Here is a 70,612-nt window from a genome sequence, read left to right on the forward strand (position 1 = left end):
GTGGAGCTTCCCTTCTCACCTCAGCTCCCTCCTTGGCAGTGGCACCAACACCAACACTCAACACACCTTGCCAACGGTCCAGCCACGGGGCCACCCCTGTCAAACTCCTGGGTCTTTGTCTTTTGCAGAGTCAGCGTCTTGTCTTCACAAGCAGTCCCCACGCTCCCCGTGGACAGCGGCCATGCATCGCAGGGTGCCAGCCCACCAGGCCCATGTGCCTCCTTGCTGCACCATGGAGTATGGAGCCACCAGAGAGGACGGTTGGAGTTAGAAATGAAAACGTTTACTGGGGAGTAACACCTTCATAAGAAAAGGGAAGTGGCAGGATTGGGCAGGAGGACGTGGCAGAGCTGACAAAGCCGCAGAGTCCCTGCCCTATGGGGTGGTCTGAGGTGCAGATTGCTTGTTAGAGGAGTCCCACAGGGTGGAAATGGGCAGGTCCTGTGTTGCCGCCTTGCTCAGTCATTGAGGGTTGCCCAGAGAAGAGCATGATCTCAGCTTAAAAGCTGAGGCCCACCCTGAAGGAGCCAACAGCTGGAAGCTGTCAACTAGCCACACTTCTTGCAGCTGGCCAGTGGGTCCTCTCTTAAAGGCCATCTCCACCTCTGCCAGGGGGAGTACCATGGGGTTAAGCACTCAGCCTAGGTTAATTCCGTCCTCCCCTCCCCCTAGCTTTTTTTTCGCTTTAGAGCCAGGCAGACCTGGGCTCACATTCCAGTTTTGTGACTTAGTGTGTGACCCGGGGAGTTAGCGTTCTCTGGTTTCACTTGATCATTCAACCTGGCCCATGACTCAATGATGATGGGAATCATGTTTATGTCCTGGAACCTCAGTGTTCTCACTTGTGAGATGGAGATAGTGATATGCACGTCCCAGGTTCATGGCAACATACACAGGGCCTGGCACTCTAGTTCCGAGTCTTTTTATTCAAGACTTAATCAGACTTAATAAACTTCCTGCCCTGTCTCAGTCTAGATGTCTTAAATCTGATCAGAATTAACTTTACTAGCAGCATGAAGTTCTATGAAGGCATAAATGACATGGAGGTAAGCAATTTTAGGGAACTCCAAAAAATTAGAGACTCCTACTTTGGGCAGCTTAGAAGAGAAATTTCCCTTGAAGATTCCGCCTGTGCTGCCTGGAACCCAGCTGTTTGCTCAAGCGAGTCTGTCTTCCTTCCATGTGAAAAGCTCATAATCTTATGCTTCCTCCAACTTACTTATACCCCAAGTCTTTTCTTCCCTCCATGGAATAGCAACTTAAACCTGACTTCAAGGCTGGGCATGGTGGCGCATGCCTGTAGTCCCAGCTATTCAGGAGGCTGAGCCAGGAGGATCACTTGAGCCCAGGAGTTTGAGGCTGCAGTGAGCTATGATGACACCAATGCACTCTACCAACGGTGACAGAGTGAGACCCTGTCTCAGGAAAAAAACAAAAACAAAAAACCTGACTTCAGATTCATGCCCTGGGAATATTGTGCAGTCTGCAGGCCCAGGAGGTCTCCACCAGACAGAACTCAGAGGACCCACTCATTTCCTCCCCTCTACTTGCCCCTCTGTCCCCACCGGATGCCTTGGGAGGGGAGAAGGAGGGACACATGGGCATCCTGCAGTCCACCCAGATAAAGGGAGCAACCTATAAGCGACCTAACCCTGGAAAGTGGGCAAGCTGAGAGGAGCTGCGCTCCAAGGGAAAGCAGAAGGGAACCAGGGCTGGGCAGGGAGACGATGGATAAAAATTGCACATGCCTCGTTACCCGAGGTCTCACGTTCCCAGTCAAAATGTAAAACTCAAACGGGACATAGGAAAGACCTTTGTAGGTAGATGGGCCTGGAAATTCATGCCCTGACTGCTCTTGCTCTGGCTTGCCTCACACAAATCTACCCTCAGGAATGATGTCGGGGTGCAATGAGGAGCCAGATGCCGTCCACCCTGTCTATGCGTCTGGAAAGCACTTTAACACCTACAAGCTTGTTCAGCCCAACCTTTTGGGTAGGCGTATTATCCCATTTCACAGATGGATGAGGGAAACAAGGCTCAAAGAGGCCATGACTTACCTCAAGGGCAGAGCTGAGATCGAGCCCAGGTGTCCTAATGCCCACCTGGAGTCTTCTCTCGCCTTCCTTGCGTTGGAAGGTGGGAATTTATCTGTGCTAGGTCAACAAGATGTCCAACTCTTACTTTACCCTAACCTGACATGCTTTTACAGATGGGACCCTGCAGTCCAGAGAGCATCACCAAACAGGATATTCAGACAGGTAACAGGAAGAACCCATGAACAAGAGCTGACAGAGAAAAATGATCAAGAAAGCCGAGTTGGGCCTCGATGTCTATGCAAATTCTCTCAGTGGTATCCTCCTGCTACCCTGCCCAGGTGCTCCACGCCCCAAATCCCTCATTACCTCTATGAGTTTCTTACTCCCAGGAAAGAACGGGGTCAACTTGTCCCTACAGAAATGGAGGGACTGCTGGGTACCACGCTGCTTCTCTGCAGTACCTGCATCATAGCAGCACAGTCCGGCTTTTGTGCTTGGGCCAAAACTCAACTTCTAGCTTCAGAAAGCAAGTGTCAACAGGGCCTCAATGGCCCTCTGAGATGGCACCACAGTGCAGCTGTCTACTCCTTGGGCACGGCTGGCTTGCAGAATGCGGAATGCCCAGGCTTCACCCTGGGCCCCACAGCGTCTGAGAGCCTGAGGTCCCTGCTCTGGGACCAGTCACTCTGCAGACACCCCACACTCAGGAATCAAGGTTTGAGGAGCCAGAAGCAGGGGTTCACACCGTGGCAGGGGGGATCTCTGTTATTTCCTTTGCAGAGCTACACCAACTACCTCCCTCACCTGTAGGACCCTGCTTGGTGCACCCTGTGTGGGGTCCCTGCCCCTTCTTGCTTGTGCCTGTGAGTCCCAAGAGGTCCAAATAGGGTGACCTGAGCCCCAAGGTCTCCAGGAGCACCCCCACTTCCTCCTAGGGTACAGTTACTCACTTCTACCCAGGTTCCACCCTCGCCCCTTGCCCAGGCCAGATCTCTCAAGCTGCTTGCCCAGATTGTCGGGTTCTCTGGCCCCTGGCACTGTGCTCCCTGTTCTGGAAAGAAGAAATCTACCACCTGGTGAGGCCGCACCATGTGCCTGGCACTGAGCAGAGGTTCTAAGCCCATAACCCCTTTCTGGAAGATGGCACACAGGGTATTTCTATTCCTACCCTCACCCCACATTGTCCCCCATTCCCTGTGTTTCTTAGGGTCTCCTTATTCCCTCTGCCCTATTCATGCAGCCCCAGACTCACTCCCTCTGGGCCCCTTTCTTCCCCATTCTCCCAGCAGCCCAATGCTGGGGCAGGACAAGGCAGCCCCTGGGGAGGGAGGACAGGGCCCAGAAGCCTGGGGGTGGGGTGGCCTGCACATTTCTCCTCACCCCTCCCCATCTGCTTGGCTGGGAGGCGGGACAGGAGCAGAGCAATGTATCAGTATTTTCTTCTTTCCTGGTGGGGAAAGGGGGTGGAGATTGAGGAAAGAAAAGCCAGGGCAGGGATGATTGGCATGGGGCCCCGCCTTCTTTTGTCCTCCTACCCTGGTCCTCCGGCCCCTTCAGGGAAATACACCTGCTTCAGGCCAGCAGCCAGGGGGACAGGCTTCTGCTCACCTCTGCTCCTCACACCACTGCTTCTGTGCTGCGGAGCTTCCCCAGGGGAGCCGGACGGACTCTTGCTGGAGCCATGAGGGGGGTCCCCTGGGTGCTCCTGAGCTGCTTGTGTTGCTGCCTCCTTTGGCCAGGGGTCCCAGGTAAGTGCTGTAGCTGGGGCAGCGTGCTAGGGGCAGGGGAGGCTGGCTTCAGGGAGCCTGTCAGAGAGGGAGAGAGAGAGAGATGTGTGAGTGGGCAGAGGCGGGACAAATGGGGGAGAGAGAAGGGAGAATGTTAGAAAGATGGAGAAAAGAGGCCAGAGAGAGATGTGTAGCAGGGCAAGGGTGGCTTGGTGTGGGAGAATCCGTGGGGTCAGTCAGAGCTTATGCTGTGGAGAGAAAGAGGCAGGCAGGATGGCAGCAAGAGGGAGAGAGGGAAAGTGGAGGAGAGAGACTGGCAGAGAAAAGCAGGCTGGGTGCGGGAATGGAAGGAAAACTCATGTAAAGATGTAGAGTCAGAGGACAAGGCAGGCGAGAAACGGACAAATCAAAGCCAATACAGAGAGGAGAACCTCAGGGACAGCAGTGCTGAAAGGGCCGGACGGAGGAAGCAGAGGCAGCTGGCCCGGGAGCGCTGCTGAGAGAACAGGCGGCCATGAGACACTGGCAGGGGCTCCTGGCCCTGAACTTGAATCTAAAGCCTCCTCTCAGGCCGGCGCCTGCAGGCAGGGCTGGTGGCCCGGTCGGCCTCACCCTCCTCTGCACACGCCCCCCACAGAGCTGGGGTTGTGGGGATAAAAAGCCTGTGGGAGATGTCCCCTCTGGGGTCCCCCATTCCTTTTCCTGCCACTTTCCAGGTTGCCGGTCTGGCTCCAGGGCTGGGTTTTGTTTTGTATTTCTGGGTGTCTGAGTCTTCTGGAAGGGTCTGGGATCCAGGAGAGGTTGAGAGGCCAGGAGCACAAAGCAAAGCCAGAGGCACAGCTCCGTCCCCACCTCAGCAGGCCTGGGAAAGCTCTCAGCGGAGGGAGAGGTGGGAAGGAACCCGGCCTCTGACAGAGGGAGAGACCCCATGCTGGGGAAGGGACCATTCTGCCTCCTTGAAATGTCTTAAAGGCTTGGCTGAGAGCAAATGAAACAACCGCCGCCTCCCACCCTCCAGCCCTGCCACCCCACAGCCCCCACACCTGCTCGGCACGCAGGGAGGAACTGGAGGCTGGAAGGGGCTACCACTGCCACTCTGGGGTTTGTCCTGAGGGTGTGGAAGAGGCATCTCCATGGGAATCATGGCTCCCAGGGTGGGGGGAGAGGGTAGCTTGGATTCAGCAGCCCTGCCTGGAGCCAAGTCCTTGCTGCTAACTGTCCTGGCGCCTGTGACCACGTCCTACCCCGTCTCTCCAGGTCCCAGGTAACCCATGTAAAAAGCGGGGTGGTGAATGACGTGACCTCCTGACCCCGAAGTTCTTAAGTTTCAAAATCTGTGATTTAAAGTCAACCTAAAAAGTGCTAGGGACCAGTTTGACTGACAATCAGCCCCAGGTTAGGGTCACCAAACTTGGAGGAGCCAGGACGCCGGGTCTGCAGAGAGGAGCCCAAAACAGGGTGGCGCCGACAGGCGAGCATGGGGGTGCGACCTAGAAAAACAGTGAAGGACGATAAATGAGCAAGGGAGTCCCCACGATGCCCCAAGCACAGGCACGCCCCAGAGCCCGGAGTCCTGCACGTTGTTGAGGAGGGAGGCAGCAGCAGGCGTTGCGAGGGCCATGGTGGGGGAAAGCCCAGGGCAGCTGCTGGGGGACTAGACGCAGGTCAGTCCTGTTCCTTTTGGCTCCCTGAGGGGCTTACCGATGACCTGCCTATATTTGAATCTAGGGTCTGTTTCCACACTTGCTGGCAGGACCCTGACCTGGGTGTGGGTCACACTGACCAAGCAGCAGAGACTCCTCTGCCCAAGATTTCCACAGAGGAGCACAGTGGAGAGGGGGCTTCCTTAAGGAAAAGCCCTGCTTCTCGAGTGTGAAAGGAAAAAGCAGGGCAGACAGAGGTGGGCTGGACAGGGACAAACGGAAACTTGGTGGCTCGTGGTGGCTCCTAGAAGGAATGACTTAGAAGGAAGACTGGCAGCCCTGATTCCGTGCCCCATGGTAAGGAAACTGGGACAAAATAAGTCTTGGTTTCCAATGCTATCTGTGGCCCAGTAACCAGGAGGCCACCACCCTGAGCAGCCACTGGGAGGTCACAGGGCTGGAGCGAGTACAGCGCAGGGGAGAAGATCCACAGCTGCAGGGCACCCCCAGGCCTCCTCCCCAGAACCTCCAATCTATCTGCCGGTCTTCAGGAGGCCACCCCAACCTGCGACTGAGGACACCAAAACCCTCCACAGGCTCACCTCCCCCCAGGAAACCCCTAATGTGCTTGGGGACACCCAAAAGGAAGGGATCCCTGGACAAGAGGTCCTGCCAAGAAAACCAGTTGAATGTAGGCCAGTGGCCAGCAAGACATACAGCGAAGAGCAGGAAGTTCAACTCAGCAGACCCAGTGTTGATGTTGCCGCGCACCAGCCCTGGGAGCATAGGCAAGGTCCCTTTAGCTCTGGAGTCACAAGGTCTCATTGTCACATGGAGCCAAATGGGAAGGGGCCACTACACAGGGCTGTCATGAAGATGAAATGAGACGGCACCTTTGGTGAACAGAAGAGCCATAAAAAGGTGTCAGAGAGAGGCCCCACTCCATTTCAGAGCTGGGAGATGGGGCCGGGAGGGCGATGGAAGCAGGAATAGAGTGGGCGGGCACCTCTGTGGGCTCAGGGGTATGTCCATTCTTCCAGGGATCCTTGTGCCTCTAAAAAGCCACCCCATCCTTCCTGTGGGTTTGTAAGGGTTGGCTTGGTTTATTCAGAATGTGCTTATCACATGAACTGACTCTGAATGCCACCCTCGGCCACCGAGCAGAGGCACGCTTGAGCTGACAGCACTGCTTCAGAGTTCCTCACCTGGCAATCCCTCCATGCCTCAGTTTCGGGGCTCAGCCTGGCAGTGTTTGACCTGCAAGTGATTTGTATTTTCAGTGCTGGGAGAGGCCAAGAGGCAGTTGGCCTTTTATGTGCTCAAACAAGTGGTTTTACTACCCTGTATGTTCTCTGGGTTCACGGTGCTGTTAAATGCTTCACATAGGCATATATTGTAGCTCACAGAGCAACTTCTCGAAAGGCCAGGTCTGGGAACTTATGCATCTCTTCTACTTTCAACCTTTTAACTTTCTTTTTATTTTTTTATTTCAGGATATTATGGGGGTATAAACGTTTTGGTTATATGAATTGCTTTCGTACAGTTTAAGTTATAAGTGTCTATCACCCATATTGTGTGCATTGTATCTATTAGATGTGAATTTACCCATCTCCTCCTACCCCCTCCCATCTGCTTGCTTTCTGTTGAATTTTACTACCATATGTGCACTTGAGTGTTTGTAAGTTTCAGTTTAGTGGTGAGTATATATGGTTTTTGTTCTTCCATTCTTGTGATACTCTACTTAAAATGATAGTCTCCAGTTCCATCCAGGTTGTTATAAAAGGTATAAGTTCACCATTTTGCTTATGGCTGAGTAGTACTCCATGGTATACATATAGTGCATTTTATTAATCCACTCATGTATTGACGGGCACTTACGTTATTTCCACATCTTTGCAATTGTGAATTGTCCTGCTATAAACATTTAAGTGCAAGTGGTTTTTTTAAATAAAATGTCTTTTTTTTCGTTTGGGTAAACACCCAGTAGTGGGATTGCTGGATCAAATGGTAGGTCTACTTTTAGTTCTTTGAGGTATCTCCATACTACTTTCCATAGAAATTATACTAGTTTGCAGTCCCACCAGCAGTGTATGAGTGTTCCTTTCTCTCCGCATCCAGGCCAGCATCTCTTGTTTTGGGACTTTTTGATAAAAGCCCTTCTCACTGGAATTAGGTGATATCTCACTGTGGTTTTGATTTGGATTTCCCTGATGATTAGAGACATAGAGCATTTTTTTCATATCCTTATTGGCCATTAATCTATCTTCTTTTGAAAAGCTTCTGTTTATGTCTTTTGCGCATGTTTTAATGGGGTTGTTTGATGTTTTCTTGCTGATTCACTGGAGTTATTTGTAGATTCTGGTTATTAGCCCTTTATAAAATGTGTAACATGCAAATACTTTCTCCCATTCTGTGGGTTGTCTATTCCCTCTATTGATTGTGTCCTTGGCTGTGCAGAAGCTTTTTGATTTAATCAGGTCCCATTTATTTATTTTTGTTGTGGCGTGATTGCCTTTGGGCAATCATAAATTCTTTGCCTAGGCTGGTACCTGTAACAGTTTTTCTGACCTCTTCTAGAATTCTTACAGTTTCATGCCTTAAGTTTAAGTCTGTTATCCATCGTGAATTAATTTTTGTGTGTGGTGAGAGGTGCAGATCCTGTTTCAGTCTTCTGTATGTGGCTATCCAATTTTCCCAGCACTATTTACTGAATAGGGATTCTTTCCCCCAGTGTATGTTTTTGTCTGCTTTGTGAAAGATCATATGGCAATATGGTGATGGTTTTATATCTGGGTTCTCTGTTCTGAACCATTGGTCTAGGTCTCTGTCCTTGTGCTAGTACCACACTGTTCTAGTTACTATAGCTTTGTAGTATAGCTTAAAGTCTGATAAATGATGCCTCCTGATTTGCTCTTTTTGCTTAAGGTTGTTTTGGCTATATGGGGTCTTTTATGGTTCCATACAAAGTGTAGAATTCTGTTTTCTAGATCTGTGAAAAGTAGCATTGGTATTTCAATGGGAATTGCATTGAATCTGTAAATCACTTTGGGTAGTACAGACATTTTAACAATGTTGATTCTGCCAATCCATGAGCACAGTATGTTTTTCCATTTGTTTACCTCCTCTGTGATTTCCTTCCTCAGTGTTTTTAGTTCTCCCTGTAGAGGTCTTTCTCCTCCTTGGTTAAATATATTCTACCTTTTACCTTTCTTTCTACTGAGCTGAATTCCTTCCCTGGCACATGCTGAGGAGTTGAGTTGCAATGAACTGAATATGTTGGCACTTCATAGAAGTTTAAATACTCAACATTTTCCCCAACACTTTGAAGAGGCCCCAGGAGCTGGGTGTCTGTGCTTGTGCACGACGCTCCACAATGGTGGCCCTGCTCATATGGAGGACGCCAATCTGTGTTACAGGCAGCCCTGTTCTCCACATGTGCATTTTAAAAGACTGCCTAGACATCTATTCTCTGTATAGAGAGTCCAGTTGACAGTGGGTTTGTAGGAATTCACAATAAGAAAGGGCTTAGACTTTGGAGTTATTCATTCACTTGCAGAACTTCTACTTATGTCAGGTGCTCTGAACACTACAATGATTAAATCACAGTTCCTGCTTTCCAAAGCCCTCTAAGTGACTTGTTTAAGGTCACACAACCCACAAGTGGGACAGCTGGGCCTGGAGCCCAGGTCTCCTGCTTCTTCATTTGCTGAGTTCCCACTGCAGCACACAACTCTCCACAAACTTCCAAACCAGCCCAGCCCATCAACTGAGGGAAGAACAGAAGCACTCACAAACCCTGCAGAGATAGTCATTTGATCATTCCTCTACCCATACATTTATTAACCAATTATAAAAGGACTGCCGCCCATGTGCCTGACATTAGGGCAACACCAAATGTACACAGTGAAGAATGAAACAGACATGGCCCAGCCTCCTGGAGCTAAGATCTTGTATGCAGACTGACATTAAATAATTCCAGAAAAGTTCCCAGCTGCAGATGTGGTAAATGCACTGTGGAACAGGTTCAGGGTGTGATGAGCGTACCATAGGGGAACTTCATTTAGACTAGCAAGCCAGGAAGCCCTCTTGGAGGAAGTGCTGTACATTTGAGCTGAGACCTGAAGTCTGGGAAGGAAGCCAGGCAGTGAAGGCCCCATGCATGAGCAGGCAGAGCGAGAGCGCGTGGAGAGTCAGGACAGGACTTGGCCCCTTGAAGGACTTGAAAGAGGTAGGTGCCAGATTGCACATGGCCTTGTAAGCTGTGGAATGGATTATAGAATTTAAATAACTAGGCCATGAGGGGTTTTAGGTGAAGGCGTGCTGGGATCAGGTTTGAACTTTGTAATGATTACTCTGGATTGGAAGGGGGCAAGGGTGAAATGGGAGACCAGCTAGGAGCCAGCTGCAGGCGTCCAGGTAGAAGATGCTATGGCTTGGCCTGGAGGCAGCAGCAGAGATCTGGGCAAGTATAAAAACAACAGCAAGCAGAGGTTCTGCCACAGTCACAAGGACTGCTACCCTTGCCAAGATCTCAGAACTTTGTAGAGGCAAAACTAACTGGCAATGCAGAATGACATTTATCGAGCTAAAGTACTGAGCTAAGTACTTTATGTACATTACCTTATTGGTATTATTATTATCCATCATCATCCCAGTTTCATAGATAAAGACCCCAAACCTCAGAGAGGTCAAGTAACTTGCCCAAGTCACACAGCAAATGCTGGCCAGTCTGACTCTAAAACCCATGATCTTAACCACTCTATGGCCTCACCAGATTCTACCATTGCTTGCCCATGTCAGGCTCAGAAAGAACCTTGTTGGGGGTGTCAAAAGCACCATGTCTGGCAGGGCAGGAATCATAGCAGAAACAAGCAAACCCCAAATCACAAGAGTTACTACAATGTTGCTTTCCTACCTCCTTCCTTTCTCTGCTGAGTCAAAGGCTGGCTGACCTGTGTTCTGGCAGAAATGCCACTGGCCTCACGCAGATTTCTCAAGCCCATTTCTTTTACCTCATCAGTAGACGGAGCCACTTCCTCTGGGCTGCTCTCAATCATTTAGGTCAATAACACCAAGGAAAATAATTTAGAATCCCCCCTTCACAGCTGACTCCAAGGCAATAGCTTTATCCCTTCTTTCCTACTATGCCCGCCGAAGTCACACTCCAAGCAATGCTGTCACCAGGTGTTTCTTCACCTTGGATATCACCACAGGTCATTTGACCCCATTTCTCCCAGCATCTGGTGTAGCAGCACCTCGGCTAGCCCAGGGATAGCCCCAGAAGCTCCAGGACCAAGCCAAGAAGCCCCAAGACCCAGCTTTGACCACAGCTCTCTTTCCCTCATGCCCTCCCCTCCTCAGAGGAGGCTGGATCTCCAGCTGCCACCATCTTGGTGCTGGCGCCCGTCCCTCCCGGCTCCCATCAGAGGCAGGCACACCCCCCTGGCCTAGGGTTGTCCTCAGGAGCCTGGCTACCTCCCACAGAGGGGGTCACACCTCTTAGGCTACAATCGTCATGTCTGCCTCCTCCTGCCCCCGGGACCACTGCGGCAGTCACAGGAGAAAGAGGTGCAACCTCAGCACCCCTCCAACCTCAGCTGAAGTGACCAGAGACTAGGGGACGGGGGACAAATGAGTTCATTCATTCAGCAGATGTTTATGAAGTAATTACTGTATGGCAGACACCATTTCAGGTGCTGAAGGTATCATGAAATCAGTTATTCTAAGGATATTTTGAGTTAGTTTTTTGCCTCATCTTGAATTCTAGGAATAACAGAGAAAAAAAAACACCCAGCAGGCACAACACTGGTGGCAGCTGATCCTGAGGCCGGTACACACACAGATAGCCACCGGCCCCCACGCGGGGCGGCCTCCCTCCCCCAACTTCCTCACAGCATTCAGGGCACCTGCTGCCCAGGTGTAAAAAGTTTTCTCCTCGAGCCTAGCCCAGAGCTGAGTGCTTCCCTTGGGCTCTCCACTGCCCTCGGCAGCCTGGCACAGAGCCTCGCCAATCAGAAGATGATGGCAGGAAAGTGAAACATTGTGGGTGATATGGTTTACGGGTTCCTGAGCTCCAATACCAGGAAAAACTCAGGACAGACAGACCAGATGCTAAGAATAAGCTTCACCCACAATGCACGTCAGGCCCAGCTTTGCTGTTTCTCCAGAGAGTGACTTCACCCCTCTTTGCAACATCATCATCTTACACCGGTCACCCAGGCTGCCACCACACCTTCTCCAGAGTCAACACCACACCCATCACCTTCTCATACTTACAGAGTCACCAGAGGGTCACCCGGGGAAACCATGCCTGTTATAACCGTCAGCCTTGCCATCCCTGGAGCCCGGAGAGGCACAAGACGACTGGACATCCCATTGACACAGTTCAAGGAAAGAAAAATAACTACCGTGCTGGAGCTCGCTGACTCAAGTGGTGACAGACTTGAGGGGGGTTTCAGGGACTCGGGTGCGAGGAGCATCCGCACCTCAGTGCCGACTCTAGCACCCTCGCCCTCCCTGGAGAAAGCTTTCCCCTCTGAGAGAACCTCTGAAAGACTGTCCATTTCATGTGATGTCACATGTGTCTTCTGACAGTGATCTTGTCACCCCAGGGGGTCAACGGCCATCACAACTCACTCTGACATCATGACAGAAAGGAGACACCAGGGAGTCAGCAGAAATATCCTCGTGTCACATCATTTGCCCCTGCAAATGCACCTGACTTGCTCTCAGGCTCAGGCCCCTCTGCACGTAGCAGGCCAGAACTCAGGGCAGGTCAGTCACCATTTCTCCACCCCTCAGTGACCATCCCAGAGCTGGGCAACAGCTCGTATCTTTGGAGCTTTGGTGCTTATCTTTAAGCCCTCAGCCCTGCTACTTGTAAGGTCTCAGTTTCCTCACCTGTGAAATGGGGCCATTATTAACAAGATAAGCTATAAAGCACAATAGAAACATGAGGTATTAACATTTATATTATTCATAGGGTTAAAATGTACCTACTGAGAGAAGTAAAAAAGAAATCCTAGGCCAGGTGTGGTGGCTCACGCCTGTAATCCCAGCACTTTGGGAGGCTAGGGTGGAAGGATCACTTGAGGCCAGGAGTTTGAGATCAGCCTGGGCAACATAGCTAGATCCTGTCTCTTCAAAAAATTTAAAAATTAGCCAGATGGGTTTGCATGCACCTGTAGTTCCAGCTAGTTGGGAGGTTGAGGTGGGAGGATGGCTGGCATCTAGGAGTTTGAGGCTACAGTGAGCTGTGATTGCACCACTGCACTCCAGCCTGGGCAATAGAGCAAGACCCTGTTTCTATAAAGAAGTCCCAGATGTATGAGATGTATGGGTTAATTAATCACATGAGTCAGTGGACACACTCAAGAACTCAAAGTGAAGACGATGTCTCCCACAGAGCTGCCTGCAGAGTAGCAGTGCCTTTGGTAACGGTCATTCCTTACCACAGACGCCTGCAGTGCAGACAGACCCAGCCGCAGCCCGAAGAAGGTCAGTCATCACCAGATGGCCTTCCTCCGAGGAGACGTGCTTCAGGACTTCTGGTTTCTGGCACCTTTCAGTTGTGAGGGGGTGTCAGGAGCAATTCCAGTCGGTCTCCATGGCTCTGATAAGACAGCGAGCCCCCTGCCCTTAGGATCCAAGCGGCTGCCGTCCAGGGCAGGCCACACAGGCCATCCTGCAAAGCCATTCTTGCTAAGGAGATGACAGGAGAAACCCCCCTTCCTGGTGCCCGTAGCTGAAAATCAATCCGACAGTGTTGTCACAGAAGCTCAAAGTGGGACTGGCAGAACTGGGATCAACAGGCACAGCTGAGAGGCTGCTGCAATAGTCAGAGTGACAAGGGTGATGTGGCAAAGTGAGCAAGAGAACATGATGGGATAAACAAATTGGAGGACTAACGGCTGGTGCCAAACAACTCTTGCTGGTGATATTAGGTACAAGGAAGAGGAAGGAATTGAAGACGACCCAGAGGTTTCTGGCCTGGATATCTGGAGGACTGTTGTTACAGTTAACAGAAGGAAGGAAGATAGAAGAAACAGTTCAAGGAAAAATTCAACCTGGACATGTTGCGCTGGACAAGCTAGGCAGGAAGTTGCTGGAAAGGATGGCTGAGAAGTCAGGGTAGAATTACAGATTTGTAAGGCATAAGAGTAGATGCCATTGAGGCAGAGAGGGAGAGGGAGGGAAGCAGGACAGGGCAAGGGCTGGAGAGGACACCCAGAAAGACTTCACCAGGGGTGGAGGGCAGAAGCGAGGCAGGAGGGACGAGGACAGGGACAGTGTGGGGCTGAGGAGAGCCACTCGGCTCCAAAGAGGGCAGTACTGGGGGACAGTTGAAGGCACACTGACCGCGGAGGGCTTATTGGTAGGTGCTCAATAAATATTTGTTACATAAACGAATGGATGGATGCCTGGGGCCAAATTTTACAGACACCAATGAGGACTGAGAAGAAAATTGGCTTTGGTGGTTAGGAAGGAGATTTCGGTAACTTCTGAGGAAAGTGGTTTCAGTGAGGTGGTTGAGGTGGTGCGAGCAAGTCCCTCTTGCAAGATGCTTGAGGGCAAAACAAGAGGTAAGGACAAGAAGGACACGAGATAGATGCAAGTCTTTTATTTTATTAATTAATAATTAATCTAGAGACAGGGTCATTTATTTTGAGACAGGGTCTCGCTCTGTGTCCTGGGCGAGAGTGCAGTGGCGTCATCACAGTTCATTGCAACCTCAAACTCCTGGGCTCAAGCAATTCTCCCACGTTTGTTCAATAGTGCAATAGGGCAACTGTAGTTAACAATAATTTATTATATTTCAGAATAGCTAGAAGTTTTCAAATGTTCCCAACATAAAGCAATGATAAATGTTGCAGATGAATCATGTCCCAATTACCCTGATTTGAGCATTATATGTTATATGCTTGTATCAAAATATAACATGTACTCCATGAATATGTACAATTATTATGTATCAATAAAAAATTTTAAAAAAATTCTCCCACCTTAGTCTCCTGAGTAGCTGGGACTACAGGTGCACACACCATGCTCAGCTAATTTTTCTATTTTTTGTAGAGATGGTGTCTCAGTATGTTGCTCAGTCTGGTCTTGAACTCCTGACCTCAAGCCATCCTCCCACCTCAGCCTCCCAAAGTGCTGGGATTACAAGCGTGAGCCACCGTGCTTGGCTCACAAGTCTTTTATTTTAGATGAAGTGATACTACATGTGATTGTGGGCAGAGGAGAAGGAGCAATTCAGAAAGAGACTTGGACAGAGAGAGGTGATGGGTTGAGCCATCTAAGGGGAGCGGGAAGCAGACAGGCCCCTGGGTAGGGCTATAGCCTTTTAGTGGAGGTTTATCCTCTCTTCTCAGGGGAGACAGGGGTCCAGGGAAGACAGAGATACTTCCTGGGGGAGGGTTCTGGAACATTGAAGGAGATTAAATTAGCTTTGGTCTTTTGAGTGAAGTAGAAGAGGGAGAGTCATGGGAAGAGAGAGGAGGGGAGAAACCTGTTTCTCTCAAATAGCAATTCTTTATAATCAAACCTCCCAGTCTCTGCTCTGCAAACTTGTGTGTTTGGGCAGAGTGAGCAAGAGAAGCTTCAGTTGTCTACCAATCGGATGGAACCTGAAGAGCCTAACTTGCATTCTCGTAAAAGTCAAGGCCAGATCATTTCGGCAAATGCTTGAACAAAAACAAGGCTGGGAATATTTTTTAGAACAAAGCTTGATCATGACTTTAAATTTCTATGCCTTTTAGCTTCAGTAAGATGGTTTTTAGCTTATAAACCTTTTTAAGAACAAATACTATAATTTTATTTTAAGGGCAGTGTTTCTTAAGGTGTGGTCCATAGATCACCGGTATCAGAGTCTCCCTGGGCACATGGGCCCCACCCCACGCATAGGGAATCAGACTTCTTGGCCGTGGCTTGAAAATACATTTTTACAAGCTCGCCCAGGGATTCTAGTGCACCCTATCTTTTAAGAACCACTTTCTTGCCAAAAGCACTTCTCTATGGTCTTCTCCCTTCACCAGGATTTCTTTCTTTCTTTCTTTTTTTAAAATGAGGTCATATTGGAACACCAGGATTTCTTACCTAAGAATAACCTACTCAAGTTTAGTGCACTGAGTTATCTGCAAACTGTTTTCCCAAATAGCTGAATAATCAATCTGTTGAAGGCATGGCTTAACATTTATTGTTTAAATGGTGATGAAAGACAAATATAATAACTGTAGTTTTGTTGTCACTAATGCTAATCTCTTCCTTCTCACTACAAGCCTAACAGATTTAGAGACTTTGATTGCACCGTCTCCCCCAGACAATAAAACTATGCCATCAACATGAAGTGACTCACTTGCCCTCCTGTTCACTGCAGCAGGAAACTCTAATCAACTCAGCCCGTGCTTGGCAAGTTCTTTAAATAACGATTTAGAAGGAGGACTGCCAGGACACAGCACTGTTGGGCAAGATTTAAAATCAGTACCTGGGCCAAAGCAAAGAACAACAGCACGGGGACGGGTCCCTCTCCTGGAGCATGTCCCTTTTTTCAAAGGGGATATTGGGAAACAGGTCCTCGCTCGCACACTGCCAAAGAACCATAATTGGCACAACCTTTCTGCAAAGAAATTTGGCAGTATGTATTAATAACATGAACATTTTTATGATAGCATTAGCCAGCTATTCCATTGACAGAAATTTGTGTTAAGGAAGTGAGCTGAAATAATGAAAACAAAACAGAACATTATACACAAAGACGGTCATCAAAGCATTATTTATAATAGCAACACATTGGAAACAGCCTAAATGTCCAGCAGTAAGTGAATTATGGGCTTACCTACAATGGAATATTACTTAATGTTTAAAGGCTATGTCCAATAGGGACACACACACACAAAATCACACATACATACTAGCAACACATGGAACGAGGATAAAGTAAGGCTTATTAAGGAAAAACTGCTGAGCAGAGAAGCAGCAGAGGGCACAGCATCCCTGAGCTCTCATTACTGCACAGAGAGGTGGGCACAGCTGGACATGCTGCACAACATGCTCCCGGAGAGGGACCTGTCCCTGTGCTGCTACTCCTATTTATAGGGAAGTGGGAACGGTAACAATGAATGTTTCTAGTTGGGGGCATGGCTTTATTAGGAAAAGGAGCCTCTAGAGCTCAGCAAGAGGAGTTTTCATACAACACCCAAGACCTTGCTGTTGTGCAGAGCTCTCCCAGTCTCCTGAACCAGTTCTTCCAGGGCTCCAACAGGGGGAAGGGAAAGGACTACTATCTAAGACATAAAAGATGTGTCTCTTCTCAGGCTATGTTTACAAACAATAATAACGTGAAGAACTGCTCATGATATCAGGTAAAGTTAAAAAGGCAGGATGTAAAAATAAAAATTTTAAAAGGCAGGATACAAAATTATGTATACTGGGTAAGTTAAACTATGTATTTTTTCAAGTATAGAGAAAAAAAATCCTGGAAGGAAGCATAACAACGTGATTGTCTAGATAGTGAGATTATGGGTTTTTGGTCTTTCAACTATCTATATTTTCTAAAATGTATGTAATGGGTATACCTTCTTTGATATATTTCTTTCTTTCTTTTTTTTTTTTTTTATTCTTCAGCTGAAACAGTAAACGATATGATTTATCATATACTTGTTACCCTTGGCCACCAGAACAGAACTAGTCCAGAATGTCAGGTCCAGGGCAAAGGACCAACAGGGACTGTTTTGGTATGAGCAAGATGGGTCTCTCAGAGGTGGTCTTGGCGATCAGATGGCGATGAAGTTCTAGGTCCACTGAGAGGCAAGTTCTAGAGAGTAGCACACAGTCCAACAACTTGTACCAACATCTCCAGATTCTGGCATTCCATGTTTCTGCTTTTGTGGCCTTCACGTGTGCACAAGCAAGTGGTTTACTTGGACCTCTGCCTCATCTTTCTTTTTCTTCTTTCTTTGTTTTTTTTATTTCAGCATATTACAGGGGTACAAATGTTTAGGTTATGTATATTGCTTTTGCCCTACCCAAGTCAGAGCTTCAAGCATGTCCATCCCCCAGACAGTGTGCACTGCACCCATTAGGTGTGAATATACCCAACTCCCCTCCCCCTCCCACCTGCCTGACACCTGATGAATGTTACTACTATATGTGCACTTAAGTGTTGATCACTTAATACCAATTTGATGGTGAGTATATGTGGTGCTTGTTTTTCCATTCTTGAGATACTTCACTTAGAATGGGTTCAAGCTCTATCCAGGATAATACAAGAGGTGCTAGATCATCATTGTTTTTGTGGCTGAGTAGAACTCCATGGTATACATATACCACATTTTATTAATCCACTCATGTATTGATGGGCACTTGGGTTGTTTCCACATCTTTGCAATTATGAGTTTTGCTGCTATAAAATTCTAGTGCAGATGTCTTTTTTATAGAATGTGTTTTGTTCTTTTGGGTAGATGTCCAGTAATGGGATTGCTGGATCAAATGGTAGCTCTACTTGTAGCTCTTTGAGGTATCTCCATGTTACTTTCCATAGAGGTTTTACTAGTTTGCAGTCCCACCAGCAGTGTATGAGTGTTTCTATCTCTCCGCATCTCATCTTTCTTCTTTTATACTTCAGCCTGTGCATTTCTTTCTTCTTCCACTTGGCTCTCATAGCACAGAGGTTTCTAGAAAGATGGTGCTAAGGCTGAGAGACTTCTTTGATATACTTCAAGAAAGTTATATAACTTTGTCCATAAAGCACATCTTTTGTTAGATTTATTTTTAAGTAGTTTTTTGTCACCGTCATAAACATTATAGTTTTAAAAATATTTTTTTCTTTCACTGATGTATAGGAATGCAGTTATTTTTTAACTTTTGATCATGTATATAGAACTTTGCAAATAATTTATAAATTTGTGAAGTTGCTATGTGAACTATTATATTATCTCCAAATAATCACAGGTTTATTTCTTCCTTTCCACACCAAAAAAGAACTCCTTTGTTTTTCTTGTCTTATTGCACTGGCTAAGACTAAGGTTAACTAGAAGCAGTGATCCCTGGCATCTCAGTTTTATTCCTGATTTTAAAGGAAATATTTTCAAAATTTTATCTTTTAGGTATGATGTTCACATGAGGTTTTTATTGACATTGTTTATCTGGTTAAGGGAGTTAACTTCTATTTTTAGCTTGCCAGGACTTTTAACAGAAATAAATGTTGACATAACAAAGGGAATAGTCTGGGGGAAAAAAATTCAAAAATATTTTCTGTCTCTTTAAAACATCCTCTACTCCTTTTTGAGAACTAAAATTTGCATCCCTGCCACAGGCCAGTGGTTGGGAGGGGCAGGGTAAGTTTTTTGTTATTTGTGCAAGAGAAGATGGCCCAGCCCCAACCTGGTAAAGGGAGGTCATGGGATTGTCTTCAGCAGAGATGGGACCATCGATCAATCAGAATCACCAACTGTAGTTGAACAGCAAGTGTCTGAAGCTGAGAACCCACCCTTTAAAAATTCTGTATTTCTGCTTATCAGGGTGAAGGTATTTCAGACAGGAGTCTCCATCCTCCTCCTTTACTGGCAAAGTAATTAAACTTCTCTTTCCTTCTCCTCAAACCATTTGTTCTTGTTCTTCTGATGCAGCCTCAAGTGCCGAGCTTTCAGTAACAACATTTATCAAATATTTTTCTGTATCTGCTGAGATGATCACATTTTCCCTTCCATTCTATTTATTGGTGATTTACATCAATAAAGTCTTATCTTCATCTTTCATTTCTGGTTTAAACTCAGCTTGATCATCATGTCCTTTTTAAAATTCCAATTTGGGGCCGGGCGCGGTGGCTCACGCCTGTAATCCTAGCTCTGGGAGGCCGAGGCGGGTGGATCGCTCGAGGTCAGGAGTTCGAGACCAGCCTGAGCAAGAGTGAGACCCCGTCTCTACTAAAAATAGAAAGAAATTATCTGGCCAACTAAAAATATATATACAAAAAAATTAGCCGGGCATGGTGGCTCATGCCTGTAGTCCCAGCTACTCGGGAGGCTGAGGCAGTAGATCGCTTAAGCCCAGGAGTCTGAGGTTGCTGTGAGCTAGGCTGACGCCACGGCACTCACTCTAGCCCAGGCAACAAAGTGACACTCTGTCTCAAAAAAAAATAAAATAAAATAAAATTCCAATTTGGCTTGCCAGTATTTTGTTTAGGATGTTTCTATCTATATGATTACTGAGGTTTATTAATCTATAGTTTTTCTTTCTTATACTGTCTTTGTTTGGTTTTGGTATTAAAGTTATAGCGACCTCATAAAATTAGTTTTAGAGCATTCCTTCCTTTTCTAAACTCTGGAAGAGTTTTTATAAAATTGAAATTACCTATTCCTTGGATGTCTGATAAAAATTGCCTATAAAGTCATCTTGATCTACCTTTTTGGGGGGGTGGATAGATTCTTTTTTTAAAACTGCTGATTCTGTTTAAAATGGTTTATATTCAGGTTTTCTATTTTTTAAATTCATTTTTGAAAAGCCATATTTTAAAGGAAATTGTCCAATTTAAGTTTTCACATTTTTTAGCATAAATTCATCAGAGCATTGTCTCTCTTCAAATTTTTTTCTGAAGTTATGTCCTCTTTTTATTTCTAATAATCTTCTTTCTTTTTTTTTTTTTGAGACAGAGTCTTGCTGTGTTGCCCGGGCTAGAGTGAGTGCCGTGGTGTCAGCCTAGCTCACAGCAACCTCAAACTCCTGGACTTAAGCGATCCTACTGCCTCAGCCTCCCCAGTAGCTGGGACTACAGGCATGTGCCACCATGCCCGGCTAATTTTTTCTATATATATATTTTTAGTTGGCCAGATAATTTCTTTCTATTTTTAGTAGAGACGGGGGGGGGGGGAGGGGGGTCTTGCTCTTTCTGAGGCTGGTCTTGAACTCCTGACCTCGAGCGATCCACCCGCCTGGGCCTCCCAGAGTGCTAGGATTACAGGTGTGAGCCACTGCGCCCAGCCAATCTTCTTTCTTTCTTTCCTTCTTTCCTTTGCCAGGATTTTGTCCATTTTATCTTTAAAGAACAAACTTTTGGCTTCATTGATTCTATTTTTAATTGCTTCTATGTCAAGTTCTGTTCTAATACTATATTCTTCATTCTGCTTTCTTTTTCTTTTTTCTTCCTGATCTTTCTAGATCACCTTTTTCACTGGTGGTTCCAGCTTTAAGTAGGGGAAACTCAATTCACTCAATTTTGATCTAAGGTCTTGTTTCCTTTCCCCTTTCAGTCTTTAAAACCCAAAGCTGTAGATCTCAGAAATCAGCAAATTGCCTAGGGGCACTGACTTACTAGCTTAGTTTTCAACTTCTTCACTCTTGAATGTTTTTCTTTCTTTCTTCTGATCTTAGTTCTGTATTAGAAAACTCTTATTATAACTTATCTGGTATCAGCAGGTTTTATAGTTAAAGAAGCTTATCTCTTCTGCCATATTGCTGAAATGAAGCTATACCACTTTTGTAAACAAACAAAAATCTTTACTTAAAAAAAGTGGACTGTGCTATCATGAAACTAGCTGCCAATATTGGTTTTAGCAGAGGTGATTCAGGCTCTGAAAAGACATTAATTGCTAACAATCTACAAGTTCAGAAAGTTTGGCACATAAATAGCTTCTGTTTGCTCAAAGCCTGATGATAGACAAATGTGCTTAATTATGGCCTCAGGGACATGAAATACGGTTAACAATAATTGAGTAGAGAATGTTTTTAAATTTAAACCTTATTTGGAGAAACCAAGTTTTGCAATTTTATTAAGGAGAGAGTTTGGAGTCCTATAAACAAATCTACTGATAATTCTGAATAAAGAAGGTTCTCTTTTAAAGTTGAAACAGAGTCATTTTGAATTAAGTAAGAGCACAAGGACCTCCTAGAACAGCTCTGCCGTTCAATCCATGCCTTTGTCCACATTGGCTTAGAAGTGTGTTAACAGTAAGTAGTTACTATTAATAGAACACAGAAGCTTGCAAATGAGTCACTTGTTTTCTAATAAATTAGAGCTGATTCATAATCATTCATATTCACTTGAATGTGTAAATTGCTCTCTTAAGAAGAAGACAAAGTGGTCGAATTACAGTCAATTCCAGGAAGTATACTTGAACCTAAATCCTTCTCTGAGAGTTTCTCTCTCTGTGAACTTCATCCCTCCAACCAGCTGTGAGCACTGAGGTTAAAAAAAAGATTTGAGAATAGTTAAGGACCTAATGAACACCAAAAAGAGTAAGTTTCTAAGAAAAAAAAGACTCAAGTTTTCTTGGATTCTTCTTGGTTTAGAAGACTCAGATCTTTAAGATAAAGTTCAGGAGGATGGTGTGTAGCTAATAGGTGCAGTAAAATATTTTGAACAAAGTAAGTTGGTATTTAAACATTTGGCCTGGGAAATAAATTGGAAAAAGAAAAGTTATGGCCAATTAAATTAGCATCATGTTAGGAGGTGACCAGGACTAGAGTATGCGCGTTTACTCCTTAGGTTTCTGCTAGATTGGGACAGATGTTAAAAGTGAAAAAAAAAAAGTAGAAATTTAATTTACTTTTAAAAGAATGCTATGATTCAAATTAAAAGAGTTAGCACAGCCTATAGCGAGGGCGTTGTCTTCCTCCCACTAGGGAGTTTAAAACAGCCTATTCACCATTCTAGTCTAATCTTGCCTTCTTCCTTACAAGAAAGACAGCTGGGAGTCACAGATGTCTTACTCACTTGATTCCTGGGATTTTTTTTTTTTAACAATTTGAAGCAGCCCTGATCAGGGGCCTTCCTGTGTGGGAATCTGGCACCTGTACTTCTTATTCTTTATTGTAGAATTTTTGCTTTAAGTTTCCCTCCAGGGAAGTGTCTAAACCTCTGACCTGGAGCAGGTATCATTGGCCAGATCTATCCCCAGGGCTCATTCAGCATCCTCCCCACCCCCCGCCTTCTAACTGGCCACCGTGGATACACACTGTGGTATGGAGCTGAATGTCTTCCTTCTATACAGGTATTATTTGTTGAGAGACATGGCCTCCATCTTTTTGCACCTCTCAGGGCAGCTTTAAGAGAAGGAATACTTGGCAACTTTAGCAAGTACTTTGGCCACTTCAAATCACATCATATATATTAAAATTCAATTTTATTTCCCAATTCCTTGAAAAAAATTTGATGATATATTGTCATTTGAAAAGGACATTTACATTACAGGATTTTTCAAACAACTAGTTTATGAGTTGACAAATTTATTTTTGAGGCCCTAAAAGTCTATCAGAGCCCTCAACCACCTGGAGAGGTATCTCTGCTGAATATTAACCTTAACACTCTGATTGTTTTGAATTTTGCTAATCATGAAAAATTTTCTGATTAAGAATTTTAAATCTGGCTGTTGCCACTTTGGAGAACAGCTCTGTTCAAAGAAACAGCAGTGTCTTAGCCTTGATGTCCATATTACTTAGTAGAACAATACCTCTTAATAAATGGAAAAGAGTTTTCAATGAAGAACCAAATGCTGCAAATTTGTTAAAACTGGGTTTATTGCTGTATCTTAATAACTGATGTAACAAAAAAATTTTAGTATCAACAAGAGAGTTGAGTCAAAAAGTAGTTAGCTCTGTGCTTTTTTAATAAACATTTTACTTTTTGGAAGCTAAAGATAATTTCCATGGAAAAACACCAATACAAGCTGCCCAATCTAGTGTAAAATATAAAATGAAATTAGATTGTTATTGATGAACTTCTATTGTGCCTATATTTTTGTCAATATGCCTAGACTTTTGTCAATGCCATGTGGTAAAAGGGCCATGTTATGAATTTCATAGGCTCTAGGCACTTATGCCTTTCTGGGCCCCTTCCTCTATAAAAGAAAAAAATTAGAATTTTTTTTTTTTTTTGAGAATGAGTCTCACTCTGTTGCCTGGGTTAGAGTGTCGTGGCATCAGCCTGGCTCACAGCAATGTCAGACTCCTGGGCTCAAGCCATCCTCCTGCCACAGCCTCCCCAGTAGCTAGGACTATAGGCATGCGCCACCATACCAGGCTAATTTTTTCTATATTTTAGTAGAGACGGGGTCTCACTCTTTCTCAGGCTGGTCTTGAACTCCTGAGCTCAAGCGATCCTCCCGTCTCAGCCTCCCAGAGTGTTAGGATTACAGGTGTGAGCCACCACACCTGGCTCAGAATTAGAAATTGTATTTTATAACTGCGTTGGACTAAAGAGTAGCAATCAAGGCTGGATTCATTAATTATTATGTTGATATTTGTTTTTCTGATTATAAAAGAAGTTAACATGAAAACATTTTTGTGGGTCCCCAAAGGTACCTTGGGCCCCAGTCCCTGTGGCCTCTGAGCCTCACCAATCCATTGGCGTGCTGGCCACCATAAGGTCATGGCACCCTGAGAAGCTGCTCACTAAGATTTGCCTTGAGCTCAGCCACAATCCTCCCCATGTGATTTTGAAAACAGAACAGAATGCACTCTCACCCCAGTTAAAAAGAAAAAGTGAAGCAGGAAGGGGAAGTTCTGGATCGCAAGTAGTGGGACCAATGGGTGGCAAAGGACTGCAAGGACTGTCCACGGGGAAACCAAAATGAAATAAAAATAATTATATATCTGAATATAAAGCAGGGACCCTCCTCCCCTCCCCAAACCCCCATTATTCCAGAGAAGAGGGAGTGTCACTTTAACTGGAGTCCTCATAAACTCTCCTGTATAATTGGGTGCTCTCTCAGTTACTTTATACCAGTGGTCCACAACATTTTTGGCACTGGGGACTGGTTTCATGGAAGCCAGTTTTTCCATGGGGGGTGGGGTGGGGGGAGGTGCATGGCAAGTGACTGGGAATGGCTGTAAATACAGTGAAGCTTCATTCCCTTGCCCTCTGCTCACCTCCTGCTGTGCAGCCTGGTTCCTAACAGGCCGTGGGCCTGTACTGGTCAGTGGCCCAGGGGTTGGGGACCACAGCTTTATACTGAATAAACAAAGCTGTTTAAGCAAATGTCAATAGCATATAAATTCAGGGAGGTAGGGCATTTTACATACACAAATTCACAGCATTTTTCCTGCTCCCTGTTCTCCAAAGAAGGTCTCACTGGGCCAACAAGTTTCTTGGGCTTTTCAAATGGGAAATGGAGATAAATGAGGGACTAAAACAGGATCACAAGATCATCCCTAGGGTGAGAGATTTGGGGAGGTGGGATTAGGAGATGGATTGAGAAGAAAAACTGATAGGGGTAAGTACAAGATTAAGGAGAACAAAAGAAGGCTATGAAAAATAAAGAAAGCTACTCATCTACTTGGTAGGGTTTAAAAAATATATGATAGGACATGGGGGTAATATGAGATTTTTTGATTGCATGATCTGTGTGTGTATTTTAATTAAAAACTGTTGAGAGACTGAAGCATGTGGATCTTGGCTTATAAGCTTTACTTGAGGAAAGTAAAAGGTGCATTCAATAATGCCATTATAATCTTTCCAGAATAATCTGTAATGTAAGTAAAATGTTAGCACATGTTATTTATTGTAGTATCATTTGTCAGAAACTGCCTGGCTGTGTTGGCAGAATTCTTAGCTATGGATAAATAAATAAAGCCTTACAGCCATCATTCTGTGGCTTTGTGACATAGAATGCTTCACATACAAAATAGATGGGTAATAAAATGTTCAATTTCACTGCACTTAAACTCTCAAGTCTCATGAATACCTTCTATCTTATATTTAAGGAAATTCCACAACAGTGACAACACCACTTACCTCAAGTGAATACAGCCCTAAAAAGAGCACTTCTCAGGAGACAACCCATTCAAGTGAAACAACCACCTCATCCCCTTCCAGTGTCAGCAACATACCCCGGACAACATCAGAGGTGCACAGGACATCAACCTCCACAGACACCACTCTAGAAAACACAGGAGAGACATCAACAACTGAAAGAGGAAGACTTACATCACTCACCCTAGAGATCTCAATGACAATGGCACAAGAAACACCATCAAAAACATCTTCAAGGATATCTACTCAGGAAACAATGGAATTTTCTCAGAATTCACAGACTCAAAGCATGGAGACCACCAGAGAATCTCAAGCCAGCACCCTCACGCAGGTGACCACATCAACACTTTCATCCTCTTCCAATGGGCACACTCTAACTGAGACCATTTCTCAAGACACGTCCCATTCAAGTAAAACAACCACCTCATCCACCTCTGTGATCAATAATACAACCCTGATGACATCAGAGGTGCTAAAAACAACAAACTCTGCAGACCTCACTCTAAAAACAACATCAACATCTGTAACGGGTAGTATAATGGCATACCCCTCAGCAGTCTCACTAACAGATGCACCAGAAGGACAATCAACAGCAACTTCTTCAAGAACTCCCACCCAGGAGATGCCAGAATCTTCCCAGAGCCATCAGACTCAGAGCACAGACACAACCAGAGAACGAGAAGCTAGTACCTGCCCACAGGTTACCATAGCAAATCCTCCATCTACTCAATATGGACACCATCTCACTGGGACTATTTCTTCGACCATTGCCCACATAGGTCACACTCAAGCCACACAGACCGCACAAGAATCCCAAACCATGAGGTTGGTCTCCCCCGTGACTGACACCATCAAGAAAGTCACAACTACAGCTTCTTCTTTTATACCCAGTGGATACTCACCCTCAGGAAGTGTTCCCCAGGATGCATCCACCCCAGGTAAAGTGACAACCTTCACCCCAGCACCCTCTGGAGATGGTCACACAACCCAGGCCACAACCACAGGATTGTGGGCAGCATCAACCAGCCCTGACATCTCTCTGGAACGCTTAGGAGGCACATCACTTTCTGTAACAGGCACCATTCCTCAGGTCACTACTGTAGTCTCAACAGCGGGGGGTCCAGGAGGACAATTGACATTGCCTTCTGCCAGCACCTCACCTGATGTCACACCAGCCATTACCCAAGCCCATCAGACTCAAAGCACAGAGACATCTGGAGAAGCACAGACCAGCAAACAGGCCTCCTCCATATCACACACCATCTCAGCAGGCACAGCTACCCCTTCCTCATCCATGGCAAGCGACAGAACAACGTCAGGAAGTGTGTCCTCAGAAACGCCCACCTCAGGTGGATTCTCAAGCTTCTCACCGACTCCCTCCAGTGACAGCCAAACAACTCAGGGGACAACTGAATTCTTGTCTACCTCAACCAGTCATGATACCAGTCCAGGAGATGAGGGAATGGTGTCTGTGATTGTTCCCAGCACCTTTTCCACCACCTCTAAGGTCTCAATTTCAGAGAAACTGACAGAACAGTCAAGCACAACTTCTTCTGGCACCTCTCTTCAGGAAATGTCAGCCATTCCCTACATGCCTCAGACCTGGAGTATGGGAACTAGCGGAGGATCTGAAACCATGGGCTCAGGGTCCTCCCAGGTGACTGACATCTCCTCAACGGTCACATCCCCACCTCTTTTATCCTCACCAAATGGACTCACATCTCCACAAACTGAGACCCACACCCTGTCACCTTCAGACAGCAGCAAAACCCTCATCTCCACCCCATTCAGTGAAAGCCACCAGAGCCACACAATAATGCCCACCTTGTCACCTGGGACTATGGGAGGGCCACCTGGTGTCGGTTCCACCACCTTGAGAGCTGTGGCCTCTCATTCTCCTTCCACAGTTTTGTCCACCACTGAAGAAGTTCTGACATCAAGCACAAGCTCAGTCACCCAAGAGAACATGACTACAGTGGTCATTCCCCCTGTACATTCTGGCAGCATCTCTTTGACAAATACCACCCAAGTCCCCACCTCCTCAGTAGGCATCTCAAGCACACCCAGTTTTCATCATCCTGCCACTACTCAAAGGGTAGTCTCTACCACCAGCCCCAAGATGAGGTCAAGCTCTGTAATTCCTCCCAATACCCCCAGCAGTGCAGCAAGCTCCACACTTACTGTGGCAGGTGAATCTACCTCCCACCCATTATCCAGGACCAGTCCTGTGACCTCTTCAGAAACCAGCACTTCACAACCAATGACGGCTGATGCCTTCACTCACACTCACATTCCTACCTTTGCGGTGTCTCCATCCAGTCATGCTGACCCAGCAACAGAACTGCAGTCTACAGCCACGAAGCCTGTCGCCACCCAAGCAACTGCAACAGACATCTCAGAAGCTGTTGCTAGGACCACCACCTTTGACATCTCTGCAACAGCTGGCCCAACAAGGCAGTCAATGCCAACACCACTTTTTAGCACCATCTCTGCTCAAGAATCTTCCACTGCTTTCCCCATAGGTCACACTCAAGCCACACAGACCACACAAGAATCCCAAACCATGAGGTTGGTCTCCCCCGTGACTGACACCATCAAGAAAGTCACAACTACAGCTTCTTCTTTTATACCCAGTGGATACTCACCCTCAGGAAGTGTTCCCCAGGATGCATCCACCACAGGTGAAGTGACAACCTTCACTCCAGCACCCTCTGGAGATGGTCACACAACCCAGGCCACAACCACAGGATTGTGGGCAGCATCAACCAGCCCTGACATCTCTCTGGAATCCTCAGGAGGCACATCACCTTTTGTAACAGGCACCATTCCTCAGGTCACTACTGTAGTCTCAGCATTGGGGGGCCCAGGAGGACAATTGACATTGCCTTCTGCCAGCACCTCACCTGATGTCACACCAGCCATTACCCAAGCCCATCAGACTCAAAGCACAGAGACATCTGGAGAAGCACAGACCAGCAAACAGGCCTCCTCCATATCACACACCATCTCAGCAGGCACAGCTACCCCTTCCTCATCCATGGCAAGCGACAGAACAACGTCAGGAAGTGTGTCCTCAGAAACGCCCACCTCAGGTAGATTCTCAAGCTTCTCACCGACTCCCTCCAGTGACAGCCAAACAACTCAGGGGACAACTGAATTCTTGTCTACCTCAACCAGTCATGATACCAGTCCAGGAGATGAGGGAATGGTGTCTGTGATTGTTCCCAGCACCTTTTCCACCACCTCTAAGGTCTCAATTTCAGAGAAACTGACAGAACAGTCAAGCACAACTTCTTCTGGCACCTCTCTTCAGGAAATGTCAGCCATTCCCTACATGCCTCAGACCTGGAGTATGGGAACTAGCGGAGGATCTGAAACCATGGGCTCAGGGTCCTCCCAGGTGACTGACATCTCCTCAACGGTCACATCCCCACCTCTTTTATCCTCACCAAATGGACTCACATCTCCACAAACTGAGACCCACACCCTGTCACCTTCAGACAGCAGCAAAACCCTCATCTCCACCCCATTCAGTGAAAGCCACCAGAGCCACACAATAATGCCCACCTTGTCACCTGGGACTATGGGAGGGCCACCTGGTGTCGGTTCCACCACCTTGAGAGCTGTGGCCTCTCATTCTCCTTCCACAGTTTTGTCCACCACTGAAGAAGTTCTGACATCAAGCACAAGCTCAGTCACCCAAGAGAACATGACTACAGTGGTCATTCCCCCTGTACATTCTGGCAGCATCTCTTTGACAAATACCACCCAAGTCCCCACCTCCTCAGTAGGCATCTCAAGCACACCCAGTTTTCATCATCCTGCCACTACTCAAAGGGTAGTCTCTACCACCAGCCCCAAGATGAGGTCAAGCTCTGTAATTCCTCCCAATACCCCCAGGAGTGCAGCAAGCTCCACACTTACTGTGGCAGGTGAATCTACCTCCCACCCATTATCCAGGACCAGTCCTGTGACCTCTTCAGAAACCAGCACTTCACAACCAATGACGGCTGATGCCTTCACTCACACTCACATTCCTACCTTTGCGGTGTCTCCATCCAGTCATGCTGACCCAGCAACAGAACTGCAGTCTACAGCCACGAAGCCTGTCGCCACCCAAGCAACTGCAACAGACATCTCAGAAGCTGTTGCTAGGACCACCACCTTTGACATCTCTGCAACAGCTGGCCCAACAAGGCAGTCAATGCCAACACCACTTTTTAGCACCATCTCTGCTCAAGAATCTTCCACTGCTTTCCCCATAGGTCACACTCAAGCCACACAGACCACACAAGAATCCCAAACCATGAGGTTGGTCTCCCCCGTGACTGACACCATCAAGAAAGTCACAACTACAGCTTCTTCTTTTATACCCAGTGGATACTCACCCTCAGGAAGTGTTCCTCAGGATGCATCCACCACAGGTGAAGTGACAACCTTCACTCCAGCACCCTCTGGAGATGGTCACACAACCCAGGCCACAACCACAGGATTGTGGGCAGCATCAACCAGCCCTGACATCTCTCTGGAATCCTCAGGAGGCACATCACCTTTTGTAACAGGCACCATTCCTCAGGTCACTACTGTAGTCTCAGCATTGGGGGGCCCAGGAGGACAATTGACATTGCCTTCTGCCAGCACCTCACCTGATGTCACACCAGCCATTACCCAAGCCCATCAGACTCAAAGCACAGAGACATCTGGAGAAGCACAGACCAGCAAACAGGCCTCCTCCATATCACACACCATCTCAGCAGGCACAGCTACCCCTTCCTCATCCATGGCAAGCGACAGAACAACGTCAGGAAGTGTGTCCTCAGAAACGCCCACCTCAGGTAGATTCTCAAGCTTCTCACCGACTCCCTCCAGTGACAGCCAAACAACTCAGGGGACAACTGAATTCTTGTCTACCTCAACCAGTCATGATACCAGTCCAGGAGATGAGGGAATGGTGTCTGTGATTGTTCCCAGCACCTTTTCCACCACCTCTAAGGTCTCAATTTCAGAGAAACTGACAGAACAGTCAAGCACAACTTCTTCTGGCACCTCTCTTCAGGAAATGTCAGCCATTCCCCACATGCCTCAGACCTGCAGTATGGGAACTAGCGGAGGATCTGAAACCATGAGCTCAGGGTCCTCCCAGGTGACTGACACCTTCTCAACGGTCACATCCCCACCTCTTTTATCCACATCAAATGGACTCACATCTCCACAAACTGAGACCCACACCCTTTCACCTTCAGACAGCAGCAAAACCCTCATCTCCACCCCATTCAGTGAAAGCCACCAGAGCCACACAATAATGCCCACCTTGTCACCTGGGACTATGGGAGGGCCACCTGGTGTCGGTTCCACCACCTTGAGAGCTGTGGCCTCTCATTCTCCTTCCACAGTTTTGTCCACCACTGAAGAAGTTCTGACATCAAGCACAAGCTCAGTCACCCAAGAGAACATGACTACAGTGATCATTCCCCCTGTACATTCTGGCAGCATCTCTTTGACAAATGCCACCCAAGTCCCCACCTCCTCAGTAGGCATCTCAAGCACACCCAGTTTTCATCATCCTGCCACTACTCAAAGGGTAGTCTCTACCACCAGCCCCAAGATGAGGTCAAGCTCTGTAATTCCTCCCAATACCCTCAGCAGTGCAGCAAGCTCCACACTTACTGTGGCAGGTGAATCTACCTCCCACCCATTATCCAGGACCAGTCCTGTGACCTCTTCAGAAACCAGCACTTCACAACCAATGACGGCTGATGCCTTCACTCACACTCACATTCCTACCTTTGCGGTGTCTCCATCCAGTCATGCTGACCCAGCAACAGAACTGCAGTCTACAGCCACGAAGCCTGTCGCCACCCAAGCAACTGCAACAGACATCTCAGAAGCTGTTACTAGGACCACCACCTTTGACATCTCTGCAACAGCTGGCCCAACAAGGCAGTCAATGCCAACACCACTTTTTAGCACCATCTCTGCTCAAGAATCTTCCACTGCTTTCCCCATAGGTCACACTCAAGCCACACAGACCACACAAGAATCCCAAACCATGAGGTTGGTCTCCCCCATGACTGACACCATCAAGAAAGTCACAACTACAGCTTCTTCTTTTATACCCAGTGGATACTCACCCTCAGGAAGTGTTCCCCAGGATGCATCCACCACAGGTGAAGTGACAACCTTCACTCCAGCACCCTCTGGAGATGGTCACACAACCCAGGCCACAACCACAGGATTGTGGGCAGCATCAACCAGCCCTGATATCTCTCTGGAACCCTTAGGAGGCACATCACGTTTTGTAACAGGCACCATTCCTCAGGTCACTACTGTAGTCTCAACATCGGGGGGCCCAGGAGGACAATTGACAGTACCTTCTGCCAGCACCTCACCTGATGTCAAACCAGTGATTACCCAAACCCATCAGACTCAAGCCACAGAGACATCTGGAGAAACACAGACCAGCAAACAGGCCTCCTCCACGTCACACACCATCTCAGCGGGCGCAGCTAACCCTTCCTCATCCATGGCAGGCGACAGAACATCAGGAAGTGTGTCCTCAGTAACGTCCACCTCAGGTAGGATCACAAGCTTCTCACTGACTCCCTCCAGTGACAGCCAAACAACTCAGGGGACAACTGAATTCTTGTCTACCTCAACCAGTCATGACACCAGCCCAGGAGCCGTGGGAATGGTGTCTATGATTGTCTCCAGCACTTTTTCCACCATCTCTAAGGTCTCAACTGCAGGAGAACTGACAGAACAGTCAAGCACAACTTCTTCTGGCACCTCTCTTCAGGAAATGTCAGCCATTCCCCACATGCCTCAGACCTGGAGTATAGGAACTAGCGCAGGATCTGAAACCATGAGCTCAGGGTCCTCCCAGGTGACTGACACCTTCTCAACGGTCACATCCTCACCTCTTTTATCCACAACAAATGGGCTGACATCTCCACAAACTGAGGCCCACATTTTGTCACCTTCAGGTACCAGCACAACCCTTATTTCCACCGCATTCAATGAGAGTCACCAGAGCCACACAATAATGCCCACGTTGTCACCTGGGACTACTGAAGGGCCACCTGCTGTTATTGGCTCCACCACCCTGAGGGATGTAGCCACTCATCAACCTTCCACAGTTTTGTCCACCAGTGGAGAAGTTCTGACAACAAGCACAAGCTCGATCACCCAAGAGAACATGACCACAGTGGTCATTCCCCCTGTACATTCTGGCAGCATCTCTTTGACAGATACCACCCAAGTCCCCACCTCCTCAGTGGGTGTCTCAGGCACATCCAGCCCTGAGCATCCTGCCACTACTCAAAAGGTAGCCTCCACCACCAACCCCAGGACAAATCCAATACATGTAAATTCTTCAGTCAATGAGAGCAGTAGCACTGGTTCTACACTAACTTTGTCATTTTCACCTACAATGTATCCTTTGATCAAGACCACTCTTGAAACTTCTTCAGCATGTGAGTATTGTCATAGACGCTTTCCTGATCTACAGCCATCCATAGACTCTGCTTTCTCTGACTCTGCTTTCTCTGGTCATGTGAGCACAGCTCTCACCATATCGAATTGGTGTACTTCAACTAGTATTTCTTGATTCTCTCAATCAGCCCCTGGTCCTGCAGTCACCTGGAGCTCCCACACCCTATCCACAGGTCTCACCTCTCCTCTGTCTGTTATCAGCAAATCCTCACCATCCACAGCATCTTCAAGCTCCCCTATGAATCCTGGGGCTTCAGGTAGGTGGGATTTCCCTTGTCTCTATCTCTTATAGCAGCCCCATTTGGCTCAATTCAGTCTAGAATTAGCTGAATTAGCATCACCCAGCTAGGGTTGAAGTCAGGTCCACCAGAGGATGAAGTGAGTGGGGGAGCGATTGGTGACAGGGTCACCACCCCTCTGCCCTAGCAGAAAACTGCTTATGTAGGGAGTGGCTTGGGAGCAACGAGCAGACAGACAAGAAGGTTTCTGGCTCTCTCTTCCAGCTCCTGATTTCTTTGAATCTCGCTCTGATATCCTCTTACTGTAAGACCCACTCCTGTGTCTCTCCCTGCATGTCCAGTAACAACCACAGCCTCACTGAGGACTGACGGTGGGAGAAGCACGGCAACACCGCTACCCTCAACAACCTCCCAGACTCTTCCCACCTCCACCCCCAGCACATCCACGGGCAGCCATGCAACAGCTTTCCCAGTCCCTCTGCAGCCGCAGAAAGGTGAGTGACACAGCACAGCGAGACCTCTTCACTGCAGTGGAGCTCGCTGTACGGGGGGTAGTGGTGAGCTGGTTGCATCTGCCAGTGAAGGCCCTTGTGGGTGCTTGGAGATCCAGTTCTCTGGGTATGTCTACCACCCATGTGGGCCATGGGAATCCCACTGCTCCCTGTATCCCCCAAGAGGGGTGATGCCACCGAATGCTCAGTCTCAGCCTGCTTGCTCACAGTCTCTGCTCTCTCGGTTCAGAAGCGCCTTATAGGGGATAGTGAGACAGCACTAGAGCTGGGTGCTGAGGGCTGGCTTTGAGCATGGCACTCAGCTAGGAGCTGGACATAGAGAAATGATCGTGACGCCACTCAGCAAAGGCCAGATCAACTGTCCGGGTAGATGCAGTTAGAGGGATAACCCCAGGGCATTAACCTCACACAGTGGGAAGCCCCTGTGAGATGTGGGGATGGGTTTAAGGTGAACAGGAGGCTTCCTGGCAAGAATGAATAGGAGCCAGGGGAGGATGAGCACCCCAAGCAGGGAGGAGGGTCTCAACCACTGGAATAAAGATCTGGAAGTGAGAAGTAGGCCCAGTGCCTCATGGAGAGGAGAGCCCCAAAGCATTTGGTGTGGCTGAAAGTAAGGAGAAGAGTGGTGAGTGGTGTGCAGGGGAATCCTGTAGGTTAGCGGAATCAGGGAGGACACAGATTTGCATTTTACAAAGGGCACTAGGGTGGGCGAATTTGCAGGGTGTGGGTGAGGAGGCCAGGAGGGCCATGGAGCAACCCTGTGCTACTCCAAGCAAGACCAGGTGAGGGCGCCAAGGAGCCGGCGGCTGCCAGTGTGGAGGGGAGGAGGCCCGCTGAGAAATATTTAGGACAAGTTTTCCCAAACCGGAGCCCAAGGACCTCTAGGGGGCCCTAGGACAAATTCTACTGGGTCTTCAAGTTTGTCTGGAGAAATATCACCTTAGGAGACAAGTCTCATTCTATAGAAAGGTCTTTCAATCACTAATCTTCACTGCATCGGACTTTTGTCTTTTGACCCTTAAAAGAACGGTGACTACCAGAACAGATGCAGGATATTTGTTGATAATCCGACAGCGGGACCTGTTTTTCTCCAAGCTGGGGAAGGATGGGAGTCCCAGGTTGGGGAGTGAAACGAGGAGACGTGTTAAATGCGAGCGGAGAGGGAGACAGGAGACCTGGATGGTGCCAGGCTCGGGAGCAGCATGGGGGAGGCTTCGGTGGTCCCTCCCAGCCCCGGAGAAGGTCAAGGCCCCTGAGGACCCCCTACTCTTCTGTGTCCTGGCCCAGGCGTTTCCCTCTTCGCCTACGGGCCGCGCGTCGGAGACCTGAAGTTCGTCAGGAGGACTGAGGACTTCACCTCGCCGCTCTTCGCGCCCCGGATCGGCTTCCCGCTCGGCTCCTCGCTCCGGGATTCCCTCTACGTGAGTCCCCGCCGGCCGCAGCGCGGACCGTGGCCTGTGCACCCCGGGCCGCGTCTGTCCCCAGCTCCAGGGAGGACGGAGGCCCTCTGTAGGCACCCGCTCAGCCCGCGGTTTTCCTTAGCGACAAAGAGGGCCCCGCCAGCCCACTGCTGTCTCCCGGGCCTTTCATGAGTAAGAAGCTACACTCGGGGAAACCTGCCTGGTGTTCGCCGTCTCCATCTTCCACGATTAACCTCTGGTCCCCTGGTCCATGTCCCCTGGGGCGGAGCGGGAAGGGCTGTCCCGGCCCCTGTGGGCCGCAGGGAGGGCTCAGTTAGGACACTCTGAGAGGGCAGCACAGCGGTGGGGTGAGGGGGGCAGTCCCTTTAGCCCCATCTGGACCTGTGTCACAGGCTTCAGGATGGGCTGAGGGGACGCACCTGGAGGTGTGTGCCCTGTGAAGGGATGGTCTAGGGCCAGGGGTCTATCACCGAAGTGGGACAAAGCCCACCGCCTTAGGCAAGGAGGAATGGCCTGAAGGTGAAGGGTGTTTGTGTGAGATTATTACCTAAGGGCTCTCCCACACAGGAGATGGATAAGATGACCTTCCGGGGGTTGTTGACATCGGTATGGTTCTACCCAGAGAGGACCTTGGGGTCACTCTTCCAAGGAGCCCGCCCAAGGCTGAGACGTCTCCTCCCCACCTGTCTCCCTGAGTGCTAACCTCGAAAACTCTGTGCTCAGTTCACAGATAATGGCCAGATCATTTTCCCCGACTCAGACTACCAGATTTTCTCCTACCCCCACCCACCCCGAAGAGGCTTCACAGGCTGGGACCCTGTGGCCCTGGTGGCTCCGTTCTGGGACGATGCTGACTTCTCCAGCGGCTGGGGGACTACGTATTACCAGGTGAGCCTTTCACAGCCTGGCAGTGGGATCCACCAGCAGCCGCAGGAGGGCTGTATGGAGGGCGTGGCAGGTGGCACTGCTGTCAGAACCTGGGCTCCTGTCTCGGCTACCGATGAGACATGGGCGTGGGGAGGGAGCAGATGAGGAATATCAAACGGACTCAGGAACGCCCAATCCCGAGAGCACCTGCAGGGGACAGGGATAGGGGTCGGCAATTTAGCATTTGCTTTTAAAATAAGGCTGTAGAGGGTCTATCCTAACAAGTCAAGCAGGGCCCTCCTGTGCTCCTGCATTGGGTTAATAGTTCCAACCAGTAGACGCATGCAATGAAAGCTGCTGCAGCAAAGGCGTTTCGTGCCCTGCCGTGGACAAGGCACTGTAGAGGCTCCAAAGATGGAGAGACTCATGCCTGTCCTCAGGAGCCACCAGGCAGGGGTGGGGAGGAAGAAATGGGCACAAGTGCTCCGAGAGAGCCAGTTTGAGCTAAGACATGCATGGGTTCCAGTCCAGAGGACTCCGACTTCTGGGCCAGGATCTTGCATTCCACACTGCAGGCTTTCCTGCAGCCCAAATTGAATCCATCTTCAGATAAGAGGAGCTAATTGTAAAAGTGTAGGCCTGAGACAGGGAGGGATGGGCAACAGGGGTGGACTAGAGTGAACAAGATCCCCAAGCAGAAAGTAGGGGGTCCCCCGGGAGTGGTGAGTGGGGCCCTCATTCCTTGTTCTTATCTGCCTCCCTTTCCTAGGAATACGAGACACTCTATGATGAATATTACCCGCTAGTCCAGGAGGTGGAGTCTTTGATTAAAAAGGTCACAAACTCCTGGGACTACAAAGCCAGGTGGACCCTGAAGGTCACATGGGTCGATGCCCCCACCTACCCCGCCGAGTGGACCTTCGGGGTGAGTGAACCCATAGACAGCTCCCCGTAAGCCATCTGGGAGTCAGACATCCTAGAATGCTAGGCAGGGGCTACTCTTCTAGAATCTTCTCTGGAACCATTGCTGGTTACGGCAACCCCTGCACCACCACCATTTGCTGAGCACTCACCAGGCACCAGGCCTGCCTCAGCTGTTCACTTACCTGACTTCACAGCAGCCCAGCAAACTAGGTGTTGTTAGGTTGAAACAGGAAATGGCATTTTTGTAAGTCAGAAATATCTGGCTATGGGCAATTTCATATATTAATAGATCAACCTGATATTAAATATTATCTGCATTTTAGAGATGAGGAAGACAATGGTTAGGAAGGATAAATGACTTGCTCAAGGTCACCCAGGTAGCAAATGACAAAGCCATGCCTGGAATGAAGGTTTTTCTGACTCCAAGCTCTGGCTTTTAACCACGGTGCCACCCAGTGGGAATGGGGCACACCACAGTCTCCTCAGCCTGCCCTCTGAGGACACAAAGGTTTTACTGCTGCAAAATTCTTCCTCATGTCTCGTCTAAAGCCACTCATTCCTTCATTCACTCAGCAGAAGTTCACTGATGACCCATTTTGGACAAGGCGTGTGCTTTCAGAGAACCTCCAGTCTCACCTGCTGCAGGTACTCCATGCTCTTCAGGTGGAGGGGACAATTTGGACAATGTCCTTCAATGTCCCCAACAGAGCTAATTAAGCCTCTCCCTGTCTCTGGTGTCATGGCTAATCTCTCAGGTTCCTGTAGCTTTCTCTAACAAACCCTCTTCTGATTGGATTGTAACCCAGAGCCCTTTATCTCCCCTCCTGGGAAAAGAGTCACAAAAAAGGCAAGTCCCCCATGGTAAATGCTTTGCCACCCAGGAGAAAAGCTGCCCAAACTGATCCCAAACTTGCCAGCATTTTAGGCCCGTGCCTTTGCTCTGCACAGCCCAGGAACAGGGTATGTGTGTGTTGGGGCAGGGGTGTGGGACGGGTCGGGGGACATCAGGGAGGAGACCCCAGATCTCTCACAGGCATCCTGTGTTCGTCTCCCACCCACCCCCAGACCAACACCTACCAGGCCATCCTCTCCACGGACGGGAGCAGGTCCTACACCCTGTTCCTCTACCAGAGCGGCGGTATGCAGTGGGACGCGACCCGGCGCCCAGGCACCTCCGTCCTCATGGGCTTCTCCAGGTGGGAAGAGAGGGGCTGTCAGCGCAGAGCAGATGGCAGGAAGAGGGGCAGAGTGGGCTTTTGCTGCACGCGCACTCCCGTCCCTGGGACACGGCGCCGTCATCCTTGCTTCTGCTTCTGATGCACGCTGGCTCCGGTTTCTGCTGGGGCCACGCACCTTGCTATTTCAGACTACAAGCTCCTCCACTCGTCCTGCCATGCTTTTTCCCATCCCAACCCTGTGCTCTGCAGTAATTCCCAGAGCCTGGACTTCCCTGGTTTCTGCTAACACTAGCTGGCCTCTCTTGACTTCTCAAATATTGTAATAAATACCAAGACTGATTACGCTAAGTACTTCATGCACGGTAGTTCCTTTGATTATCACAATCACCTCGTGAGGTAGATACTGTTTATTATCCCCACTCTACCGATAAGGAAACTGAGAAACAAATAGATACACAATTTGCCTGAAGTCACAGAGCTAGGAAGTGGCAAAGTGGGGACTTGAACCCAGACCTCAGAGGCTGGAACCTGCCTTCCTGACCTGAGGATGACCCACTGACCCAGGGCACCCAGCAGCTTATGTGGAGCCAGCGGTGAAGAGGGAGGGGAGGGTGGGGCTGTGGGCAGCTGAAATGTGGGTTCCCAGTGGGGGTGTGTAGAGGTGGCTCAGGCTCTGACACAACACTTCTCAGTCATATGTGCCCATCTGCTGATGTGTGACAAGCAGTCGTGAAGGTCACACTTTGCTCCTGCTAATTGCCGCAAATAGTTTTCTGTTCAGGTTGCCCCTGTAATGACATTGCTTTCGTTAGCTTTTTGACATGCTATGAAGGAGAAAGGAGTGGAATGACCCAACTAGCTAGGAATTTCACACCATCCAAGTACACCCAAGGGAGGTGTCATGTAAGTGTGTGTCATCTAGCTGGTGTCAGAGAGGGAGAAAGTCGGGAGTCACTGCCCTGCAGCATGCACCTGGGGTGAGGCTGCCATGCCAGGCCTTCCTGCGTCCTGGAGCAGTGCCGGGCCTACCACTGGGGATGGCAACGGTGGTGGTGGAGGTGGCGGCATGCATTGTAACAAGGCTTCACTCGATTCTGAGGGATTTACAAATATCACTGCATTTAATCCTCACAATGTTGTGAGGTAGATGCTGCTGCAGTCCCTTTTACGTAGATGTGAGAACTTAAGAATCAGAGAGGTTAAGTAATTTTCCCATGGCCACCAAGCTAGTAAGTGCTGGCATCAGCAGCTGAACCTGTGACTGCCTAACTCCAGAGACCAGCTCTTAACCATCACAATGTACTGTCCCCTACAGTATGTCCCTCTCCAATCCCTGGTTTAAGGGAAACAAACAGAAAGGAGGCCTGAACTCTGTTGTTTTCACACGCCTGCCTTATGACCAGGTGGACCTGCCAGTTTCCTGCAGTTAGTGATCAGACGATCAGACGTGAGATAAGTTAGAGCCTCCTGCCCTCCCAGCCATCTCCTTGCCTCTCCCGCTTGGTGCTGGGCTCAGACACTTGGGCTGACTGAGCAACTGGCTGGCCAGCTGCTGTCAGACTGACGAGCTGAATGAATTCATAACTTCCAACGGGGGCGGGGGTGGGGAAGAGCCTGTGCTGTAGCAGAGGCCTCAGGGTCTTCCCTTTGCCTGCAGTGGAGACGGGTATTTCGAAAACAGCCTGCTGATGTCCCGGCCACTGTGGGAGAGGTATCGTCCAGACCAATTCCTGGATTCCAGCTCAGGTAAAAGTGCCACCTTGTCATTCTTGATCTGGTCTCAGGCCCTCTTTTGTTCTCCCTCCGTACACCATGGGAGTCCTAGAGAGCAGCTGGCAGCGTCTCCACCATTCCCAGGGGCATCCCGCACTTCGGACCTCCTGCCGGTCTAAGCTGGTACCTGCCGCATCCCAGGAGGTGCAGGCCGAGGGGGGCTCTCCGTGGGGGCCCGGTCCTGGGAGTGAGGACAGGGGTGTTGTGGGAGGCAGGGGCCTGAAGGGGCAGTTCGGACAATACTCAGGTGTCTGGTACACTAGAGCGGGAATGGGAACCCAGACAAGATCCCTTACGGGAATTACCAAGGGAGCTCCAGAGGTCTGGCATTCACTCAGTCATCATTTATTCAGCACCTGCTGTGTGCTGGACACTGTGCCAACCGCCAGAAGAATGAATAAAAGGAAAAAACCAGCTAGGTTTGCTCTCAAAGAGCTTTCACTCTGGTGAAAAGACTTATGGGTCAGGAGCTGTCCTATCCATGACTCAATGTGATGTCCAGAGGCCCGAAAGGGAAACAAATTAGTTTCCGAAATATGATAAGACAAAGGACGCTTTAGCATTAGAAATTAGTCATGGAAACTGTGAGGTGCAAATGCAGTTCTATTTGTTCTGTGGCAAAAACTTTTGGTAATCAAAAACATAAGCTTGCCGGGCGTGGTGGCTCATGCCTGTAATCCTAGCACTCTGGGAGGCCGAGGCGGGCGGATCGTTTGAGCTCAGGAGTTCGAGACCAGCCTGAGCAAGAGTGAGACCCCGTCTCTACCAAAAATAGAAAGAAATGATTTGGACAGCTAAAAATCTATATAGAAAAAATTAGCCGGGCATGGTGGCGCATGCCTGTAGTCCCAGCTACTCTGGAGGCTGAGGCAGTAGGATCGCTTGAGCCCAGGAGTTTGAGGTTGCTGTGAGCTAGGCTGATGCCACGGCACTCACTCTAGCCCGGGCAACAAAGTGAGACTCTGTCTCAAAAAAAAAAAAAAAAAACATAAGCTAAGTCAAATCACGCGTGCCATCTTGTGGCCCGGGGGCATGTGAGGATTGGGGTGTGTGTGTGTGTGTGTGTGTGTGTGTTGGGGAAGAGTATTTGATGTTTCTCCTAACACCAGGACATTGTGGAGAAGACCCATGAACACGTAATCATAAACAATGATTATTCTTCTCAAAACATTAAACTGTAGTTATCTGGATAATTTTTTCACTTGTGTGGGTATGGGGTCAAATCTCACACACTCTGTCCTGTTGGGTCTTGGCCTCTGGCACTCCCTTCTCATCCACATAGCTGGGGTGTGCAGTATGTAACTTACAATGAATTTAAGGTCTATTTAAACTTCAAACCCCCATTAAGCTTTCTTCTCCCAGTTACTTCTCCCTTCCAAAGGTGCTGTCTGGGCCTGGAGGATGCATTCCTCAGCCTCATCGTATTGGAGCAGGCCGCTGCTTCACGTCCCAACTTCTCTGTGGCTCCACTGCTGGCCTGTGGGCATCGGCCTCTGTCCCGGCTGCCCTGGCCACTGCAGAGTCTGGGCTGGGGGACAGGGAGCGTGAAGGGTGAAGGGCCAGTGCCTGATGGTGTGCCTGGGTGGATAGTGGTGTCCCTGGCTGAGATAGAGGATGCATGAGGAGGGACTGGCTGGGGGGTTGGAAGGTGTTGGAGCTGAGAGAGACAGGATGGAAGAGGGTAAGTGGGTCAGAGCCAGGGTTTGGCTCTGAGTTGGGTACAGGTGAGACCTCCTCACCCAGCACTTGTTCCAGGGTTTTGTCCTAAGATCCAAGGTTTGAGGGCTTTGGAGTGTACCTCAAATGGACTTTGGGGGAGTAATCATTGCCCATCTCAATTGGGTCCCATCCCTGGAAGCTGTCTGGAGAGGTGGGCAGTGGCATAGGGGCGCATTTATGAGCCTGCAGCCCCAGGCCCCAGGATAACCCCTTGGTCCCCTGCTACCCCAGGTCTCCGGGGGCTCCAGTTCTACAGGCTACACAAGGAGAAAAGGCCCAACTACCGTCTCAAATGCCTACAGTGGTTGAAGAGCTCACCCCCGTGGCCCAGGTGGGGCAGAAACCAGATCTCCTGCCCTTGCTCCTGGCAGCAGGGACTGTGGGACTTACGATTCCAGCCTGTCAGCATAGGTGACTCCTCCTTCCTGTCCCCCACAAGTCCTCCCACCATCCTCTCTGCTCACACCTGACCTGTCCTTTCTCAGCCCCTCCCCAGAATCACCCCCTGCCCTGTTCCCACCGTCACCCCAGGCACCCCGCAGCCTGGGCCTGAGCATGTCTGTGTGTGTTGCAGGCAGGTGGGGCCAGAGCGGCAGGCAGCTGTGCCGCTTCTCCTCCTGGCAGGGAGGCGTGTGCTGCAGCTACGGGCTCTGGGGAGAGCTTCGTGAAGGCTGGAGAGTGCAGAGCCCTTGGCAGTTTGGTACGTGTGTGCACAGCCCCACCTTCTCTGGAGGCTGCTGCTCTTCCCAGCCAAGGCGTGGGACCCTCAGAGTGAAGCCTCTTCTTGTTCCCACTCCTTCCCAGCTCCTCCCCTCTGTGGGCCTCAATTTCCTGATCTTGTATTTAAGCAGCTTCCAACATCCCCACCAGCTGACATCCTAAGGATTTAGGGCTGAATGCCCCTTGCCCCATCTCCACATGGTCCTGAGTGGGGGCATCTTTACAGGCAAGGGGGAGGGCCTGATCTGACCTCATCCCTCAAGACCCAGGTTGGCAGGCTGTGTGGGGGAAGACTGAGAGCTCCCACAGAGACCCTCCAAGGCAGCTAGAGAGAGCTTGTAATGGGGGAGGTCTGTGTCCTCCCACCCTCCTCCCTGTACCGTAGAGTCTCCATTGTTCCCAGACCATCAGCCACGCCCTCCCCACTCCCAGCACTTGGAGAACAGTGGGACTTGACACCCACCCTTCAGAAAAGGAAGTTTGCTTAGCTCCTACCATCCTACCATGCCCTGCTGCACGATGGCCCCAACATGCCTGCAAGGGAGACAGTACCTGGCCCATCACGAAGGTCCTTGAGCAGGGCAGGATTGGAACCCAGGTGTGCAGGGTTCTGAAGCCACACTCTCGTCACTAAGACCATCCTGCCCTACCAAGCCTTCCAGCCAGTTCTCCAGGTCCTCCGCCTCCCCCAACATGCTGTTCTTCACAGACCGGGAACTGGAGCCGCAGAACTGGTGCTGCCGCTGGAATGACAAGCCCTACCTCTGCACCCAGTACTGGCAGAGGCGACCCCGCATTGGCTGTGCTGGATACAGGCCCCCACGGCCCGGTGAGGGTCAAGGCCCACACAGAGCATCTGGGAAGGGGTAGCCTCGTGGCCTCTGGGACAGGGGCTAGACTAGGAAAGGACCAGCTTCCTGGGGCAGAGCTGTGGCCACAAAGGAAGAAGGAGATGATTCCAGCATGGAACTGATAGCAAATAGGAGGCTTTTGTGGATGGCACTGGGGAGCAGTGGGAATGGGTGTTGGGGACACGAAAGTGCAAGAGGCCTTGGGGGAAGATTCTATACTCCACGAACATCTCCCCGGGGCCTGAGTCTACCCGGCCAAATGCCCTGCCTGGTGGGCAATGGGAAATCTTAGACTCTGCCCATGGTTTGCTATGCTAATGCAGTATCTCCTTCTCTTCCAGCCTGGCTGTTTGGGGACCCCCACATCACTACCTTGGATGGCGCCAATTACACCTTCAATGGGCTGGGGGACTTCCTGCTGCTCCGAGCCTGGGACAGAAACTCCTCCTTCCTGCTACAGGGCCGCACTGCCCAGACAGCCTCGGTCCAGGCCACCAACTTCATTGCCTTTGCGGCTCAGTACCACTCCAGCAGCCTGGGCCCCATCACGGTGAGCCAGGGGCACCCAAGACCTCTCTGCATCCCCCCACAGAGAGCCCCATAGGGACCTTCAGCTGGAAATTGAGGCCCAGGAGGAGGGAGTGAACACAGAAAGGGAAGGAGAAGGAGGGCGGAAGGGGGGGAGGACACATCCCGCTGGTGTCATGGTCCCAGAATAAATCCAGAGGTGGAAGGGTTGGGGTCCTGGCTCCACCATGTACCAGATGTTTGACTTTGAGGAAACTACTTAGCTCAGTGTCTCGATGTTCTTCTAGTAAGTTGAAAATAATATTACCTACCCCGCACGGCTGTTGTGAGATTTCAATGAGATGATCCAAGAGCGTGCCCAGCGCAGAGCCTGGCCCACAGGCATGAGCGAGCATGACCTCATCACCACGCTCTCCAGCACCCTCCTCTTCACCCAGGCTCAGGTTCTAGTCCGAGTTGCTCTCTGGAGCCTCCTTTCTCGGCTTCTGCTCCACCTGCAGGTCAGACTTACACCTTCTCCAATTCCCTTCCAGGTTCAATGGTTCCTTGAGCCCAATGACACCATCCGTGTTCTGCTCAATAACCAGACTGTGACATTTGAGACTAAGCACGAAGATGGAGAAGGTAGGCTGGGGACAGCCATCAGCCACCCTCTCCTGCCTCCCCGGCTGGGAGTTCAGCAGGGTGCCCAGTGCTGGGAGTAGTGTGTGGGGCGTGGAAGCGGCAGCATTGGGAAGAGCAGAGTGGCTGTCCCCTGCTGTCCCTTCAGCAGCTGTACCCGAGCAGCTTCTTTTCCCAGAAGCAGGGCATTATACTTTCCCTCTTCATGTCTCCCCTCCTTCTAGCACTGAGGCCTCTCCTTTGATGGCCCCCATCTTCAGTCCCCAGGAAGAAGGAGGTGGTGCGGCCCTCGAGGGTGGCATGTGCATTTGGTTTGGGGATACTAGGCGACACACCCTCAGGACATCCCAGAGCTGCCCTCAAAGGCTCCGCTCTGCACCGTGAGCCTTCGCTGCTGCCCGGGCAGTGGCCTCCAGGGCGCCGATGCTGGCTGCTCTCTCACCCGCCTCCCAATGTTCTAGGCCGGGAGATATTCAACGCCACCGGGGTCCTCCTGACCCGCAACGGCTCCCTGGTGTCAGCCAGCTTCGATGGGACGACAGCCATCACAGTGACTGCTCTCTCCAACATCCTCCATGCCTCCTCCAGCCTCCCAGAGGAGTATCAAAACCACACGGAGGGCCTCTTGGGTACGAGCTCAGACCCCTCTCTCAGCCTCTTTGGAGCAGAACCTCTAGGGCAAGGACAGGGCCAGGGAGCGGGGAGGGACTTCTTCAGCCACCTTTGAGGCTCACTTCCTGTCCTCCTGCCGTTCAAAGGGAGCACCAAGGACAGCTCTGGGCAGGGTGGGGGCGCAGTGCCCTCCTCCTCCCTCCATCCCTCATGTCTTTCCTTCCTTCCCCTGCCTCCCACATTCCTCTCCCCTTCCTCCATCTCCTCCTGTGTTTTCTTCTGCCTTCTGCTGCCTCCGTAGAGCACAGGGTGGGTGTGAGGCCTGGTCCTCCCCTCCCCCAGCCCGCCCACTCCTTACATCTCCAGGGTGGCGAGGGGAGGGCCTCATTCCCAGGGTGGCCGACCTCCTGCTCTGTCCCTCAGGGGTCTGGAACGACAATCCAGAAGACGACTTCAGGATGCCCAATGGCTCCACCCTTTCCCCAGAGAGCTCTGAGGAGGCGCTTTTTCACTACGGAATGACCTGTGAGTCTGGGCCTCAGCCTCCCGGCCGATGGGGCAGGCCAGGATGGTACGCTGTCACCCTCAGGCCTGTAGGAGCCAGACCTCCAGCCTTTGTAAGGGCCTGAGGATTCTGATGCCACCCCACATCTGTCCCCTCCACCCTCATGCCACCTGCATCTCTCTACCTGGAAGAGAGGATGGGGAACGTGGGTGGGGACACGGGTGCCCTCACTCACTGGAGCAGAGATTTCCAGACTCAGAAGCTGTTCTGTCCCTGCATGCCCCATCCCCCACCCTGAGCCACGTATCCTGAGGGTTAAGGGAGGACACAGCAGAAATGCAGCTGAGTCCCACCCTGAACCACCATCACTCTCGTGTGTTACAGGGAAAATCAACGAAACAAGCCTCGTTGGTGAGAGGAACGACCATCTCCCCTCCAACTTCACCCCTGTCTTCTTTTCCCAACTGTCGAGAAACAACTCCTTGTATGACAATGTGGTCTCCAGCTGTAATGGACAGAGACAGTGCATCTATGACGCCCTGCTCACGGGCCACACAAGCACTGGACTTGACACGATGATGCTCTTTAAAAGATACCAAGAGATGAACGCCACCCTCAGTAAGTGGCGTGTGGCCCAGGGCTGGGGAACAGATGAGGAGCCGCCCTTCCCTGACGCCCCTTTAAGCCCCTGCATTTTTGTTCATTTAACAGATTCTTTTGCTCACACTCCTCTGCTTAAAACCCCCCCTAGACTCCTCCCCAGCTCTCTCCGCCCTTGCCATGGCCTCAGAGGCCCCATTCAGTGTGGCCCATTGCCTCTCCTGGTACTGTGCTCCTCGCTGCCCCTTCCTCTCCAGCCCCACCGGCTTCTGTGTGTTCTCCAAACACTCAGGGCTCATTCTCAACTCCAAGATTCAGAGGTGCTGCTCTCTTGCCTGGAATGCCCTTCCCCAAGGCAGTCACATGCTTGCTCCCTCACCTCCTTAAAGCCTTCATTCCAATGCACCCTTCTCAGTGAGCCTCTCTCGGCCACCCTACCTAAAATTTCACGTTCACCCACACTTCCCATTCACTTTCTCTGCTTTATTTACTTTTAAAGTTTTTTAAAGACAGCCACGGAAGCTGTGACTTCCCTGCTTTATTTTTTGTCCTTGGCATTTGTAACTACTTATTTTATAATTTTCGTAGGTCTCTTTTTGTTATTTGTTCATCTCTGTATCCTCACGACTTAAAACAGTGCCAGCCACATAGTAGGTGCTCAGTAAATCTTTGTTAAATGACTGGCTGAGCCAACACGCAATGCAATGGAAATAGCAGGGCTCCAAGAAACAGAGACCAGTGAAAAGGTTTTACTCCATTTCCAGACTGATGTGATGTCCATCTAGATATCACTCTCGGTTTCCAGCTCTTTTCCAAAGATAAAACTCTGTGATGGTCTGCCTTGTTCTCTGACTAAATCTGTGCTGTGCCCAGCATAGCACTCTGATCAGGAAAGAGTTTGAAAGGAACCCTGCTTGAGGGCAGAGAAAGAGGCTACAGATTTGACTGGGTGGGCAGACACCCCCGACCTGCTTCCAGAGGTGGGTCGCCGTCCTGGGAATGCCTCACTCATAGTTGAGAAAGAGAGAGAGGGCTGATACGGCAAGATTCTGTCCCGCCTCAGCCCCCGTCCCCTCTATGTTTCAGATCAGTACCCGCCCTCTATCCATGGTCCTCATGTGCTTGAAACCTACCAGGGGCAGACCAGGCGGGTTCAGTACACCAGCAACGCTGAGAATGTCACATTCTCCCTTGGAAACGACTGCACTGACATTAAGCTCTTTGGTAAAAATGTTTGGCTGAGTGGGAGGTGGGGGGAGTGGGTAGAGGATGTGGTCAGAGTCAAACTTCGGGTAATTTTGCATTTCTATACCCAGCACAACTTCCTGTCATTTTTCCATTTGAATATCCAGGATTGGTATCTCTTAGAAATGACACTGATAATTCAAACAAGGGCTCCCAGGTGAATAGTAATGACAGGCTTACGGCAATTTCACAAGATAGCTAGACTCACTCTGGGCATATAAAACTTATTCAAAGATCACTTAATTTCAATCTAATAATATGCTATCATCTTTAATCATCATTATGCAGTCACCAAACTATTAGACTAATCAAGTAAAACAGTTTAAAAATACTAATTTACAACATTTTTATGTCTATTACAAGAAGGATATAATGTGGGACAAGATTTAAAGAAATACAAGTAACTTGATTTGGTACCTTCCTCACTTTTTTTATGTTTGCTAACCATGCTTGTTAACCTAGCTTTGTCATTCCTTGTTTGATTTTCTGTGCTGGGATCATGCACAGATTCATCTTTGCCTCTTGGCAATGGTTAACATTAGAGACCCCCGGGCCTGCATCCGTGATCTGTGTCAGAGGCTCAAAGCACAAGGGATGCAGGCTGGGCGCGGTGGCTCACACCTGTAATCCTAGCACTCTGGAAGGCCGAGGCAGGAGGATCGCTCAAGGTCAGGAGTTCAAGACCAGCCTGAGCAAGAGCGAGACCTCGTCTCTACCAAAAATAGAAAGAAATTATCTGGACAACTAAAAATATATATAGAAAAAATTAGCTGGGCATGGTGGCACATGCCTGTAGTCTCAGCTACTTGGGAGGCTGAGGCAGAAGGATTGCTTGAGCCCAGGAGTTTGAGGTTGCTGTGAGCTAGGTCGACACCACGGCACTCTTGCCAGGGCAACAGAGCCAGACTCTGTCTCAAAAAAAAAAAAAAAGACAAAAAAACAAGGGATGCAGCCTTCTGTCTGTTGCCAGCATTAACTATGCTGGTGACTCTTCTTTGCTAAAACTAAGCCCCCAGGGACCATATTCTGAGTTCTAATCACCTCTCTGCCTCATTTTCTTTCTCTGTGCATAAGAAGAGATGGCTCTGTCTACACCCCTTTTGCTCCATGTGGCATCCTCCCAGGTGCAAGACATGGATCAGGAGATTTTATTCTCCACTGGGCTCCACTCCTGAAGAGTGACAGTCTGGAAATTACTGCCATCTATTCCCTAGTATCAGTTCCTTTCAACCTGCTACTTTAAGGAGATTTTCCTATTTTCTTGACAAACATAAGACAGGTTCGATCAGAAGATAGGTAGCAGTTTTTCACTGTAATCTGGTGCCTAAAGGGGTGACTGGTCAAAGGTCCGGGAAGCGAGACGGTGGGTGAGAAATCAGGGCGAGGGCTGGGGTTGCTGTGAGGGTGAAGCCAGTTTGGCTTGCAGTGTAGCCTGGGGAAGTGTCGGGAGGATCCTGGCCTTCATCCTCCATCCCCCTGGACGTGCCATGCTGGGGAGCTGCCCTTTGGGGTCTCTTTGGGGGAAACTACCTTCCCCTCTGAGGAGTTCCCGCCTACAATCAGTAGGTGGGCAGGTGCTACCTCCTTCCAGCTTGGAGCGTGACCAGGATACAAGCCTGCTCAAAGGAAATGCCTGATGAGATGTGCGGGGTGGTCTGAGAGGGGTGCGGGAAATCTCAGCATCAGCAGTCAGGGTGCTAGATGCCAGGATGCATCTGACTACAGAGCAGAGGAGTCTTCCAGCTCTCAATGATCTCATCTTCCCTGGGCAGAGAATGGGACATTGCTATGGACACCAAAGTCATTGACACCATGCACTCTGGAGATTCTAGCAAGAAGCGCCAAGGTTGGCTTATCATCCGTTCTCCAGCCCAAGACCGTGGTCTGCGCTTGCAGTGCAGAGAGCCAGTGTTCATATAACAAGACCAGCAGGGTGGGCAATTCCTCCCTCGAGGTGAGTGTTGGGATGTGTTTCCACGTCCAGGGGAAAGGATGTGGGAATTGAAGGGATGTTATGATTCAGCCTCTTCTAGGCAACGTCTGTGTTGGGGGTGGGTGGGGCTATGGTAGGTGAGTAGAGCAGATGCCAATCTCAGGCCACAGACTCACGTGTGAAGAAGTAGGTCTTTATTGCTCATAGTTCAACTGCATTTTTATCTCCCACCTTCCATCCTGCCAGGCTGGCAGGAGACTTCCACCTCGGCCTTTCCTACGGTTCCCCAGTGGTTCCCAGTTTCACAGGTCTGGGGTGACACTGGGTGCAGGGCATGGAGGTGTAGGGAGGGAAAGTGTCCCTGTGCTCCCTGGGCACGAGTCCACACAGGATGCATCCCAGCCCCGTACTCCCTCCCCTGCAGGCCCGGGAGAGGCCCTGGTGCTTCTGTGCCATGCACAGACCCAGGAAACCTTTTGTGAGGCTACTTGTGGTCCCACGGCCTACAAGGCAGCACACAGCCATTTCTCTCTGGGGTCTCATCATCACAGTGTTGGGAAGAGAGGTGCAGGTCCCCTCTATCCTGACACCCCCAAACCCCTTTATTTTCTCTTTTACTCTCTCCCTCCAGCTAAAAGTAACATCTCTTTTCAGTTTGGAGAAGTTGCTTCTGCATTCAAGTTTCCGCCAACATACTTGGCCTAAATCCATGACTCTTGTCCCATCTGCTTTTTATTTTTTGGTTGTAAAGGAGGAGCCAGAAAGGAAAGTGTTTGTCTGGCAATGCACAACCCCCTCCTTTGTCCCGCACATGGGCACTTACATACTTGCACACACCCTTCTCCTGAAGCATGAGCAGAGAATTGGAACTTGAAAGGGACAGAGGTGGGAAGGCCACGGTAGAAAAGGAAGAAATACATAGTGGGAAAAACAGAGATTAAAATCAATATACTATTCTGTATGTCCCAAAATATCCACTCTTGACAGTAGAAAATATTGGAAAGTTCCATCTTAGGGAAACTCTCAGAGTGGTTTCAGCAGGGAAGTCAGAAAGGAGAGACCAAGGAACTTGATGAGATTCTAGAACTACTGACCTTTTTTTTTTTTTTTTTTTGAGGCAGAGTCTCACTCTGTTGCCCAGGCTAGAGTGCCATGGCGTCAGCCTAGCTCACAGCAACCTCAAACTCCTGGACTCAAGCAATCCTACTGCCTCAGCCTCCCGAGTACCTGGGACTACAGGCATGCGCCACCATGCCCGGCTAATTTTTTCTATATATTTTTAGTTTTCCAGCTAATTTCTTTCTATTTTTTTAGTAGAGATGGGGTCTCTCTCTTGCTCAGGCTGGTCTCAAACTCCTCAGCTCGAACAATCTGCCCGCCTGGGCCTCCCAAGTGCTAGGATTACAGGCATGAGCCACCACGCCCAGCCTTAGAACCATTGATCGCTGTGCCATTATTCTGGTTGCTGCGTCTTCTCATGGTGCTTAGCAGTGAGACTCTGCCTTCTTGGTTTGGGAGTCAGGAAGGGAGGTAGAGAAAGAAACAGCAACTTACATGGAATCCAATTTTCAAGGGATTGTAGAACATACATTCACTCACTCATTTATTCATTCTTTGTCTTACTCCAGCAGCAAGGGGATGTGGTGTAAAAGGGAGAGGCTGAGATCCTGGTGCAGGACCAGGTAGGGGGTCAGGGTAAAGAATGGCCTAGTGATGCCAAATGGGCAGGACACCTGTGTGGCTTTAGACAGGGACTTGCAGGCCCAGGGCCTGGTCAAGAAAGTGCTCAGTAGATGCTGGTGGAACAAAGACATGGACTAAGGGTCCATGGATCCTCAAAGAGATCAGTCAGAAACATCCAGAAGCCCTTAATAATTCAGTCCCTGGCTGCCCAGTGATCATCCACTTGTTCCAGGTGGCTGGTTGCAAGTGTGATGGGGACACCTTTGGCCCCTACTGCGAACACTCCAAGGACCCTTGTGAGGAGCAGTGCTTCCCGAATGTCAGCTGCACTCCTGGGCAGGGCTGTGGTGCCTGCCCCCCAAACCTCACTGGGGATGGGCGTCACTGTGCAGGTGAGCTGGGAACAGGCCCCAGGCAGGAGGAGGTTCTAGCGACAGATGATGTCTCCAAGGTCTAGAATAGCCAAAGGCAAACCCTTTCTCTCCCTATTCCAGAAAGTCTTTACAACGCTCAGTGTAGTAGGTATGGCACGGAGGGCTTGGAAAGGGGACGGTGGATGGTGTGGGGCTGAAGGAGAAGAGACACAGGGGAGGGGACAGGGCAGAGCACCCCTGAAGCACTGATGGGGAAAATACAGGGAAAAAGACTGAAGATGGTCTGGAGAGGGGAGGGGGCTTCCGGCAGCAGCCAGGGAACCCGGGGCAAGCCGGGGCCATCGGGCTCCCCGGGGTCTTCAGAGATAGGAGGCCCGGGGTCTCTGCATCTCACAAGTCAGGACATTTGGAGGAACAGCCATGGGGTCTGGAGGCAAAGGTGCTTCATTTTCCCTTTGAGCCCTCTCCCAGCGATCTCCTCCTCTCTCTCGGAGCCACTGGAGTCACGGCAAGTGAAGCCTCCACCAAGCCCCCAAATAACATCTAGAGATTACTGTGTCTTCAGAGCAGAAGCCAGAGTGGGTAGAACCACAGCCTTATAAAGGCAGAAAAGGAGAGGGAAGTGAGAGAGGAGGAAAGCAGCCTGGTGGGCCCCTCTCCTTCTCGGGCCTTTCCTGATGTGAGGGTCTGATAAACACTCCACTCCATCTGCAGAAGTGGAAGAATACTTACCTGGCATAGGAAAAAGGGCTGATCTGCAGAGAAAAGCCCGGAAAGGAGGAGAAGAATGGTTTGGAGGCTCTGAGTGGCCCACAAGCAGAATGCAGATTGAGCAGGCTTTGAGGAAAAGAAACCAAACCAGCCCAGTCCCCAGGCCAAGGTTTCCATGGGCTAGGGACTCCCTCCCGGCTGTGGCCCCAGCGTGGTGTTACTGACCTCCCTGCTCCCTCTGCAGCTCTGGAGAACTCTTTCATCTGTCAGAACAAGTCCTGTCCTGTGAACTACTGCTACAACCATGGCCACTGCTACATCTCCCAGACTCTGGGCTGCGAACCCATGTGTACTTGTCCCCCGGCCTTCACTGACACCCGCTGCTTCCTGGCTGGGAACAACTTCACTCCAACCACAAGTTCAGGTAGCACCAGACACCCCTGCCATCCCCACCTCCACGCTTCTCCCGCCTTTGGGGGAAACCAGGAAACTCTGGGGTCCAGGGCCAAGTTCCTCAAACTCACAGGCAGAACTCCAGCTTTCTCTCAGGCGGTGGTAAGTCGTAGGCTGTGGGAGCTGGGGAGGGCAGCTGTTGCAGCGTGGACCACCGGCCTGTGCGGTCTGCTGAGGAAAGACTGCAGCAGACACCTCGCGGCTCAGTGAGATGAGAGGCAGGGAAGCCCTAGCCGTATAGAATGAGCACTAGGGTGAGGGGGACCAGTTCTGATTTCTCCAGTGACCTGTCACTGTGAGATAAAGCAGTCCGCCTGGGCTGGCCCAACGGCCTTCTTGGGTAAATCTGGGTAAACCTGTGAGCTGATGATGAATTTGTTTCTCCCATCTCCAGAGCTTCCCTTAAGAGTCATCCAGCTCTCACTCAGTGAAGATGAAAATGCCTCCATGGCAGACGTCAACGCCTCGGTCAGTGCTGCAGCCAGGCTTTGGGTGGGAGGTGGATCTTGGCAGGTTCAGGCAAGGGCTGAGCCATCACTTGTGTGTCCTTCATCTTGTCATTCATCTAGATTCAATTGCCAGAGGAAGCCAGAGCCTCTTGCTCCAGGGGAGGTCCGGGGGGTTAGGAAGTCAGAAAGCCCCAGGACAGAGACCTCAAAAGCTGTTAGAATCACCAACTCAGCATGAGCAGAGCTTAGGGTGCCAAGTCGCCCCCACCCCTGCCTCTGAGCACCCCTCAAGACCTGCATTTCTTGGGTATTATATGGAAGAACCTAGAGGGCATTGCACCTCCCGGCAGCCTTCTGGACTTCCCAGAGGGAATTGGGGCTCCCTCTTCCTGGCTCCATGCCCTAGTCCACACCTCAATCACAGGCAAAGTAGCACAGCTGTTGAGTGCTGAGGCTCTAGAATCCTGTACACCCAGATTCAAATCCCTGCTTGGCCACTTACTGGAGCAGGTGTAATAATTAGACACATTATGTAGCAGGTCATCTGTAAAAATAGGGACAATAATAGTACCTATGTCAATAGGTTGTTTCAAGGTTTAAATGATAATGTATGTAAAGCCCTGAGCATGGTGCCTGAAACACAAGCGTTCAAAACTTGTTATTCCAATTATTACTGCTACTAGCACAGCTCTCCACACGCTCCATGTGGTCATATCTGTTGATATTTGTCTACTGTGCCTGACTCTGGGCTCTTTGAGCGCAGACCGTTCCTAAGTCACATTGCCACCCCCAGCATCTGACCTCCCCCTAGGTCTGCCTAAACAACTGATGTCCAATATGCATGTGGGGAGGGAATGAGTTGGCGAGTCAGGGATTAGGGGCCATTCACATCAGATTCTCCCCTTGTCAGATGAGGCAGAGGAGGGGGAAAGTAATGTTGGCCCCCCATTCACCAACAAACGTTACTGAGGACCTGCCCCAGTCTCTGCACTAGGCCAGGGTGTGAGGATGCAGCAATGGGTGAGAAACACTCTGGGGCTCCTGGGGCTCACATTCAAAGGCAGAAACAGGCAAGGATGAATAAAGGCATCAGAGCGGGTGGGGTCTCCTCCCTGGACTGGGCCTCACCACCCCCCACTCCATCCCCCTATCGTCTGCCCTAGGTGGCATACAGACTGGGGACCCTGGCGGTGAGGGCCTTTCTCCAAAACAGCAAAGTGGAACAAATGTAAGTGGGACTGTCCCTGCCTGAGTCCCTGGGTCTTCTCCCCCACCCCGTGTCGCTTACCTCCTCACTGTCCCCCCACACATACAGCCGTTCCCCAGCACCAGCCTCCGGAAGCTCCACTCAACACTGGAAGGTCACCTCAAAGTTCCAGTACCGCCCCTGGGGCCCTGTCATCCACTTCCTAAATGACCAGCTGCTGGATGCGGTGGTGGAGGTGTTCTTACACCAGGTGCCGACCAGGAGGTGGAAGAGGAGTGAGAGGTCCAGGAACAACGTGGTCTTCCACCCCATCTCCAGGGAAGACGTGCATGATGAGATGGCTCGTGAGTTACTGTATCTTGGGGAAAGTACAAGGATAATTGGGGGGCAGGTAAATAGAGGGAGTTTGTCACAGATCTGCAGCCCACACACACTCACGATAGAAAAGTGTTCTACGGAGGAGGGGCGCAGACAAGGAAGAGTCATGCTAATTTAGTTTTCTTTGTTTTGTAACTTTTGAGAGAAAATGTAAATATTTTACTCATCAGCTTTTTAGATTCAAGAGCAGGAGCACAAACTGCTGCTGATGCACCTGCATGTATACAGTTTCAGGGAGCAATTTCTCCAGCTGTGGCCTTCCTGACTATTGCTGCTAGTGGTTTTCTTAAAATACTGTTGCACTTAAACATACACAAGGACATCCCCTTAGCCTTGCCCTCAAGCTGGAGGATATGAAGCTGGAGGCTGGAGACTGGCCAGGGGCAGAGATAGCACCCTCCTTGGAAGGGTATGGCCCTGCGCAAGCACAGTCCCCAGGCCAGGCCTCAACACCCCCATCTGAACACGAGACAGGATTTCCGAAGCCCCTTTTAGCTCTGACAGCCCCTGGTTCTCGTGGAATAGGAATAAGCTGGGAAGCTTGCCAGAGACAGAAAGGACTAACCCACTCTATTTTCTGGAACAGGGCAAAGAATAGGATAGTGACTGGTCTGAACACAACAGAAACTGCTGTTTTACTTGGGTCAAGAACCAAGCAAGAGCATGGTGGCTCATGCCTGTAATCCTAACACTCTGGGTGACTGAGGCGGGTGGATCATTTGAGCTCAGGAGTTCGAGACCAGCCTGAGCAAGAGCGAGACCCCATCTCTACTAAAAAAATAGAAAGAAATTATATGGACATCTAAAAATACATATACAAAAAATTAGCCGGGCATGGTGGCGCATGCCTGTAGTCCCAGCTACTCGGGAGGCTGAGCCAGAAGGATTGCTTAAGCCCAGGAGTTTGAGGTTGCTGTGAGCTAGGCTGACCCCACGGCACTCTAGCCCAGGCAACGGAGTGAGACTCTGTGTCAAAAAAAAAAAAAAAAAAAGAACCAAGCAAGAGCTTCTCCTAGAATCCAGGTTAAGCCTCCTTCCTCCTGGGGAAACAAGGCGAAATCTCTCAGGACTACTGTATGTTTAAGGAGTCAGGGTGGGAGGAGTGGGGAGGCAGTAAGGGAGCAAAGACCTCAGCCCTGACTATGCTGTTAAATTTCTATTATACAAGTATAATATGTTTATTGCAGAAACTCTAGGAAACACAAATTAACAAAAAGAAGAGGAAAAAAAATAATCCATAATCCCAACCCTCAGAGACAACTATATTTTGTACGCATCCTTCTGAACTTTCTTTTGTGCCTAGGAACCTTCACACATATCAATTTTTCCTTAAGGGATCAAATCATACCTAATGTTTGATAACCTCCTCATTAAACAATTATGATCATATTACTCATATGTTGTGTATATATTCCCATTTGACATATTATTTTATGGTATGTTTGAAGATAGTATCTTATATTTTAAACATATCATATAGTTACCATTTTTTGAATGCTTACTGTGTGTCGGGCACTGTACTGAGTACTCTGCATACATTATCTCATTTAAATCTCACAAGTGCTATTATTATCATTTCCATTTAAAGATAAGAAAACTGAGGCTGAAAGAGTTAAGAAATTTCCCCTAGGCTGGGCTCGGTGGTTCACGCCTGTAATCCCAGCACCCTGGGAGATCAAGGCGGGCAGATCGCTTGAGGTCAGGAGTTCGAGACCAGCCTGAGCAAGAGCAAGACCCCGTCTCTACTAAAAAAATAGAAAGAAATTAGCTGGAAAACTAAAAATATATAGAAAAAATTAGCCGGGCATGGTGGCGCATGCCTGTAGTCCCAGCTACTCGGGAGGCTGAGGCAGTAGGATCGCTTGAGCCCAGGAGTTTGAGGTTGCTGTGAGCTAGGCTGACGCCACGGCACTATAGCCTGGGCAACAGAGTGAGACTCTGTCTCAAAAGAAAAAAAGAAAGAAAAGAAATTTCCCCTAAATCTCACAGCTCGTTAATAGTAAAATCTGAGTTACAACTCAGGTCTGGCCAAGTTCAAAGCATATGCTCTTTACTAAAGCATTGGTTCCCTTGGTAGGGATATACAGTAAGTTATTTAACACAACCCTTCTTGTTAAACATTGTTGCTATTATCAACCACGCTGATCTGCATATCCAAGGACATACCTATTTGTGCACTTTTCCAATTATTTCTCAGAATGATCACCTGAAAATGAAATTCTTGAGTGAAAATGTATTAATTTAGTGTTAATCAGTTGCTTTCCGTGTTAATCCGCGTCCTGACAGTGAACGTGAGCACGCTGAAGACTTACTTCAGCTGCAGTGGCTACAGGGGCTACCACATGGTCTACAGCCCCCAGAGCGGCCTCACCTGCGTGTCCCCGTGCAGTGAGGGCCACTGCGATCACGGAGGCCAGTGCCAGCACCTGCCGGAGGGGCCCCGCTGCAGGTGCGTCGGGGAAGACAGTGCCGGGGATCCAAAGTGGGCAAGACTGTGTAGCGGTCCGGGAGTGCCAGGGTACCTCACGTGTGCAAGCTAGGATGGCTCGCCTTGTAGTGAGAGAGACCAGGGACCAGACAGCGGGAAAGAACCGTTGTGAGGGCCTGCTCTGTGGGGGGATAAACGTGTTATATTACCTCCGAAACTCAGACGAGCCACAAGGTGGGTATTAGGACCATGTTGAAGACGAGAAAACTGTGGCTTGGAGATGACAAGAAACCTGCCCAAGGTACCGGGGCGTGGCAGCGGATGGTTTCCAAAGCCTAAATCTTGCACCTGATTTGGCTTCTTGAGTGCACACCGTGCAGTCTCCTGCGGGAGCGGACCCCGCCGTCTGCGTCCGGGGCCAGGCCTGCCGCTCCGTCACGAGCACTCAGTCAGGGGAGGCGCCCATGGGCCCTCTGCCCGCTGGCCGGCGGAGGGGCCGGGTGACGGCAGTGCGCTCGCTGCGCCCGCCCGGAGCGGGAGTGGGCGGGCACGGGCGGGGTTTGTGGCGGCGCCCGCCCGCCCGTGGCCAGCCCGGTCCCCGCTGTCCAGGTGGAGCTGACGCCAGGTGCAGTCACACCCGCGGTTTTCGGGCCCACGCCTCCTTTGCCCGGTGGCCTCGCCTCAGCACGGCCTCGGGGCTGACTCGGCCTCTCTCCAGCGGGTGCCCGGCCTGCCCTGCAGAACCTCCCCGGGCCCCGGCGGCCGCGCACCCGCCTCCCCGCCCCTGATCGCGCGCCCTCTCTGTCCCCAGCTGTGTGTCCTTCACCATCTACACGGCCTGGGGCGAGCGCTGTGAGCACCTGAGTGTGAAACTCGGCGCGTTCTTCGGGATCCTCTTTGGGGCCCTGAGCGTCCTCTTGCTGCTGGGGGTTGCGGCGTTTGTGGTCCTGCGCTTCTGGGGCTGCTCCACGACCAAGTCCTACGACTACCACCTGGACTCGGAAAGCTGAGGCCTCGCCCAAAGGACAGCTGTGGCCTAGGATACCTCAGGACCCACCCCATCCTCACCGCACACTGCAGGAGCCATTGCTTTGGGGAGATGAAAGGGGAAGGTGACTGAAAATGATCGGGATTCTTCAAAGAGAATGAATAATGGGTATAAGGACAGCACTGCCCTGTCAGTAGGCACAGGCACCCAGGAAGAGGCCATAAAGACCAAATACATGAATGGATGGGGTCTTCACACACACACATACACACACACCAGAGTTAATAATGGGGTGATAGCCCTAAGTTAAGCACAGTGCTTCTGCACACAAAACTCTGGTTTACTTCTAATTAAAGTCTATTTAAATAAAGTCCCTCTGACTTTTTGTGTCTTCAAAGCCATGGATTCCACTTAACACAGGCCTTCTCCCAAGCATCAGAAGGCACAGGGTGGTGGAGGAACCGGGAGGGCTGGATCCAGTCCTAATCAGCTCTTAGTTACGCCATGTTGGAAATCCTCAGTTACTCCAATTCTGACTTGGGACCTTGCTTCACGCTCCACATCACCTTCTTCATCCCCCACCCCAACACAGGCCAAAGCCTGGCTCTCTAAGGAGCAGGACAGAGATACCTCCAAATGGAGTATCCCAGACTCTCTGTCCCGGGACCCCTCCCTGTTGTGCTGATATCTGTCGGTTTCACAAAAATGGCAAAAGGATAAATACACAGTATTTTTTCCTAATTGCTGTCCCCACTGCTTGAGTTCCCTGGAAAAGGGATTAAGTCATTTCAGCTCTCTTTCCAGGAATACACTCAAGAAGCATGCCACTCACCCCATCTTTAGATCTGGGGTACCCAATCCCTAATACACTTTCTCTGTCCTTTCCTAGACCCCGGGTAGAGTCTTCTGAGGTTCTCCATCCCACAGTCCCTCAGCCCTATTCTGTCTCCACTTGTTCCCAGCAACCTGATCAGCTTCTACATCATCATCTCGCTCAGTAGGCAGAACTTTTACAGCCATCTGGTGTAACAATTCCAACAGTTGGTCCACAACTTCTGTGTCTAGAGCCATTCCAATTCTATGCAGAAACTAGGTAGCTGCCTGTTGGTCCTAAATCCCAAATCCCTGAAAAATGAATCTGAATGGCCCAATTTATGTCAGTTGTCCATCCCCGGTCCAATCAAGTGTGGCCATAGTGTCAGAAAGGAAGTCACATGATACGAACTGTGTGCTCAGGCTCACTTTTGTGGGTGGGAAGTGGTATTGGAGGAAGCTTCCAGAAAAACATGATCTTTATCTAAACAGAGACTCCAAACTGTCCACTTTGCATAGAGAATGACTTCTCCCAGCAGGTGAAACCACTCTTCTATGTATAAGGCTATAACTTTACCCCCATGGGCCCCAAAGTGCAATCAAATCTCCATATAAAATCAGACCCATACCATTCATTTATCCAGAATTAAGCAGATGGGTTCACTGATGAATTCTACCAAACATTTAAGGAATAAATTATGCCAACTCTCTACAATATTTTCCAGAATATAGAAGCAGAGGGAATACTTCCTAAGTCATTCATCTAATACCAAAATCAGACGAAGATATTATAAAAAAAGAAAACCACAGACCAATATCTCTGATGAGCATAGATGCAAAAATACTCAACAAAATGTTAGCAAATAGAATCCAACAATGTATAAAAATAATTATATGCCACAACCAAGTAGGATTTATCCCAGGTATGCAAGGCTAGTTCAAAATCCAAAACTTAGTGAATGTAATCCATCACATTAACAGGCTAAAGGAGAAAAATCACTTGATCATATCAATAGATAAAGACAAAGCATTAGACAAAATCCAACACCCATTCATAATAAAAACACCAAGTAAACTAGAAATAGAGGAGAACTTCTACTTGATAAAACACATCTACAAAAAACCTGCAGCTAACATCATACTTAATGGTGAGAAACTTGAAGCTTTCCTGCTAAGATCAGGAAATAGTAATGATGTACCCACTCATCACTGCTTTTCAATATCATACTAGGGGTCCCAGCTAATGCAATAAGACAAAAAAGGAAATAAAAGACATACAGATTGGAAAGGAAGTATTAAAACTGTCTTTGTTCACAGATGACATGATAGTCTATGTAGAAAATCTAAAAGAATCAACAAAACATTCCTAGAACTAAAAAGCAATTATATTTAATAGCAAGGTTTCATAATATAAGTAAGGTTAGTGTACAAAAGACCATTGCTTTCCTATTTGCCAGCAAAGAACAATTAGCATTTGAAATTAAAAGCACATTACCATTTACATTAGCACCCCCCCAAAATGAAATACTCAGATATAAATCTAACAAAATTTAGGTATATGAGGAAAACTACAAAACTTTGGCTGTGGTAGAGGCTTCCAATGAAGACTCTGGTCAGAAAAGTTCCACCTCACGTTGTCCTCATCATGGCTCTGGGTTTCTGCCTTCTCAGAGTTCATGCTAGGTCACAGGTGACTTTAGACAGGCTATCTTGTTTAGGTCTGCACTCACATTTGTCTTCATGAAATATGTGGCATTTCACCTAATATACACATGCACACCTTTAGAATTTTCTCCAGGTACTTCTGGTTCTTGCTGGTTTGGTAACTTACTTCTACTATTAATAACTTGGATCATCTCCAATAATTCTCTGTCACACACACATACCACATTCTCTCTCTTCCTCTTTCTTCTCATCTCTCTCTCTCTCACATATGCAATCATAATTATACACTTTAATTTCCAAATGCTTGTAACTGGTTTATCTCATATTTTACCCATGTTTTAGGCTAGTCAAATTTTACAAATTTTTTGACTTCCAATAACAACAGTAATCAGCATTGTATGTACATGTGTGTCCTTATATGTAGTAATTAAGATTAAATTAACCGCTGTATTAGGTATCACCAATTTGAAGAAGTACAAAGCAAGAGAAGAAAAACTAAGAATTAGGTTTATGTTAAATATAACAGTGGCGTTATTGTCGTTTATGCAAACTGTTCTCCATTCATGCCTAATTATAGCGTGGCTTTGTAACATTTATATCATCAGATTTCCTGTTTGACTTCAACACTGAATGCCATTGTTGAAACTTTCAGAGCCCAACGCCCATATTTCAGGGCTCTCTGCTCACACGGACCATCATCTAGCTCAGTTGTTCAACAAACATGTGAGCGCCCTGGTGTGTAGGGCTCCATGCTGGGTTCTGTGACTACAGAGATGAACACTAGCTGGTTCTTGACCTGAAGCACATACAATTTAACAAACGGGTAAGTAAACACATAATAATACAGCATGTAAAGACACTAAGAAACCAGCTCCTCTCTAGGGAATTTGACAAAGTCATGAAGAACGCCATCTGAACTGGGCTTCTAAGAATGAACAGGGGAAGAATCTCGATATGCCAACACTCTGGGTCAAAGCGGGTGTGACTGGGCTAGTGAGACTCTCCCTGTGGAAGGGGCACAAGATACAGGAGAGGGGCCATAGGACCTGGAGCTGAGGAAGCTGGCTGAGGCCATATGCCAAAACCCTTCTATACCAAGCTGAGGTTTTATCCTGTAGGTAGGAACAGGAATAGTTTTGCTTTTAGAGAGGAAAGCTCTAGAGATAAGTATGAAAGGCAGTTTGAAGTGAAAAAAAAAAAAAAAGATGTTTCCTTAAAAAAAAATAAGAGAAGACCAAATAATATTTCATGAACTTCTTTCCATCTTAATAAATATACATCTCAATAACACTTCTATGGACTGTATGAAATAACACTATATTTAAACAAACTGTTACATTGGGATATCTGAGGTTATTTGTGTTTTGTTTTGTCTTTTTCTTTTATTGACGTTTATAAACAGTTCTGTAGAGATTCTTAATTATTTCTTTAAGATAAACCAGGAATGAAATTGCTGCATTAAAAGTAGGCACATTTTTAAGGCTTTAGATAAATAGTCAAATTGTCCTCCAGAAAGGTTGTACTGATTTCATTCACACGATTATGTTCTTTTGTGAATTGCCTATAGGCTTCTGTCCATTTTGCTACTGGCATGTTTGTCTTTTTATTGCTTTGTAAGAGTTCTCTACATGTTAAGGGTATTCTGTTTTTGCCATATGTAGTGTACGTAAGTTCTTTCAGTGTGTTATTTCTGTAGATGTCTAACCTCCCCTACTAACTTTAATCCCGGTGGAAAGAGACACCTTTGAACCCTCCACGGCACATAGCGTAGTCTCTCTTTGGTGGTAGGAGCTCAGCCAATATGCCAGGATGAATGTTTGAATTATATTTATCCAACCTACTTTATGAAACTCATTCTGCCCCACTCTGGAAATAGAAGGAGTCAGCTGAATATTCACACTCTCCTTATTCAGAGCAATATCAACATTGTTCCATTGTTCCCTTCATTCATTTAACAAATAGTCACTGAGCACCTTGTATGTGCCAGGCACTGTTCTCAGCCCTAGGGATGCGGTAAAGGGCAAAATCTTTCGTTTTAGTTGGGGGACACAGATAATAAACAAGACAAATGAAGTATGTATGATGTTAGGTTGTGATCGGTGCTATGAATAAAATCAAAGCAGAGGAGGGGAGGTTGAATTTTTAAATAGGGTGGTCAGGGTAGGCCTCACTGAGAAGGAACATGAAGGAGGTGGAGGTGGAGGAGTTAGCCGAGCAGATATCTAGAGAAGAAGCCTTCTAAGCAGACTGAGCAATGCACACAAAGGTCCCAAGGCCCAAGCAGGCCTGATGCATTCAAAGAACAGCAAAGAAGTCAGTGTGGCTGAAGTGCAGTGAGCAAGTTAAAGAGATGGGCAGAGGGGTGCCGACCACGTACAGTTTTGCAGGCCATTGTCAGAACGCTGCTTTTCCTCAGAATGAAATGGGAGGATTTGGAGCAAAGGAGTGGCATGGTCTGCCTTATCTTATAAAAAGACAGCTCTGGCTGCCACATCAGGACTAGACTGGGGTTGGGGGGCAACGGTGGAAACAGGGAGACCTGTAGTGACCCAGTGGACTGCAGTAATCCAGGTGAGAGATGGTAGCATGTTGGACCATCTTGGTGATAGCAGTGGAGAGGATGAAGAGGGGCGAGACTCTGGGCATAGTTTGAGGCAGTAGAGCCAACAGAATTTGCAGATGGAAAACGTAAGAGAAAGAGGAATGAAGAATGGTGCCAAGGATTCTGGCTTGAGCAACTAAAGGACACAATTGACATTAACGGAGTTGGAGAAGACACAGGAGGAGCAGGTTTAGCGGAAAGATCAGGACTTTGGGAAATGTTGAATGTGAGGTATCTCATAACATCCAAGTGAAGAGGCTGAGTATACAATTGGATATATGCATCAACAATAGTTGTACATAAGAGGTGGGATTTTAGACTTTTTTCTTTCTCTTTCCTTCCTCTTCCCACTTCTTTTTTTGCTTGGTCTTTTTGAATTTTTCAAAATTTTAAAAATGATAAGCAAGTTTCACTTTTACAGTAGAAAAAAATAAGGCATGTTTAATTTAAAAAATAATAACATGTGAGTTATGAGTTACGGGAGGAATAATTGAGGATTTCAGCCTTTCTTTTAAATCTGCTTGTGACCAGAACTTGCACTTCGAGTCAATTCAACAAACGTTCTCTGATCCTCCCACGAGCCACGTGCTCCACTAGGCTGAGGGGAGGCTGAGATGAACTAATATGGTCCTGCCCTGAAGGAGCTCCCTGTTCAACAGGCTCTAGGGCTGGCCTTGATAAGTGTTGTAACCAAGGTCCAAACCAAGAACTGGGGGATCAAGAAGGAGAGAGGTAGCCTTAAGGACACACAAAATCCCTATAAAAATGTCAAGAGCATACAGGTCAAATAGACAGCCTCGGGGCCACACTGAGGATGCAAGGTGGAAACACACAGGTGGGCGGTCAGGTCTCTCTTTACTGAAACACAGCACATGTGCCAAGGAAGTCCAAGGACACCCTTGGGAACAGGGAAAGCCCCGCCCCCCTGCCTCACACACACTCACCCAGGCATATGTGAGCCAGGGTCCTGTTGCCACCTCTGGGGTAGGGGGATTGGGCCAGCTGCCCTTCATGGGACTCTTCCAGGTACATCTCAGCACAGTAATGTGGCTCCAGTCTGTTGGTGGGGGCCCAGGCCACAGGCAGCTCTGTCCCTGTTTTGGCACATGGGGCACGCCTGGCAGCCGCTGATACTCTCTAGCCCCTCCTGGCGCGCAGTAAGGAGACTTGGATGGGAGGCAGGCGGGTATGCAGTTCATGGCGGAGCTGGAGAGCAGAAGGAGCCAGGTGGTACTTCTTGCCCATCTGGCCTGTGAGCTCGCCACAGGCCGAAGACAGGAAGGACAGTGGGACAGAACACACGAGGAGGCCAGCAACACTTCCTGAGCCTCCCGCGTGCTGGACCTGGGCTGGGTGCTTCACACATGTTGTATCATTTAAACCCCGCAGCAACCTTATAAAGCGGGTATTATTATTCTCATTTTATATGAGATGAAAGTAATAAGATATACCTTGCCCACGGTTACACAGTTGGGAACTAGAATTCACACCCAGATCTATCTTGCTCCAAAGCTCATTGCTTGACCCCCAAGCCCTACCCCATTGGCGGCTCCCAACAAGAACTGACACAGACACCCCCATGGCCTGGTGCCTGCACCTCAACTGCCTGGCCTGCTCCTGAGCTCCCTGGTTTCTTTCTGACTCTGAAATAGTTTCCAGTTTGATGGCTCAGATCTGACATTCAACCCTGGCTTCCGTCTTCGACTAGGATGCACACTTGCTACTTTGGTTATCACGTGCAGAGGGCATTTGTCATTTATTTGGCTATTCTGTGTTAAATCCCTATGCCACGTTTAGGAAACTCCTTATTTCAGGAATCCTCACGGGCCTCCCTGCCCCTGAGAGAGCTGTAAGGACCCAGATATTCCCTCTTCCCATCCCCTGGCAGCAAGATGTGGGCACAAGGGCTAAGCTTAGCCTATTGGATGTTTCCACTCAGGACTTTGACCCTGTAACAGGTGACTCAGAGACAAAAGGGCAGTGAGAACTTATATGCAATAGGCAGCATCATGCACATTGTCTGTGGCAGCATCCAATAGTGACAGTGTCCCAGCCAGAGTGTTCCCACTGCCCAGCCCCCAGAGTCCCCTGGGTTCCCCCTGCTTGTTTTTCAAGCCCACTCCTCTGGCATTCCTTTGATTCTATATGCCGTGGGACCCTGCCAATGAATGCCCCCTTTACTTACGACAGTCAGTGGTTTTCTTTTGCCTGCAACAACAGATCCCACTTACAATGGATATATCCTGCTTCCATCTGCTATGGGTAGTCATCTCATCTGTCCAGCCTGGCTGTGGACTCTGCCCCTGGCATAAGACCCCCAGCTAGCACCTCTGCCAGGTTTATCCTTACAAGGGGTGGCACCAAGCCTGAGCCACTGATAAACTGCGTGGCACCCATTGACTGTGAGAGGTGCCAAATGCAAGCTTGAAGCATTGGCAGGGACACTTGCAAAGGGTCAACTCACAATAAACTGTGCACTGGGCCCATTTTCACTGGTCGACTTGTGAGCAGAGCTTAGACTCTTCCTACCACATCATGCTCCATCCCCTACTTTGCAGAGTAGGGGAGCCATACCTCAGAGAGTTGGGCCCACGACATCTGTGCTGAGCTGACCTAGTCTAACGTTCTAATGAGTCACACCATTCCCAAAAACCCGGACCCAGAATTTCACCATTGAAAATTCTGCCCAATGATCTTGGTTTTAGTAGGATATTCCCAGTTGTTGTACAAATATCCCAGTCTTGGTCTCTATCTATGGGTTTTTTCTGTCTAGCATCCCTATTTCCTCTGAGACCCATCCTTCCCATTCTATGTTGTCCTGATTTGGCTGTCAGTCATGGTGGCCCTTGCAGGCCAGTGAGAGAAGTTCTTCTCTGATGCTACACAAATTTTGCTTTGTGAATCTAGAGCTGTCATGGTTGCCTTTTTGTACATATGGAGAAAGAAGGAATCAGTGCTAAGAGAAAGAGGAAATTGCCATGATCATGTTTGAGCTGCTGGATCCAGCTATAACTGAAGCTGAGAGGCACTTCTAGATTTCTCATACCTTGCCTTTTTTGGGGAAATGTTTTTCTGCCACTTGCAACCAAGAGTCCTGCCTACCTGTCCATCAATATCATTGACCTTCTCCTTAGGGTCCCGAAGGCCAGAGTTTCCCAGGACCTAAAGAAATTGGGAGTTGGGAGCAGAACTTGTTTACATTGCAGAGAAGGGGAATGAAGAACTCAGAGAAGGCAGGCAGAAGCAAAGCTAGGCAGGGATCCTAAAATTCAGCCCCTATTACTCCATAAGAAACAAGGCTCCCTCCCAAGTGTAGTAGTTGCTCTTCTGTGTTCTGCAGATCTCCCCTACAGTCCCTGAGAACCTCACACTTGCCTCTACTCCCCTGGCCCAGACAGTGCCCGCTCACCTGCTGCATGAACCTCTCTGCCACTCTGGGGTCAGTGAGGTCTTCTGGGGAGGCCACACTCAGCCGCAGGAGGAGGAAGCCTCCGTCTCCACCTGCAAATCAAAAACAGCAGGAAGGTGAAAACACAGTCAAGTTGGTTTAGGTGTCAAGACATGCTTCGCGCTAATCAGCCTTGGCACCTTCTGCATGTGTGTGTGTGCACTCTCGTGTGTTCATGTGTCTGTGTTCACACAGACCTTACATTTACTCACTGCTAAGAGGAAGGAGGATTCCCTCTCTGGGATAGGCCCACTGGAGCATCCTCCCAACAATAGTGAAAGAAACGGTGGCTTAAGGCACCACTCACATTTGGAAAAGTCAAAGGGTAGTGTGAGGAAGGAGAATGGAAATGGATCCAGAATGTTCTAAAGGCCCGGAGGTCCTAGATGGAGCTGATGGGAAAGAGCCCAACCAGGCAGAATGCCGGAGAGAGACTGGCTCTCTGAGGGATGCCCTGAGCCAATTCTTCCAGCTTTAAGGTGAGGCAGGGGGGAGCAGAGGTCTTCTAGTCTGGCCTTCATGGCTTAGCAGCTTGCAAGAAAGTTCTGTTGCTAATCTGCTCACCTTGCCCTGCCACCTTCTAGTCATTTCTTCCTATCACCAATACTGTTAGAATTCATCTAGCAAGTGCACTTCTAGAAATTTATCCTACAGAAAATAACACACACATAAGATGTGTACTATTTACTGCAGCACTGTTTGTCATAACAAAATACTGAAAACAACCTAAATGTCCATTAATACAAGACTGGTTAAATAAATGATGGTAAAAAAAAAAAATGGAATACTGGGCAGCCATCAAGAAGAATGGCTTACAGGGGTGGGGAAAACAGGAAATAGCTGGTCCATTGACATAAAATTGGCATGAAATTCTATTTATGCAAGATGAGTAAGTTCCAGAGATCTGCTGTACAACATTGCGCCTGCAGGCAACAATGCTGTATTGTAGTTGTTAAAAGAGTAGATCTCATGTTAAATGTTCCCACCACAATAAAGTAAATTAAAGACTAAGATACTAAATTAGTCAAAGAGACAAAAATACAAGGCCACAAAGATGAACATAAACATGAAGTGAAAACCTTTTCCTTCCTCCCCACATAAGCTTTATCTCAGACATCTGAGTTTATAACATGCTCTGCTTGCATAAAAAAGGAGGATGAAATATATATACATCATATACGTATGTGTGTATATGTTGTTTCCATGTGTGTGTTTCACGCCCAGCAGGTCACACATGAGAAGTGTAGCAAGAACCTCCCGCAGGTTACCTGTGTGAGAAATGGGTCGTTGGGACGGCAGGAGGAGAAAGACGTTTTATGATGTACACTTTTGAACCTTTCGAATTTTATATTATGTGCACATATTATCTAATCAACAAATAGTAGAGAAAAAAATATATATATATATACATTTTTTTTTTGAGACAGAGTCTCACTTTGTTGCCCGGGCTAGAGTGAGTGCTGTGGCGTCAGCCTAGCTCACAGCAACCTCAAACTCCTGGGCTTAAGCAATCCTACTGCCTCAGCCTCCCGAGTAGCTGGGACTACAGGCATGCACCACCATGCCGGCTAATTTTTTCTATATATATTTTTAGTTGTCCAGATAATTTTTATTTCTATTTTTAGTAGAGACGGGGTCTCACTCAGGCTGGTCTCGATCTCCTGACCTCGAGTGATCCACCTGCCTCGGCCTCCCAGAGGGCTAGGATTACAGGCGTGAGCCACCTCGCCCGGCCTAGAAAAATATTTTAAAATAAAAATCTATTGATAAATTGAGTTTTTAAAAATAAGAGTACAGTGGGAAGACTATGAGTTTTGGGGTCAAACAGACTTTCATTTGAGTCCACAGCCAAATTCCTAGGATGGCAATTTAGTTCCCATCTTCAAACCTGTCAGATGGGCGATGATAGCAACTGACTAGGTTGTTTTGGAGCTTGGACTGGAGAAAATGACCTATGCAAAGCTCACGGCACCCTGCCTGGCGTCAGAGAGACCATTCAGCTGGTGCCAGTGCTTACTGGTTGTGAAATATTAATATGTTTTATATCATCCCTTCCTAGGATATGAAACATATTCAAGAAAGTGTTTGTAATTAATATTTTTCTTTCACACCCTGCCCCCCAGAAAGATGGAGGCAAGCTGAGGATGTGCAGAGACAAGGCACAAGGACAAAGGGAGGGAAAGGAGAGGTGGAGGCTATGGCACAAACCCCAGCAAGTGCATCCAGTGAGCCCCACTTTCATGGGGTCCCAGCCGCTGGGAGAGCCGCAACTTGGGCCAGATGCCCACATGCTGCCCCTCTGTGTGGCTGTGGCTGGAATAGAAGCTTCCAAAGCACGAGGGCCACATCGGTTAAATAAAACTTGGGGCTTTGCCTAAGGCACAGTAGTTACTCAACAGTTAACTTCGTGGAAGGCCAGAGCTGGAGGGGACTTCAGTGCTCATCCCCACCCTGTCCAACTACAAGTGGAGAAACAGAGGCCCGGAGAGGGAGAGGGACTTGCCTAAGGTCACTCAGGTTATTAATGGCAAAGCCAAGATCTCAAACCATTTCCTCAGACTGCCAGCCCTGCACTCTTTCCATACACCACCCAAGACTGCTTATTACTGATTTGGGCAAGAACCGCTAGAAGATCACCAAGAGGCAGCATCAGAGAGAGGGCTCAGGACAGGCTCCCAGGTCCGTCCTTCCTCCCCACTCCTTAAGCATGTGACCCCCTGGAAACTCCAAATCCCAAATCCCCAAGGATCATACAAGGGGCCGTCGCTTACTTGCAGGAGCTGTTGTGTTCCGCCTTGTCTGAGCAGCGGCAGCAGTGGCTGTTGGGGGCTTCGTCACGGTCTTTGCTGAGGTCATGGTCTTGGCTAAGGTGATGCTTGTTCCTGGGCTGCCGTTGCCTGTCGTCGGAGGGACAGAAGGAAGAGGGCTCCTGCTGACGGGGAAGGGCCCATTGGTTGTACTGTCTGTGGCAGACGTCTCTGCCGGGGTGGACTTCTTGATGGTGGCTACTTCTGAGGGGCTGTAGACTGAAGCTGAGGACCCTGCAGAGGAAGTCACTTTGGCCACTGTTGACCCAGCCTCTGTGACTGTGACTACTCCTGAGACTTCGATGTGGCTTGGTGTCTCCTCAGAGAAGGCCGAGGTTTCTCCCGAGGGGTCCATGCTGACTGTTACTGAAGTTCCACTAAGGGTAGTGCCCTTGCCTGCTGTTGTTTCTGTCTCTGCGGCGCTACCGGTGGGGGGTGGGGTCTCAACGGTGGCATCAGGTGTGGCTGACTCTGTGGCACTGGCTGTTGACAAAGCCTCAGCCAAGGTTGTGGATTTGGTGATGTACGATTTGATGTCAGAGGGGTCTGGCAAAGCTGATGTACCAGAGGTGGACAAGGCCTTCACTCCTGTGGGGCTGTGATCCTTGTCCGAGACCCCAGGGATGGCAGTACTTGCTGTTTCTGTTTCTGCAACACTGCAGTTGGTGACCTCAAAGCGGGTGAAGGTGCAGGCAACCAAGCCTTCAGCTGGAATAGTGACGCCAGGGTCCAGGGCTCGTGAGGTGGTGACGACTGGACCTGAGCTGTCAGAGGAGGAGCTGCTCTCTGAGGACAGGCCTTGAGCTTCTCTGGAGGTGTGAGCCGATGTCAAGACGTCAGTTGTGACCCTCTCTGCCTCTTCAGAGCTGTCATCGGTACAAAGGGTGTGAAAGATGGCGTCCACAGGATCACTGCCTGTGACAGTCTCATCTCTGGTCATCCCAGTTCCCGTGGGGCTGCCACTTGAGGCTGATGTCTCCATACAGGCGGTGAACACAACCATGAACTTGGAAGGTATTATTTTTGTGAGGGTCCTGGTCTCTGTTGCAGGGGAAACAGTCTCAGTTTCCCTGGTCTCTTCTTCGAGAATGGTGCTGGCTGGGATTAAAAGCCTAGAAAAGGTCTCGGTGCTCATAGTTTGAGTTTCCAAAGCGACATGGCCTGGTGCTGAGGTCTCAGTGAGGCCAGTGGTCTGGAAGGCCTCCTCGGAGCTTGTCCTGACCCCTGGAGTCACAGCAGGCACTTCTATGTCATTTGTTGTCACCAAGGTGTCTGGTCTGCTGGCGCTGGGGCCTGTGTTGGGCAAGACCGAGCCATGAGTCCTGATGGGTGTCACACAAGCTCTCATGTGTATGACCTGGGCAGAGGGTGGGAAGGTGGAGCTGCTCTTACCCCATTTTTCATCTTTATAAACAAGGAGGAAGGGCAGTGGTGGGAAGCCCAGCCCCTGGCAGCCACAGAGCGGGGGTTGCCCTGACTGGTGTCTTCTGAAGCCCTGACAGCCCACTTGAGGCCAGCAAGCCCCACAATCCTAGATGATTATTGGTCTGTGGCCTTCGAGGGAATGTGTGGGGCCAAGATCCACCTTCAAGGGTGAGCAAAGAAGGCAGAAGGCCGGGTGAGCCAGGAACTAGAGACTAGGAAATCTCAGAATTTTCTGAAATAATCCTTCTCAGTATCCTATGGGTACTGTGCTCATCCAACAAATGTTGCCCTA

The 70,612-nt window shown here is 49.1% G+C and overlaps 3 protein-coding genes across 4 annotated transcripts in view; 2 read left to right on the forward strand and 1 right to left on the reverse strand.

Annotated features, from left to right (window-relative positions):
• Positions 1–3,467: 3,467 nt before the first annotated feature.
• LOC123647424 (mucin-4-like) lies at positions 3,468–31,082 on the forward strand (the record flags this gene model as incomplete). Its single annotated transcript, XM_045564902.1, has 2 exons — positions 3,468–3,784; positions 25,102–31,082. Coding segments are annotated over exons 1-2 (6,048 nt in total), but the record flags the coding sequence as incomplete, so codon positions are not given.
• Positions 31,060–57,933, forward strand: LOC123630445 (mucin-4-like). Of its 2 annotated transcripts, XM_045540059.1 has the most exons (26): positions 31,060–32,622; positions 32,770–32,898; positions 33,222–33,374; positions 34,680–34,813; positions 35,537–35,701; positions 36,450–36,605; positions 37,178–37,249; positions 37,670–37,800; positions 39,440–39,528; positions 41,506–41,685; positions 41,849–41,974; positions 42,704–42,823; positions 43,187–43,395; positions 43,907–43,997; positions 44,456–44,623; positions 45,030–45,131; positions 45,496–45,729; positions 46,798–46,935; positions 48,729–48,910; positions 50,805–50,964; positions 51,902–52,081; positions 52,505–52,578; positions 53,723–53,787; positions 53,875–54,110; positions 56,431–56,593; positions 57,384–57,933. In XM_045540059.1, exons 1-26 carry the CDS (start codon positions 31,098–31,100, stop codon positions 57,580–57,582), a joined length of 5,181 nt encoding a protein of 1,726 aa, XP_045396015.1. In that variant the 5' UTR covers positions 31,060–31,097; the 3' UTR covers positions 57,583–57,933. The 2 variants fall into 2 exon arrangements, with proteins under 2 accessions (XP_045396015.1, XP_045396014.1); XM_045540058.1 differs by lacking the exons at positions 50,805–50,964; positions 51,902–52,081; positions 52,505–52,578; ... (2 more) ...; positions 56,431–56,593; positions 57,384–57,933 and having other exon boundaries at positions 37,181–37,249; positions 48,729–49,999.
• Positions 57,934–63,476: 5,543 nt separating this feature from the next.
• MUC20 (mucin 20, cell surface associated) overlaps positions 63,477–70,612 on the reverse strand; it is a 10,155-nt gene continuing 3,019 nt past the window's right edge. The window contains exons 2-4 of the mRNA XM_045540060.1: positions 68,860–70,188; positions 66,050–66,141; positions 63,477–63,846 (exon numbers count right to left, since the gene is read on the reverse strand). Of these exons, the coding sequence (XP_045396016.1) occupies positions 63,778–63,846; positions 66,050–66,141; positions 68,860–70,188 (1,490 nt within the window). The 3' untranslated portion in view covers positions 63,477–63,777. The remainder of the gene's footprint in view (positions 63,847–66,049; positions 66,142–68,859; positions 70,189–70,612) is intronic.

Source organism: Lemur catta, chromosome 1 (assembly GCF_020740605.2).
Source record: "Lemur catta isolate mLemCat1 chromosome 1, mLemCat1.pri, whole genome shotgun sequence".
Lineage (NCBI taxonomy): Eukaryota > Metazoa > Chordata > Mammalia > Primates > Lemuridae > Lemur > Lemur catta.

What these genes read in the sequence shown, in the direction of transcription:
- LOC123630445 (XM_045540059.1), top strand. Translation starts at nt 31,098, where the DNA reads ATGCCAACACCACTTTTTAGCACCATCTCTGCTCAAGAATCTTCCACT. An exon ending in GGATGGGCGTCACTGTGCAG is followed by an intron (nt 50,965 to 51,901) that starts GTGAGCTGGGAA and finishes CTCCCTCTGCAG; the next exon opens with CTCTGGAGAACTCTTTCATC. An exon ending in CGTGCATGATGAGATGGCTC is followed by an intron (nt 54,111 to 56,430) that starts GTGAGTTACTGT and finishes GCGTCCTGACAG; the next exon opens with TGAACGTGAGCACGCTGAAG.